This window comes from Lactuca serriola, chromosome 5 (genome assembly GCF_051521515.1).
Source record: "Lactuca serriola cultivar US96UC23 chromosome 5, Lser_US96UC23_V15, whole genome shotgun sequence".
Lineage (NCBI taxonomy): Eukaryota > Viridiplantae > Streptophyta > Magnoliopsida > Asterales > Asteraceae > Lactuca > Lactuca serriola.
The window spans coordinates 165,319,381-165,391,469 of NC_136412.1; the positions used below are offsets into that span (position 1 = coordinate 165,319,381).

Consider the following 72,089-nt stretch of genomic DNA (forward strand, 5'->3'; position numbering starts at 1 on the left):
GCCTAAAAAGTGATCAAATCGATCCAACTCGCCGAGTTGGTTCATGCACTCGACGAGTTGGACCCCCAGACAACATAAATTCGACTTTTTTGGCTGGAATTGGACTAGGAACATTACCCAAAGATGTTTTGGACTTATAAACTTGTTTTTTGATGTGGTAATGTTCATGCTAATCCAATTTTAAAGATAATTGTCAATAGATTCATGTTTTGTATTAGTTTAAAGTGTTACTCTAATTACATGGAAAAGTTTGATTTGAATTATCTTGTTTATATGAGTTGCTTAGATTAATTGAAGTTATGTGAAATTGTTGTTTTCAATCCAAATTAATCTAAGAATTGATTCTAAAATGTGTTTTTGTAACTTGTCCTCACGTTATATGAAAAGTCACATTTAAGAATCATAAAACTCATAAAAGTTGGCAAAGGTTACAAAATGAAGAGTCTTTTTCCTCATTAAATTGTTTTATGACTCCATAACTTGTCCTCAAGTTATGGATGACCAAGAGTCTCTTCATTTAATAATAAATTTTTTAAAAAAAAGTGTAACCTTAATTAATTCCATAAGTTATAAAATAAAGAAAAGTTAATTCTTTTATTAGTTCAAAGTCTTCCATAACTTGTCCTCAAGTTATGGAACTTGAAGAGTTTTTGGATTAAAACTACTTTAAACACATAAGTTATGGAATTAATTAGTTTTGAATAGTTTCAAAAACTTGCCCTCAAGTTTTGGAATTTGTAAAGTTTTCTCTTATGAATACTTTAATTCTAATTTAGCCCTTAGAATTTTAAAGAGTTAAAATTCAACCCTTATACTTTATAATATTATAAGTTAATAATATATATATGTATAAGAGTAAAGTCAGTCTTACCGCTAGTACGCCTCATTCATGAAGCCGGTCTATAAGGTGGGTATAAGGTTGTTTCCTATAAAATGGCAACTTAATGGGTGTCCACTCTCACCCACCGCTTGCTTGACTGGTGGAGGGTCGTTAGCCGAACGGGTTTGACAGGACTATAATTCTCCCTTCATTAAAAGTATTAATGATAAATACTAAGTAACTAAACTCTTAATAATACCCAATCTTAGTTACTTAGGAAAATTTGAATAAAGTGCTAATCCTTGAAATTACACTTTGCACTTTGTTTAAGTCGGTTAGTGGAGCGTGTGTGGTTAACCGGCACACTAACTCGTATTTAACAAGGTAGGAAAAGGGTAACTTAATGTTTATCATATTATCGATGGAGCGTGTGTGGTTAACTGGCACATCGATTGAGGGGTAAACACTTAAGGGTACCAAGTAATTTGCATGGTTACTTCACACCTTGTTTTGTGATCCTCGGCATCCCAGTCACAAAACCTGAAGGGCACACTCGAGATTGAAACATGCCATTGAACAGTTCAATGAATCTCAAAAGATCTAGGAGTTTCAAATCCAATTAAAACCTAATAATATATATTTCGTTTTTCATGGTGGAAATTGGTGAATCGTCATTCACCTACCTTCAAATATTTTATAGCTTGGATTACGGCATCCCTCTTCTAAGTTATAAAATAGTTTGTTGGGTCCTAGCCTTAATATTTTATATTGGGTGTCATATTAAGGACTTTAGATCAACTATCTTTAATATCTCCCAAAAGATGTCTGGTTTAGACAGTTATGATCTTCCCAAATCTCTTGAAACAAGCTTTCCTAAATGAAGATGATGTCCCTTGGAAATCATACTTCTTTCACCTCCTCCAATTATTCTCCCTAACCCACAAGTTCTTGAAAAGTTTAAGGTCACTCAAGCCCTTCTGGCACGGCAAGGTCTAGGTGTGGTCACGTCTTGGAGATGTAGTCACATATTGACAAGCCGAGAGAGTTGGGTGTCAAAGTCTTGAGAAAGTTGGTGGTTCAATCACTTTCTAAGTCACATAGTGAGTTCCTTTGGGACACCTATGAAATAGACTATGACAAGACCCTTAATGATCTTATTGATTTGCTAATATCAACTTCCTAAAACTTGATGGACATTGACAATAGTGACACAGGAAATCCCGGAAAGCATTCTCTTCCCAATGGAAAGGGATCGGCCATAGTCAACTCGGTTGACCAAATGGTAAAGAAAAAATCTAAGTCTGTGATAGTCCCGTATACCATTATCAAAGGGTCCATATGTTTATATTGCCAAAGGAAGGGGCATTGGTCGCGAAGCTGCCAAATTTACCTAAGGATGTTAAAGTCAATAAGTTTGACTCTACTTCAGGTAAAGTCCACTATCTAACTCTGCTATGTTTCTAATCTGAGATTCTTGATACATGATGTGACTGGGTCACATGTTGTTGTTTTAAGAATCAAAGAAAAGTGAAGAAACTTAAAGAAAGAATATGTTGAATCTGATGGCGTAGATGGATTTCTATCGCATAGTTTGAAGATCGGATTCTTGAGCTACTTCTTAGGAGTTATGAGATATTGCTTAGGAATAGATAACAACAAGTTTTCATATGGATTGTAAGGATAAGTTTTTCCGCAAAGTTTTAAAATAAACGAAAATTTTTGATTTTATTTATTTTAAAATATCCTTACAATGGCATTTGAGGAAAAATTGTTGCTTATATGATTCCATTAATAGCAAGAGTGGAAATATGAAATTGATTCTTTCATTTGTGGTAATGTCTAAATTTACCAAATAAGGAAAGATTCTCATCACCCAAGTTTCAATTGGACCGGAACTTGGAATCATGCAAGTTGTATAGCATGATGAATGAGAACTTTCAAGTATTGGAAAATTAAGACTAATTACTTGTTCACATGGATGTGTGAGTCAAGTGAAGGACTAAGGGATCGAGTACACATTCTTGTGCACTGGTCAAGTCCACCACAAAAGATTGATAAAAATTATTCGTCATAGTTTACAAAAGCTCAGTAAATATGATTATACTTACAAGCTTAAGTGTAACTCTGAGACATTGGAAAAAGGTTCCAATGTATGACAGAGCGAATAAGAAGAATCAAATTAGGCAGAAGGATAAAAGTTTCTTAAATCTGAAAAGATGGGAGAGTACTTTAGTATCAGTTTTGTGATCATCTTAATGATTAAGAAACCATAGCACAATTAGTTCTCTAAGGAAATCTTAGTGCATTCTTATGACTAAGAAGAGGGATCTTGAATTGTTGAAATGGTTAAATCAAGAAGATGAGTCATACTTCGTTCCAATACAAGTCTTAGAGTCATACTCCAAGATTGTAACTTGAGTGACATGTCTTAAAGAAGGTTTAAAACACTTGTGAAATGTAAGAGTAAAAGTTTTCTACTCTTGTACATTTGAAATTGGTAAGTTGTGATGTTTTGGATAAAATAAAGACCAACTAAGGCCAATTGTGTGAAGTGTTTGTCTCGATTAGAATCTGCACTATCTCTTGGATGTTTGACAAGGGAGTCTTATATGTCAAGAGGACAGTGGGAGTGTTAAAGGTCTTGAAAGTCTCAAGAATTAATCAAGAATAAAACCTGAAGTTCTTCACTAGCACACGACTTGAGGTTTATAACCTATCGTGTTGACATATTCTGTGCCCATTCCGGTTAAAGTTGGTTTTGCATATGAGTTCTTAGAGTTCTCAATTAGTTGCACAACAACTTGGAAGCAATAGCAGGCCCTTGAGCTTCCAGGTGACAAGAAATTAAGATTGAGTTCAGTCCATATGAGTTTGGATTTGTCATTATCCTTGTCTTGTGACTATGGTTTTGACAATTCACATGGATAAGAACACATACACCATTAAATCTAAGTGTCATAAGGTTTCTCTGCGATTCATGAAAATGATGGTGAGGAAACACTTTCACTAAGTAGATTTTAGCTGGATAACAATTGTGATATTTTCATTCTCAAAGTCATTAGTGGAGCGTGTGTGGTTTACCGACACACTAACCTGGACTTGTGAGAAGTGGCAAAAAGCTCTAACCATTATGATTACGGCATCCCTCTTCATAATTGTTTAGACACACAAGTGTGCTATCTAAGGGAAGGTGTATGATTTTGATAAAGTCTTATCAAAACAATCTAGTATCAGAAATATGAATTTTGGTAAGAAAGTCAGCTGATTTCTGAGTACATGTCAAAGCTAGTGGGAGCATAAATGTTATGCTAATAATCATCATGTTAGTGGGAGCATGATAATTATGATAAGTATTGCAAGTTAGCAATGTTAATTATAGAAAACAAAAGTTTCAATTGGGAAAGAGTTGTTTTGCTATAATTAAGGGAGAGGAAATTATACTTCATCTCAAATCTATAAGCTTAGATCGTGAGGTTTAAATCATTTAGTCAAGGATATATATGAATTTCATGTTGGAATGGCTCAACATAAGGAAATTTTGTATATGAGTCAATTATTTGCGTTCTAAAATTCGATTATGATTACGGCATCCCTTTTCATAATCTGAATTATGAGATCTTGGCAAATTGAAATGGTAATAGTATAGCAAAAGATTGGTTTAGTCTTTATGTGAGACATCATGAATCGTGTCCCATATGCTTCGGATATAGGATCGATTACATGTGCTATATTCATCCTTTCTAAAATTTTCCAAATGCCTGGGGCATTAAGAAGGGAAAAGGTTTAGAACTGGATATGACTAAAAGGATTAAACAATTATCGGGGACAATCTAAGGTTTACCAAAGATTGGTTGCTCAAGGATAGTTGGAAGTATAGTGATAATTCTAGAAGGACCATATTGACGTAATTTGTAAGGAGGCAACTCTTGTTCAGAAGTGATAGTCAAAATGGAATCTGGAAATGTTTCAAAGTTAGAATTTTCAATCTGTTTAAGATTAGGAAACTTAATGCAAGAAGGATGTTCCCAAGGAGCTGATCTCCTTTGGAATACTCTGTAATGATTGTCGTCAAGTCTTTCTGACTTTGTGCATAATCATTACAAGAGGATCAATGCATATAAGTTTAGAATCTAACAGATTTCAGTAAATGACATGAATTTGGAATTCTTGTATTTGCAGTAAGGATTTGGGAGTGTGAAAAGAGAATCATTGAAGGTATGTTCATTGGATCTAGTTCACAAAGTAAAGATCATAGACAAACACAGTATGCATACTTGGTGTGTGGCATGACTAGTGTTTAGAAAACATAGTGTACATGCTTGGAGCATGGGACAACTACTGTTTTAAATTCAAGAATAAAGTTGATAGCTGAAACAGTATACAATGAATAATGTGTAATCATATGGTGATAAATAAAAGGTGTTTTATTTATGTTCATAGGGTTTGATACCATATTGGATTCAATTATTATTGTGTTTCATTTTGCATGTTTTGACTTCCTGAAGAAACTAGGTTATTCTTCCGGAATGACTAAGTTATTCAAACCATCCACAGTCGGTCATATGTTGGAAGTAGATATGAATTAAGACTGTCATGGGTTGGCTTGTAGAGGTCTAAGGTGTTGGACAAAGAGCTACAACACTAATGAGTGCTCATAAGTTCTGAGTATTGGATTCAACCCACACTCATTGGAATCACTTCACGGATTTTATCACGAGTGATCATGAGACGATAATATCTTATGTTCTTCAAACCTAGAGATATGAGTTGTTACTATGAGTTGATAGTACATTGATTGCACGAAAACGCATTTGGTAACTCGGTGCTATAAAACGTGCCTTTGTGTATGATTCAACAAATAGTAGAACAAGCCATATGAGTCGAAGTTTATCCATTCCTTTTACCTTCGGGATAAAAGCGATATCTGTGGGCCCCTTGATGATTTGATGATGACAAATTGAAGTGCTCGGCCGAGCCAGGACTGATTTGATTTGTTCAATTAGTCAGTCGTCATAAAGCGGAAATCGGGAAACAACAAATGGACAGAGAGAATGATTATAATCCATGTCTCAGTCCATATGATATCTAGAATGGAGGAATATATGATCCCTTATCTAATGGACAAGTTCGTTGACAAGATCAGAGTTCGACAGCGGCTTTAAGAGCTACGATTGCCAGTTAGGTTTGAAGTCATACGCAATAATAGTTTTAGACTTATCCAAGTGGGAGACTGTTGGATTAATGTCTAAGTCCATAAATATATTTGGTATGTACTTGACCCGACCCGGCATGGTCCATTTGGGTTGCACTTCACCGACACAATTTATATGGATAATCTTTTGAGAATAGTATGTTTATGATTAATATTAATATATTATAGGTTCTAATATATTAATATGGGATCATATTATTTAATTAGTATTGATCAAGAATTAATTTATAATTAATTAAGTGATCAAAAGGAACTAATTAAATATGGACTCTTATATATATGGAATGGGCCAAGTTCATTTAGGTTGGGCTAAGCTTTCATGGATAGTCCATAGAGTGTTTAACCCATGAATCCTAGGAAATGAAAGGTCATGGGTATTAGGGTTTAACCCTAATCCTCCACACTATATAAAGATGTCCTTGGTTGGTGAAATTGGCACTAGTGTGGTACACTAAGAAGGGCTAGCGAATTTCACTAGAGAGAACCAAGTATCCATATTCTCTAAAGTCTTCCAAGGTGTCTTGGTGATTTGTGATTCCACTTGAGGCTTCCACACTATTGGGGCTAAGCTCTTAAAGCTTGAAGACATCAAGCTACATCAAAAGGTATGTCATCTAACTAGTACTTCGTAGATTAAGAACATCATAATATGCTAGTTAGGATTAAAGCCTTGGAAAGTTCTTATTTGCATGTATAATAGAGAAAACATAGATCCAAGGTTTATAGGGTTGCATGTACACCATAGGAGTGTTAGAATGCTTAAAACCCAACACTAATTACATATGAAGACATATGTATATAAACAATTAGTGATTATAACACTAATTAAACATGTATAAACATCCTAATGCGAGGAAAACACTTTGGTCAAGTGCTAGGAGGCTAATGGGTTGCAACAAAGGAGTGCAAGACCTCATACGGAAGTTTATGGTCTAAAGACCATGTGTGTTGGAGTTTACGGCCCAGGGGAGTAAACTCCTGGCCGTAAACTCTCCATTGGGGCCCTAAATGAAGCTCAAAGCTATTACAACTTAAGTGGTGAAGTGCTTCTAGGGTTAAACAAGTGTTTGGGCTTCTTTTTAACTCCTTTGAGGAGTTCACGGCCCATGAACCAAATCCCATGGAGATTACAACCGTAATCTCCCTTGGATGGGTGTTTGTGGTGTTTTCAAGTCCCTAATTTAACTAGGAACTAAACTATGCTAGTGTACAAGGCTTTAGAAGAGTTTATAGCACCATTTGGCACTATTGTTTGGAGTTCACGGCCCTGGAACTTCTTGGGCCATGAACACTTTACTCTTGGTGTTCTAAGGGTGTTTTCTAGCCCTAAACTCATTAGGGTACATGTCTAAATTAGTCTCTTGGCTTAAGGAAGGCTTTTAGAGTGTTTTGGCATCTAAAAATGGAGTTCATGGCCCAAGAACATCCTTGGCCGTGAACTCACTTTCAACCCTTGATTCTTGATGTTTTGGATGCCTAAACCAGCTATGGGTAGTCTCAAGGTTCATTTCCAAGGTTTGGAGGGACATTGGGCACACTTTGGCTCTTATAAAAAGACTTTACTCTCCAAGTGTTCTTGGGCGGTAAACTCTTAAATCTTGGGGTTTTGATCCGATTTTGATGTTATTAGGCACAATCTAAGCTATATAATACAACTAGATAGAAGTACTCACGATTTGGGATGAAAACCCGAAGATCCGTGAGAGAATTTGGCTTTTCTCTAGTTGGAAATGTAACTAATGAATGAATATGGTTCAGATTTCTATATATAATCGTGGGATTTTTGGCAGAAAATATTTTATTCCCGGAATGAACTCTAATATCATAGAGTTTTGGAATAATAGTGTTGCACAAAACCCTAGTGCATCCACTCTCCTGATATCTCCTTAAGTGCAAATCCTGAAATACTCAAACTTATACCCAAAGTCTAGAATTTCACTGTAACTGTTATAATCTTCTACTGACTTCATATGGTTTGTATAGAATGGAAATTTTGGGTTGTCACAGTGTTTTTGGAAATCTAGAAAAAATACATAAATGAATGGATGAATAGATGCACAAACATTAGATTAAGTGTTTTACTAACTTGAAATGGTTAGAACACTTACAACTTTGAAGATTTGGAATAAAATCTTGGATGATACTTGAAAGGATAATTTGGAGTTTAGTCTTTTGTGAACTTGGGGAGTAAACACAAATGGCTAACTTTTTGGGGAGTAAACTCATACATAGGTATGAGTTCACGGTTTTTGGGTGATTTTTCAACCCAAACATAAAAGTTTGGTCGGGAATTTCTAAGACGCGAAGTGTTTGCGGTTTTTAAAATTCAAAACCCGAGACGACACTTTCTTTCACCTGTTCGTTTAAAAATAATATTAAAATAATCAAACGAACTTTATATTTCTTAAAAAAAGAAATAATGACATTAACTTATGATACGAAGTGGTTGACTTTTAGGGTTTGAATGAATGGAAATTTCGGGTTGTCACATCATCCCCCTATTAAAGGGAATTTCGTCCCGAAATTAAAGTCTAAACAAATAAAGTAGTTACAAATAACTAAGAAAAAAGATGATGGTATTTCAGTTTCATCTGATCCTCACGCTCCCAAGTGAATTCCGGTCCTCGCTTGGCGTTCCAGCGGACCTTCACAATCGGGATACGGCTTTGCTTCGTCTACTTGACTTCTCGGTCCATGATCTCTATTGGTTCTTCCACGAAGTTGAGGCTGTCATTGATCTTGATCTCGTCGAGTGGGATTACGAGAGTCTCGTCGGACAAACACTTTTTCAAGTTAGGTACGTGGAATGTGGAATGTACGTTACGAAGTTCGTCTGGTAGATTGAGTTTGTAAGCTACAGGGCCGATTCTAGCGAGAATCTCGAAGGGCCCTATGTATCTTGGATTAAGCTTCCCACGCTTATCGGAGCGTATCAAGCCCTTCCAGGGTGAGACTTTAAGAAGGACTCGGTCTCCCACCTGGAATTCCAAAGGTTTCCTTTGCTTATCCGTGTAGCTCTTCTGTCGGTCTCTAGAGGCTTTCAATCGTTCACGGATCTGAACGATCTTCTCTGTCGTTTCCCGAATGATTTCCGGACCTGTGAGAGTACTGTCAGAAACTTGTCCCCTAGCTAATTGGGTATCACCCAGTTCAGCCCAGCACAGAGGGGATCTGCACTTTCGGCCATAGAGGGCTTCAAATGGAGTAGCCTTGATGCTCGTGTGATAAGTGTTATTGTAGGAAAACTCGACAAGGGGTAAACGAGTATCCCATGCCTTTCCAGAGTCAATCACACATGCTCTCAACATATCTTCCAGTGTTTGGACGGTCCTCTCATTCTGTCCGTCGGTCTGTGGATGGTAGGCTGTGCTCATGTCCAGCCTTGTTCCCAGGGAATGTTGTAGCGATTGCTAGAATCTTGAGGTGAACCTACTATCTCTATCGGAGATAATGGATATAGGTACACCATGTAGTCGTACGATTTCCCTAATGTATGTTCTCGTAAGCTTCTCCATTTTGTCAGTTTCTTTGATAGGCAGGAAGTGTGCAGACTTGGTCAATCTATCGACGATGACCCATATGGTATCAAGTCCACCCGTTGTCTTGGGCAACTTGGTTATGAAATCCATAGTGATCCGTTCCCAATTCCATTCTGGAATCTCTGGTTGTTGTAGTAAACCGGAAGGCTTCTGGTACTCGACCTTAACCTTTGCGCAAGCAAGGCATTTACTTACGAAGGTAGCAATCTCTGCTTTCATAGTAGGCCACCAATATAACTTTTTAAGATCCAGATACATCTTATCTGAACCTGGGTGGACGGAATACCGAGTGTTGTGCGCCTCGGTCATGACCAACTCTCGGAAACCACCGTGCTTCGGTGTCCAGATCCAGTTCATGAAATATAAGGCTCTGCCACCCTTGGCTTCTAAATTTTTATCCATTCCTCTAAGGGATTCACTCGTCACATTTTCAGGTTTCATGGCTTCAAGCTGGGCCGCCTGAATTTGCTTAGACAAATGTGAATGGATAGTCATTGTCAACGACTTGACTCTTCGACCAGAATATTCCTTCCGACTTAGGGCGTCTGCTACTACGTTGGCTTTATCCGGATGATAACGAATATCACATTCGTAGTCACTGAGTAGCTCGACCCACCGTCGTTGTCTCATGTTGAGCTCCTTCTGATCGAATATGTGTTGTAAACTCTTGTGGTCGGTAAAGATAGTGCTTTTCGTTCCGTACAAGTAATGTATCAAGATCTTTAGAGAAAACACAACTTCTCCTAGTTCAAGATCGTGGGTCGTGTAGTTAACTTCGTGTGTCTTCAACTGTCTCGAGGCGTAGGCGATGACCTTACCTCGCTGCATCAGAACACACCCGAGCCTTTGATTCGATGCATCGCAATAAACTACGAAGTCTTCTATCCCTTCGGGGAGGGATAGTAATTGTGCGGTGCACAAGGTTCGCTTGAGCGTTTAGAACGCTCTCTCCTGTTTCTCTTCCCAGTCAAAGGATATGCCTTTCTGGGTCAGTGTTGTAAGTGGTTTTGCAATTCGGGAGAAGTTCTGTATGAACCTGCGGTAGTAGCCAGCGAGACCTAGAAATTGACGAATTTCTGTAGGCGTCTTCGGTGCTGACCAGTTCTCAATGGCCTTAATTTTGGATGGGTCTACGTGGATTCCTTCTTCGCTTACCACGTGTCCTAAGAATTTAACTCTTCGGATCCAAAATTCACATTTAGAGAACTTCTCATAGAGCTTCTCCGTTCGTAAAGTTCCTAGAACTTGTCGTAGGTGATCACCATGCTCTTTCTTACTTCGGGAGTAGATCAGGATGTCATCAATGAAGACAATGACGAACTGATCCAAGTAAGGTCGGCATACTCGATTCATCAGATCCATGAAAACTGCTGGCGCATTGGTCAATCCGAATGGCATCACCACGAATTCGTAGTGTCCGTAACGAGTTCGGAATGCTGTCTTCGGAACATCCTCCTCTAGTACTCGTAACTGGTGATATTCGGATCTTAGATCAATTTTGGAAAAGTAGTTCGCCCCTTGCAGTTGGTCAAATAGATCGTCTATGTGAGGCAGAGGGTAACGATTCTTAACCGTCAGTTTGTTGAGTTCCCTGTAGTCGATGCACATACGGAATGATCCGTCTTTCTTCTTAACGAACAAGACCGGTGCTCCCCAAGGCGAGAAACTTGGTCTTATAAATACCTTGCTGAGCAGTTGGTTAAGTTGACCAGATAGTTCCGGTATCTCTGCTGGTGCTAATCGGTAGGGCGACTTGGCTACTGGGGTAGCTCCTGGGACTAAGTCGATTCTGAACTCGACCTGTCGTTGCGGAGGTAATCCTGGTAGCTCTTCTGGGAATATGTCAAGAAAGTCGCTCACTACTGGGATGTTCTTTAGCTCTTTCGTTTCGAGGCTCGTATCGACAACGTGAGCAACGAATGCATGGTATTCTTTACGTAGATACTTTTGTGCTTGAATACTTGATATAATACGAAGACTCGCACCGGGTTTTTTGCCGTAGACGATAAGAGATTCGTTAGATGGGAGGTTTAGACAGACTGCTTTCTCGTAGCACTTGATGTCGGTGCGATGAAGACTTAACCAATCCATGTCGATGATAACGTCGAAGCTTTTAATCGAGACCGGCATAAGGTCGATTGGAAATGAATGGTTATCTAGAGTTAGGGTACAAACTAAGTATATGCTATTCGTGCTTTTAGTTTTTCCATTAGCCGTTTCTACTGTGAATTGTTCTTTAAGTGTGTGTGGTTGTTGTTTAAGCATGCGGGCAAATTTATGGTTCACAAAGATTCGCTCCGCTCCACTATCGAACATAATGCATGCATAGGAGTTATTGAGGAGGAACGTACCAGTCACCACCATCGGGTCAGCAACTGTTTCCCCATGGCCTATTGCTAGTACCCTCCCTGCACCGCCAGCATTCTTCGCTTTGGGGCAGTCCCTCTTATAGTGGCCCGCTTCGCCACATCCATAACAGTTCTGGCTCACGCCAGAGCCGGGGAATTGGGTGATCAGCCTCGCCGGAGATTTACAGAAACAGAATGTGTGTCCTTTCCTGTTGTAGTTAGAGCACTGCATTTCACGGCAGGGGCCGTTGTGGTGGTAGTTGCATTTGTTGCACTTAGGCAAACTTCCAGCATACTGCCCCACCGGAGCAGTAGCAGTAGCAGGGGTTATTGCGGCATGCACAGCCACAACTTGCTGCTTTTTGGCAGCTCGCTGTTTCTTCTTCTCTTCCCAGAACTTTCGCTTAGTGTCAGCGGGTTTGGAGGGTTCTGATATGGCTAGGGTTGTTGTTGCTGTTGGGGCTTTGACTCCATGGTCGATGAGTCGCTGTGCCAGTCGCTTGGCACTGTCGAAGGTAGCAGGGTTTGATGATTGGACATTCCCCTGATACGGAGGCACTAGCCCCCATATATACATCTCGATCTTTTTCCCTTCAGTGGGAACCATATTGGGGCAGAGGGCCACCAGTTCGCTGAACCTGGCGGTATATAAGACTACGTCAGAGCCCTTCATGGTTAGGCTCCACAATTCCTGCTCCAATTTCTGGATTTCGCCCCTCGGGCAGTATTCCTCTATCATGAGGTCCTTCATGGTTTCCCAACCCATGTCGTTCGCCACTACGAGAGTTAGTGCTTTAACTTGGCCGTTCCACCACGTCAGGGCTTTTCCTTCAAAGGTGCATGCGACATATTTGACTTTGCTCGCAGCAGGGCACGAACAAATTTCGAAGACTGATTCAGTCTTCTCGAACCATTGCGAGAGGGCAATGACTCCACCGGTTCCATGGAAGGACTTCGACTTACATTGTCGTGTTTCATAGTCGATAGTATGGTACAATTAATCACATAATACCTTGATATAAATCCGGTTTAAGGTAGTTAGTACAATAGTAGTTCATATAATACAACACTACAGTACTACATTAATTTACCCTTTACATATATTTAGTGATCATTTCACTTAAACATTAATGTACAAACTATATTTTGATAATGATAGTTACACTTGGGAAAATTACACACTTTTACAATAAACGAACATACAAAACAGTTATGCCTTGGTAGAAGGCTACTTTTAGTAGAAAATATAGGATTTTCTAGGAGCTTCAAACTTTTACAAACACTTACAAACATTCATATACTTTTATTACAAATGTTTACAAACTCGTACTTCAAACCACGTTCAAAAGTTTTGATACAAACACCGACACTAAAATACTTATGAACTCACCAGCTTTAATGTTGATAAACTCTTTCAAAATGACTTATATTCTCAGGTCATCAGTAGACAGGTACCAAGGTCAGCTTTTGAGAAGATGGAGCGCATTTAAGACTCATCTTATCATTTTGATTTACATTTTTGGTGTCTATAACTGTACATAACACGCTTGTATTAAAATTATATATGGATGATGTTGTTTTCTTGTTTACTGTTATACTGTGTTGTGATACTTTACATGACGTCCTCCGCCCCAGAACGTTTCCGTCGTTCTCTGTTTTGGGGTGTGACATATTGGTACACGGCCAATGACATCGGACTGGACTTAGTCAAATAAATTGTGCGTCGTCAAGTCCCCCTAGTCTGATGCGATTGGGTTGCTGACAATCGAATCGGACTAGATAAAGCACCAAAGCATTTAAATAATAAAGATAAATGACCGAACCTCGCCCACGAAAGCCGTGGGGTTGTGCGACGAGCCAAACACTGCTTGAGCTGACTTGATACTCCTTCATTGAGAGAAGTGTGGGTCGGTCGTTGAGATGCAACGTAAGTGTTGTTGCGATCATGCGGACCCGAGGCTGCTAAAGAGTGTTACGTGACACTGATGTCGGTGAAATGTCAGACCGGTGTAGCTAAGAAGTGTAAGCTTTCCATTCAGTCCCTGAGACTGTTATCCGACGTGATTGTTGTGGTAGCCATATGAGATGGGATGTCACCAGTAACCATATACATATTATGCATTGCGGCGTACCAACCATATTCCCCCCTTTTTTTAGAGGAGGCGAGGAATAGATTCCGAGAGCTGGACGACTAGGTTGCTAGCGAGGGTCACGTAGTAAGACTATTGTCGATAGCCAGACAACATAATTGTTGAGGGATAGGCAGTGAGGCTATAGGGTGGGGTTGCATAACAAGACCATTTCCGAAAGCCAGGAAACAGAGGTGCTGTAGGGTCGTACGTAGCAGGGCCGCTGCCAGGATGATTTTCTTGCTGGAGAGTATCCTCATGTCACAACTAGGAATTCTGTGTCTTGTAATCACTATGTTCAAGTAAATGTTGAATCAAGAACTTAAGAGAATGTGTGATATTTATTATTATGACATCAAAAACTTCAATCAAATACATCATACAAATACTACAAATAGTCATTAAACAATTGGAAACCCTAGAAGTTCTTGTTTAGGTCCATTTTGGACTAGGACTTCCTTATTGGACCCAAATGGACCAATAAGCTTCCAATTTGACTATCATGGGCTTAGAACCCTAATTGGGCTCTAATTGGAACCACAATCATTTATTTCAACATTTTGGGCCATTTTGGGCCTAGAATGAAATGAATTAAAAGCTTTGATCCATGAATAACCTAAACTAGTCTAAAAAAATGTAAAAATCATATTATATATTTTTTTTAGATTAAAACTCACTCAACTTAACTTACACATGGGCTTGTGGGTATTAAAGCCCAAAACCCTCTTTCTCCTTCCATATTTTCGGCCCAAAACAAGCCCAAGAGGAAGGGTTGACCTTGTGAGTGACACCTCACAATTAACCAAAGGACTTCCATGCAAGGAGACTCATACTTCCATGCACCATCCTTTCATGCTTCTCTCTTCTTTTCCCTCTCTCACTCTCGGCCGAAACACACACACACACATACACAAATCTCTCACAAATTCTCTCTAGAATACTCAAGAACACATCCTTCCTCTCCACTCAAAAATCTCGAAAATTAGGAGGCTTTCAAGAGGATATTTCCACAAACTCTTCATCTAAGGTAAGGTTATGCTTAGATCTATGACTTAGATTCTTTGTTTTATCAAATTCTCTTCCTAATCCATGCAAAAATCGTGATCTTGCATCCTAGAACCACCTCAAATTCGAGATCTTCAAGAAAAGGGTGCTAAGGCCAAAAATCACCAAGTTTTCTTCCATCTTTTCTTCAAAAACCGAAACTACACCCTAAGGTGAGCTTCATACTCCCTATTTTTCTGTTTTACAAGTTTTGTGGGGGGGGGGGGGGAATACAAGTGAAAGTGTAGATCTATATGTGTTTTGTATGCCTTGTATGATTTCTATGCTTATATGTGTGTTTTTGTGTGATTATAATGTTGGATCTAGCCATAAACCCCTAAAAATCGAGATATACTTTATGTTAAATGATACTAGCATCAAATATATTTCTACATACAAAGTGTTCCAAGACAAATAGCTAAATGGCTTAATAACATTTTCTTTGGGCTAAAAACTCAATCTTTGGACATAAAATGTTAAAAATATATAGTTAAAGGGCCCAAAATGAAATATTTCGAATTCTGATGGGTGAGATGAGTCAAAACAGTTTCCATAATGTATTTTCTGAAAATATACTCTTTTGGAGGATTAAAAACATAAATTTCAAGCTTAATTGGGCTAAAAATGACATTTTCGGCCCAATAGGGCCCAATATGCGAAATTTTCTGTTTTGAAGGGCCAAAACTGTGTTTTTCTGTAAAACAGTGGACTATTAGTGTTCCAAGACCTTTTCTAAGGTTTAAAATGCTTTTTAAATTTAAAAAGGACCAAAGTTGCAAAAATTTTCCAATTTGGGCCAAAATTGTGAAAACTGCGAAAAAGAGGGGTTATAACCGAGAAAACTGTATTTTCAGGGACTCAAACTGTTTTCAACCTGAAATATGCTGAAAAATATCAATTTCAATAAGTTTTGGTGTTAAAATGTGAAGAAAAATGGATTAAGGACCAAACCGGAAATTTATTTAATTAAAGGGTTGAAAAAGTAAACTTACAAAATAAAGAGGGGCTGAAAACAGAAAATTTTCAAGGCTAATTCAATACACCCATCGTGATCAAATATTGGCACCGCGACTACCAACGAAATACAATACACAACAATACCAAAAATCGTTGTTAAACGAATTGATTCGGTCTCGAATCAATAACAACCCGAAACTACTAACATGGCGATAACTCGATTCGCACAAGTAACATTTGGGAATTTAATACACACGTGAGAGTGCACAGACGTCGACGCACCATCTTTGGGCCCCAAAGTGTAAAATCTTGTTTGTTGGGCCTAGCTAGCCCAATGACCTGATCTTAAGGCCCGAAGACTTCTACCTTACGAGTTGTTGGGTCTTACATGATCTAACACAGCGTAAAAGGACTTTCAATGGCTTTTATACTATTGGTCCCCAAGGGTCCTTTGGTACTGCTAGTAAAGTCGGTTATTTTAATGTGAGGCGGGCCAAGGGCCCCTCGTACTCTTTTTTTTATCCCCAACCGGCTAACGGAGTTACCGAGGTCTTCGTGCCCTCTTTCTCTTCGGATGTGGGATTACTCGAAGTCAGGGCGGTTGGATTACGTGAATAGTACGGACGACGCCTACGGTATCGTTAGTATAGTTGTAAAATGGTCGTTTGCGTAACGCTTGTTTATAGCAATTCACCATGCGCAAGAATCCGACGTCGCCTGGAATTAATGACTTCACACGCCGCGATGGTTTTATTTTCAACTTCATGGAATTCAAAGAATTAGGAAAACATCGGGTTTTCCTAGGGTTTTACAACACATACAGTTTCGAAATGTACACAAGCATAATGAACATTTTTTTACAACTATAGAAACAAACAAGCATACTTATGGATCTTCACAAACTTCTTTTTACTCAAAAACTCTTTTCAGAAAATATCGGATTTTCTGGTGATTTTCAAAATAATACAAAACGTTGCTTTTCAAATACCGCTTATGAACTCACCAACATTTCATATGTTGACGTTTTTTCAAAATACTTGTATTCTCAGGTAACAAGTGAACCAAAGGAAAATGTACTCAATGATGGCTTGCAGTTTATTTATTTATGAATCGAACAATTCATTTTTGGGAATGTAATGTTTAAACAATGTACTCAATGTAAACTTTATCGGTTGTACTATATTAATGCATGGTGACGAATGATGTTACGTTTCATATATATTCAATGTTATGGTATTCAATTAAGTCACGACAGCCCTCGGACGTTTCCGCCGTCTGGTTCGGGGGTGTGACACCTCACTATAGCAGGTTGTAATGCGGATAACACTTCACCGATCGTCCGAACACCAGAGAGTCGTGATGACTGCGAGATAGGAAACACCAAGATCATGGTGTTGGTCGTAGAATAAGCTTGTGATTCGCGACTTAGGAGAATAGCTTGGGCTTAGCAGCCAGCGGACATGGAGATGTCTTGCGGGAAAGCATCGCATATAACATATCGGGTTTGGTTGCTAACGATCATAGATAAATCACACGGAAGAGCATCGCATGGAATGGATCGGGCTTGGCTGCCAGCGATCGTAGATAAATCACACGGAAGAGCATCGTGTGGAATGGTCGGGGCATGTTGCTATAATGGAGTCGGGCTGAGAAGCCAGGCGACTCGAGGCGAGGGTACTGAACCTCACATGCGGAGCTTGCCGCTATAATGGAGTCAGGCTGAGAGCCAGGCGACTTGAGGCGAGGGTACCGAACCTCGCATGCGGAGCTTGCCGCTATAATGGAGTCGGGATGAGAAGCCAGGCGACTCGAGGCGAGGGTACTGAACCTCGAATACGGAGCTTGCCGCTATAATGGAGTCGGGCTGAGAAGCCAGGCGACTCGAGGCGAGGGTACTGAACCTCGCATGTGGAGCTTGCCGCTATAATGGAGTCAGGCTGAGAGCCAGGCGACTTGAGGCGAGGGTACTGAACCTCGCATGCGGAGCTTGCCGCTATAATGGAGTCGGGCTGAGAAGCCAGGTGACTTGAGGCGAGCGTACTGAACCTCGAATACGGAGCTTGCCGCTATAATGGAGTCAGGCTGAGAAGCCAGACGACTCGAGGCGAGGGTACTGAACCTCGCATGCGGAGCTTGCCGCTATAATAGAGTCAGGCTGAGAGCCAGGCGACTTGAGGCGAGGGTACTGAACCTCGCATGCGGAGTTTGCCGCTATAATGGAGTCGGGCTGAGAAGCCAGGCAACTCGAGGCGAGGTTACTGAACCTCGAATGCGGAGCTTGCCGCTATAATGGAGTCGGGCTGAGAAGACAGGCGACTCGAGACGAGGGTGCTGAACCTTGCATGTGGAGCTCGCCACTATAATGGAGTCGGGCTGAGAAGCCAGGCGACTCGAGGCGACGGTGCTGAACCTCGCATGCGGGGCTTGCCGCTATGATGGATTCGGGCTGAGAAGCCAGGCGACTCGAGACGAGGGTGCTGAACCTCGCATGCGGGGCTTGCCGCTATAATGGAGTCGGGCTGAGAAGCCAGGCGACTCGAGGCGAGGGTGCTGAACCTCGCATGCGGAGCTTGCCGCTATAATGGAGTCGGGCTGAGAAGCCAGACGACTCGAGGCGAGGGTACTGAACCTCGCATGCGGAGCTTGCCGCTATAATGGAGTCGAGTTGAGAAGCCAGGCGACTCGAGGCGAGGGTATTGAACCTCAAAATTGGAGCGTGCCGCTGTAATAGAGTCGGGCTGAGAAGCCAGGCGACTCGAAGCGGGGGTACTGAACCTCGCATGCGGAGCTTGCCGCTATAATGGAGTCGGGATGAGAAGCCAGGCGACTCGAGGTGAGGGTACTGAACCTCACCTGATTGGGCATGGCACCCTACAATCTATGTGTCTATCTCGTGTGACCAGTCTGAGTTAAAGCGGAATGGTACCTGATGCTTTGCTGCATCGCTGGTCGTACTAATAAATGATGCCTCGCTGACTTGGCTGTTTGCGGAGAGCTATGTGGCGGTGCTACTTAGATCTTGATAGTGTAGCTACCGTTAAGTGGTGTGTAGCGAGACCGCCGTCAGGAACTGGTCGGCAGGGCCGTTGAGGCCCGGGCATCGAGTTGCTAGCGATAGGTGAGTAGCACGACTATTGAGAGTTGGGCAACACTGAGAGTTGGACCCCACAGCTACTCTTTCAATCTGGAACACCAACGTCACCTCGGGGATACACCATCATTCATGGTGTCATCTCTTTGTGTACTTTAACTCTTTCCCTTGGGAATACAAGCACTTCTGCATAGTGTCGTACCAACCCCATTCTCCCCCCCCCCCCCCCTTTTTCTTTAGAGGAGGGGAAGAAAAGGAAAATAATATGGATGTATAGCCGCTAAAAAGGCGAGATACATAGCTGCTGGAAAGAGCTAGACAACCCAAGTACTAACAAAATTGGGTAGCACGGCAGGCGAGAGCTAAGCAGTGTGCCTGGAGTCAGACAAAGTAGCTGCTGATGGTTGTGCTTTGCAGCTGCTGAGCTAGGTCATATCGTTGCGGAAGGTCGAGCTACGCGACTACTAAGAGTTGGGCAGTAAGACCAGCGGGGGTCGGTCAAAATGAATGTGAGAATTAATTAGCGACTTCCTGGGATCAGTCAACACGACTGTTGATAGCCACGCAGCGCAGCTGCTGATGTCTATTTCGAGATGCTTCACTAGTAGTAGTAGCGTACTACTCTTCCCCCTCCCCCCCTTTTTTTTTTGAAGATGTCGAACCACATCTTATAGAATCAGATTTAGCTTGACTAGATTGGAGCACACGAGCTTTGATTTTTTTTTGAAAGTGTTGAGTGATCCGGGCCGCAATGCGTTTTATAGAATCAGGCTTGTTGGGCAAAATCACAACATTTGAGCATTGACTGATGGGCTAATTTGTTTTTACGATAATTGGGCCATTTTGATTTTTTTAGGGCAGCCCAGATAACAAAATGTTGAGAATCCCAAATTGATTGTAAGCCCAAATCGTAACAACCTAGCCCGTTAGGGTTTAAAAGTTGTAGGCCCGAATTCTACTTTTGTGTTTGAAACGCATCCAATAAGAACATCGTGACATCTCTTCACTTTCACGCTTTGGTTTTTGTTGTTCCTCAGACGATACCGTCGCTTGCAAAGTGGGAATCGGAGCAGCGATACCAATCGCTAACGGGGCTGGTCAGTTGTGTCGTCCGTTGGAGCTGGTCGACGACTGGAAGATATGTAGTGGTAGCGATGGATACCGGTGGCGCTTGGGTTGCTTTGGCGGAGACAATTGAGATAATGAGGATTGTAGGTCGCTGGTCGCTGGCATGGAATCAAGAAGCAAAAGCTGGCGCCTTGGGGCTACTACGGTCGATGGTGGTTCTTGTGGGTCGTCTCCTGAGGACGATGGTGGATCGGGGTTACGACTCCGACATCGACACTTATGGTTCTAGTGATAGCGATATATCGAGAAAACAAGAAGCCGGAGACTGGATATGGTCCGACTATGGTGGATCTACAGTTGGCGATTGGATGGCATCGAACATAAAGTAGGTCGGAGCAATGCTTTCATCACTGCTAGGGATTCCGTGGTCGCTTGTGATGGAGTAACGACAGTCGACCGGTGATGGACTGATTAAAATCACCGACTGGGTGTTCCATGGAAGGGATGGATCAGGTCGGCTCCAACTCTTGACTTTCTACCAGTGTTTTTGACCGTGTAGGGCCCACACGCCTTTTTTATATTTGGAGATTAGCAGCAAATGTCGGGCAAAGCTATAGTTTTGTCTTTGTGTATCGAGAATTGGACCAGGTGATCCCACCCAAAAATGATTTTGTCTTTTGGTTTTTAGTGTACACAGTATATTGTATACACCCGTACTACCCTTTTTTTTAGCTCTGTCGACTAAAAAGAAACACAAACTATTTCTCTCTTTTTTATATACTATTTCTTGTGCTGTAAACTATGACAGTGATATGGTAATTTGTATTTTTTGAGTGTAGTAAAAGATAATGAGATGTATCTTGTAATAAAACACGCACGACTTTCTTCTCTCTCTTTTTTTTTAAACCATTAACCAAAATGGTAAAGCTATAGGGTAGAAGTAATTTTTACCCTTTGAAATGTGCAAAAATTACAGCACAACTTAAATAGACTTGTGCATTTAGACTTATTACTGAAATAGTCCTTTGATGATATGACATCTGAAAGATGGTAAAAACTCATAAGAATTCTCTTGCTTTTCAAAACTATTGAAGATAAATGGAAAGGCATAAATTAAATGAAGTTTCTGAAAAGCTATGAACTGAGGGTGGGTTAAGACCCATCAAAACTTCTCCTCCCTTGTCTTCTTTTTTTTGAAGGTTTTGTACAAGCCATACAGCTATATGTACAAATGGTTGTTGCAGAAAATGCATAAGTGAAGAAGAGTTTTATAATATATGAACAACAGATGGGGTAAAACTTCAGAGAAAACTTCACTTCTTCTCAACTTACTGGGGAAAAACCCCAAAATATAAACAAAAAAAACGGATTTGACAAGGTTTTCTTCTTATACTACTTTCTTTTCCCTTCAGCTTGCTCAACAAGCCATTGAAAGATGAAAGAAGTCTGATAAATTTTCGTTCTCTTTTCAACTTGTTCAACAAGAACATGAACAAGGAACAAATCTGGATATTTCTTGTTTTCGTTCTCTCAATTTTGAAAAGAAAAACCAAGTAAACAACTTCAAAGAATTCTTGCAAAGAAAATCATAGACTGAAGGTGATTTCTTTGCAATATAAACAGAAAACAAAGTAAATTTACCAAAAAGTTCTCCAGCTCTCAAGTTGGTTTCATAAAACACCAAAGTATGAACAAAAAGGAGGAAATCTCGCAAAAAACCTCACTCATCCCCAAAAAATATAAGTAAAAACGGGTCTGAACTGGTGTTTTCCAAACTTGAGAGATGATTAAGTGAACAAAAACATACAAATCTAGAGATATGAACTAAAAACGTTGATAGATCTACAATGTCTTTACAAACTTCATACTGTTCAGGTGAGTTAAAAACTCAACAGATCTTGGGATCTAAGTCTCGAGACAAAAAATAGATCTACATATCTGAGCTTGAGAATGAAAATAGATCTAGAGAGCTGAACTGAAAATGAAGTAAGTCTTGAGATCTAAACGATGGCTTAACAGATCTGAAGAGATCTTGTCAAGAAACACATTGATCTGAATAGATCTTGGCAAAAGCCAAACGGATCTGAACAAGTTTATGCCAAACAAGAACAGATCTGAGCAAATGATACTAGAATTTAACAGATCTGAAGAAACCTGAGATGAAAACACATCAGATCTGAGGAAAAAACGAGCTTGAAAGCGACTGAGGCTTTTGCTACTTGCTCGAATCCGGGATGGCGCCAAATGATGTGACATCTGCCTCCGACGGCTCATTTGGTCTTCTGCTGCGGCGGAGATCTGGACATCACAGTGCAAACCCGTTAGAGTCGTCCCAGGGACTGAGCCCCGGGAGCGGGCTCCGACGGTCAAGTTAGATTAGAAGATCTGAGATGGCTCTCTTTAGCTAGAGAGAACCATCTTGGTGCTAGTGGTGGTATATGGTGGCTAACGGCGGCGGGTGGCGGCTGAGCCACCCGACCGGAGTATAGTGGCGGCTGAGCCATGGGGGAAGATCTAGTGGTGGCTGAACCACTTGGGAGAGAGTCTCAGGAAGGGTCCCCCCTCTATGGAGGAGGTATTGTTCATTATATAGGGGACAATTAGGTCAGGCCTTGGGCCTGCTCAAATCAGGCCCAACTAGCAAGGAGTTGGGCAAGGCCGCCCGGAGGCGCCGGGCGGGGCTGGCGGGCGCGCACCAGGAGAGGATGGCAAGGGAGTGCCAGGCGAGGGAGCGCCTGGCCGAGCCGGCAGGAGAGTCCCCAGCAGGGCTGGCAAGGGAGCGCCAGGCAAGGCTGGTGCGCTAGAGCAGTCTAGGCCACACCAGTGGACCATACCTCATCATTTGACAACCTGAAAACTTGGAGGTTAGAAGCATAAATAAAGAGGAAGAAAAGAGAAAGAAAACACACAAAAAGAAAATGCCACGTCGTTGTCGCATATATGCCACGACATGGTGATATGGAACCTTCCCGATGATCTGCGCAGAGGCTTGGAACATATGGAATAAATCTTTCACCCACACCACAAATGTTTATTCGCCACGAAGTGGAGACTATATTTAAGGAAACTATATATATATATATATATATATATATATATATATATATAAGACGTTAGGTCAAATTTTGGAAGAAGCTGATGATACCTGCAACTAAGGACGATCAAATACTTCATAGAAACCCTAAGAACATCATAATTGAACTAGAGATCAAGCACTGAAGAGATATAGAGGAGAAGAACATCATTATTCATTCGGTTTGCTAGTTTACATTATGTATAATCTACTAAAAGTTATTTTCATTAGTTAATCGATCCTTTTTATAGGGTAAATTCCGTATAAAGTTAATTTTTTGTTTTATGTGATTTTAGTAACCATGGCGTGGACATTACCTTTCCACAACGTGGAAACTGTAAGGTAACAATTTCTCGTTTTTGTATATTTTGTATGTTTGACACATGTTTCTTTGTTTTGTTTCAGTAGTTCATGACCACATGATCCTCCTCAAAGATTGTGCCCCTTTTCAACGATACAAAATCCAAATTTCGCAAGAAAAGAAAGGATACAAATGTAGAAGGGTTCAATTTAGACAAAATCAACACTGAAGGAGAAGCAAGCGATCCAGAAGTCAAAAAGAGCTTTAGCTTTGATGGTATCTCACCTTTTAAGAAACCTAAAAAGAAAGAAGAGGAAAGTGAACCGGATAACGAAATGGAGGACATTAACACCACGAAAATCGAGGAGTACAAGTAGAGAATGCGAGAAGATAATAGGCCCGGTATCGTGCGACATGAAATTCTAGTCGCGACAATCTTTGAGCTTAAGGGACACATCCTTAACATGCTCAAAGATATTCCATTTTTCAAGAAGGCCCACAAGGATGCTTACAAGCACATTTATGAAGTTATTGAGATCACCGATTACTTCAACATCCCTAATGTGAAGAAAGATGAAATGATGTTACGGCTCCTTCCGATCACACTCAAGGACGCATCCAAGACATGGTTAAAATCACTGCCACTAAGAGCGATCACAACATGTGCTAACTTAAAAACATAATTTATTGAATAGTTTAGCCTATCCTCGAAGATTGCCGAATTGAAGAAAAATATCCAAAACTTTCAACAACTTGATGGGGAGTCGTTGTACGAAGCTTGGGAGCGTTAGAAAGGGATGTTATGGAATTGCCATTAGCATGATTTTAATGTGCAACAAGAGATCTCTACCTTTTATAATGGAATCAACGTGTGCACTCGACAACTTCTCGATTCCCAAGAGCCTATGACAAAGAAAGATTTGACAACTAACAAGGCATTAATTGAATGGTTTGCAAAGCATTCGAGGGAATACCACAATCCAAGGGAAGATATTACGAAAGGAGAGTCGAATGGAGGTGGAGCTCAAGATAATATGGCGTCTATCTTGACACTAGGTATTAGAGGATTAGAAATATGGTACAATATATTCATGCAATTCAAGTAGGATGTGACAGTTGTAGCGGACCTCACTTGACAAAGGATTATGATTTGGACGAGAACATGAATAAAAAGGCACAAGTTTGTTTATCAAGTGTCGATAGGTTTGATGACTATTGGAGAAGGCAAAAAAAGGAGTGGAAGCCCTAATACGAGTACAAGAAGGAGAAAGAAGAGATATATCGACAACAAGGTCACAACTTTTACCAAAAAGAGCAAGCACAACACGAAAAGATACCCGATCTCAAAGGGGGTTTTAGCTTGCTTCAGGGAAGCAAGCGAAAAAAGACACAACGCCGCTGATATAGCTATCATAGATCAACAAGCTACTCTCGAAAATCAACAATCATACATTTTACACATCAAAACACAAGTGGGGCAATTATCAATGCACTTACAAGAGAGATTACTGGGAACATTGCCAAGCAATATCGAGACAAACCTAAAAGTGCATGTTCTTGCTGTGACAACTGAAGAAGGAGAAAAATATGACCCACTGGTGATCTAAGAAACCAGTGAGAAGCAATGTGATCAACAACCAAAAGAAGTGGAAGAAAAAGAGAAGGTGGCTCCCCAACAACCACGATGTGGCGAGAACAATACCACATAGTGGGATCTGAAGATGAATTCTGAAACTGATCCTGTTAAACCTTATCGACCACCTCTTCCATTTCCATCACGAGCATGGCCTGAACAATTAGAGCAGGAGCACAAAAATTTTATGAAGAAAGTAAAATCCTTACTCATTTTAGTTACAATAATACTCAATGAGCAATGTTCAGCTGTGAATATGCAAGATATTCTAACTAAAATGAGGGATGTAGATACTTTGACAATCCCTTGTGAATTTAACAACTCGATAAAATCAAATTCACTTGTTGATTCGGGAGCTAGCATAAACTTAATGCCATATTCATTCTACCAAAAGCACATTTTATTGGAGTTGAAGACCACTAGAATGACCATCCATATGGAAAATAGATATGTCACTCAACCTCGTGGAATCATAGAAGATTTGTTGGTGAAAATTGGGAAATTTGTTTTTCTAATTAATTTTGTAGTTTTGGACATGAAGGAGGATGAAAAAGTGCCCATTATCTTGGCAAGACCTTTCATAAAAATAGCTCGAGCACCCATTGATATCCGCGATTTCAAAGTTATATTACGAGTGGGGGATGAAGAAATTACCTTTGGATGTGATCCAAAATCCAAACTTTCAAAAGCAAGTAGTGATGAACTTTTCTTCATGGATGGAGTAGATGAGAGGAAGTATGAAGAGGAGCAAAAAGAAGGATGTGATGATGGGTCGAACGAGCTTTTAGAGTTGGAGAATTTGATAGATGAAGAATTATTTAATTAGGAGAAGCCAACAGAAGAAGCACTAACAGAAGTGAGGCATAGAAAACCTCGGGCTTTGGTCCCATTAAAATTTGAAGTAGTTGCATATATAAGGTCTCAAGAGGAAGTCGAGGAAAAAAATGAAGACAAAGAGTCTAGTGAGAAGAGGAGGTTCACAATAGTAAAAATCCTACACAAGACAAGGTAGACGAGGACATTAAGGAACCTGAGCAATAAGCAAAAAAAGTTAAACCATATGGAGGAACTAATGGAGTTAAACGCAACCATCAGGAAGGCGTCAAGTTGAAGAAGTAGAACTCAAAATATGCGTACAAAAGATGAAGGACTGCTTATAAGAAGAAATGACGTGAATTAGAGATGAACAAGGGGATTACAGTTGCATCAATGTAGAGCAGGAAGGAGTCAAGCTCACGGATCCTACAAAAGAAGCATTTCCGGGAGGCAAACCACGATTTGAGTGACTATTTTTATTTTTTTAATTTTTGATTTGTTACTGGAGGACAATTTCTTTTTGATTACAGAGACACCATTTTCATTCCCACGACATGGTGGCACTATTGCCACGACGTTGAATCATTATATATCGCGATCCAGTAGACCTCATACTCGATACCATGACGTGGTCGACACTTTCCCACGTCGTGGTGACTGTAAATTGTGAAGATATATATTTTTGCACCACAAGTCAGAAGTTCGTTGTCTTGGTTTATTTTTTCGGAAAAATTCAAAGCAACAAAAGATCCAGTTTCCAACAATATTTTCGATCTGCCAATGCAAACTCATTACAATTAGATTTGATCTCGCCACTACTACCCATGAAAGTTAGTTCCTTTTTCTCCCTTTATAGCTTTTATGTGCTTTTAATTGTTTTATGCATACATTGAAAACATTGTATGAAATAAGTGTTGGTTAGGGGTCGAAAAAGGATAACAAGCATACTTTAAAAAAATGTTATATGAAATTTTTTTAGACTTGAGAAATGGTCTAAATTAGAAAATATAGAAAAATTAAAAATTTGATATTATTGTGTTAGAGCTAGTATGCTAGTATTGTATGTGATGATTTGATGAGAACTATAAGATTTAGTTAAGTCAATTTGCTATAATATATATGTGATTTTCCAGTCGTAGTGAAATCATGAAACAAAAAACGCAAAATTGTGTAGTTTGAGAGATAATATGTTTTGCATTGTGAATATCTAGATCCAAAAACAAAGCCTATTGGCCGACGATTTATCTCTTGAGTCATTTCTATTCAAACATATTCGAAAAATTGTTTTTCAAGTGTGGTAGTTAGATTTAAGAACAATTTAAGATTTGAAATGAAAACAAAAGAGTTTCTCTGTAAAAGTTGAAAGATCCCTGCTCTGAAACAACTTGATGAGTTATGAAATCAATTATATGAATCAAGACATGAAGAAATGTAAGAACGCAACATGTAAATATTTATGTTTAGCTCAATATTCAGGAAGGAGGTTAGAGAGTACAAGTAGGTGAATGAGAGTGAAATGCATAAATTTGTGAGAGTGTGTTAATGAATCTCTAACCTACATCACTAGTTATAGGAAATATGCATAACGCTCTCGACTGGTCACAAAACATACATGTAAACTTCGACATTTAAGTACAAACGATGTTGCCATATGAAATATAAAAGATATATCGAAATATTGACAATTTCGATATAGACTACAAAATAAACTTCCGATATTTGAGTCTTCACCATACGCTAAACTTAAAAGATACATTTGACTTTTGAATTTCTTCATAACAAATTATATTCAACATATATATTTAATGCTTTTACATAAACTAGGATGTAAGTTTATCCCGAATTCTAAGGAATCTTTATTTCTATATAAATAATCCATCAAATTCTTATGTGAATCGGAAAGGTGTTAATCACATTTAAATACAAAGGAATAGTCATTAAACATGTTACAAAAAAACATCATAAATTCTTCTTCTCTTATTCATGATTATTTAGTCTCTTACATACTAACTTTATCGTCAAGGTGAATTTTCGGATTCTAACCCAAGAACATGGTTAACCAATTTTTTAAGGTATTATAGATGTGTAGATGAATTCTATTTTCTAATCATTGACTTCCTCAATGATCAATGATTAAAACAATAAAAATATAAACTAAATATACTACAATTTCTTTATGAAAGACAAGTAACTACTCTATAACATATATATTCATCCCGATGGGAGTGACAGAGTACTAAAAAAATACTTAGACTCTCATCATCTCATGGAGTAACGATGAGATATTTGATAACCCCTGTATATATATGTTAACAACGAACAAACATGAGCTCAAACAGTGTGCTCACTAATGTTCATCTCATATAATATGGATTAAAAAAAACAATACCAAAATTTTCACCTGCAAAGAATAGTCTCTCGTTTTATATTGGGAGCCGATAGAATTAAGTACAAAAATCTAATTAAATTACACATTTAAGAAATAAAATAACATAAATATAACGTGAACATTTCCTCGTATATATTTCATTATTAACTTATTCAACAACAACAACGAAATAGAAATCTTATAAGAAAATGGGGTAATATAGAGGCGATAATTAGGTAATCTTTCCGCACAATAGTGTCGTTGGTTTCAACTTAGTGTTAACTTATTATAGATGAGTAATACAGTCATTTGATAATATTATTATGAACCCAACATACAAAATTTTGCATGGAATATTTTATGCATATGCTTTAATATTGACAAGATCGGTAGTGTTTTCTATTAAGAAACTTTTATACCATCTTGCAGAAAGCTTTGGTATTCGTGTTAGTGTTAGACGATCCACATAATATAACCCAAACTTCAAATTGTAACCAGTAAGCCATTCATAGCTATCCATCAATGACCATATGAAATATCCGCGTACATGTGCTCCCTTTCTGTTATTCAAAACACCAAACATTTCATTCGATAAATAGTGATGACACACTTTGAATTTTGAAGATAAATGGGCTACTTTCTAAATATACAAAGCTAACCAAAAGATTGTAGAGCAAACCTTATGGATTTAGCTAAAAATTCAAGGTATTCTAAGTGGAATTGAACTCGTTTCACGTCATTTAAAACCACATTCACTCGTTTCTCTTGTAGATCGGGTGAAGAATATCCTGTAAAAAATACAAATTTGTGGGCATGACCAATATTATATTCATATTTAGTTTAAAATATATGTGAAACAAGACCCTTACCATTTTCTGTAATAAACATGGGTTTATTTTTATACCGAAACTTGATTTGGTTAACAATCTTCTCCATTCCGTTAGGAACAACGTATGTATCTTCCATCCCCGTCTTTTTGTGAAACAGAGATAAACATCATTAATATCAAATAAAATTAAACATAAACCAAATAATTAAAAATCACCGTTTGCTACATACAGGTTCACCGATCAACACACCATCTCGCTCTACCACAATGTCAAGGAAACCTTGGATTGGACGATTTGCAATTGGAGAGCAAGTAGAGTTTGTACAATCTTTAACATAAAAAGACGAGTAATGGTTGATACCAATAAAATCAAGACTATTCTTCACAATTTTCTTTTCTTTAATGGAGAAACTTGGTAAATCACTTCCAATGTACTTAAACATTTCTAAGGGGTACTCTCCGTATATCAGGGGATCAAGTACCCTGTTTAAAAGTAAGAAGTTAAATAAACATTTACGTAAGAAGTTGAATAAACATTTACGTAAGAACTTGAGAACAAATTTTTAAAGGGAAAATTTTCAGTAAAACATCACCATAAGGATATAGACAATTCATATAGGCTAATCAGACATCTAAAAACTAAAAATAGAAATAAAAAATTGAATATATATATATATATATATATATATATATATATATATATATATATATATATATATATATATATATATATATATATATATAGTGTGAGGTTAAATAGAGAACCATAATTAACAAAGAACCAAGGAACCAGTCATGAGCATCCGAAATCATAATGATTAACGGCCAAGGAAATAGACGTACACATGTACATTGAACGCACACACGAGATATCAAAAGGTCCACCTCCTTACCAAAAAGTCCACCTCTTTTTTTGTTTAATTTTTTTAGGTCATATTTTTTTATCGAAAAAAACCTGAATATACCGTTCACGATTTTTCGTCCTCTTTTTATAGAGATCAATGTTGATATATAAAAAACGAACTTTTTTTTCGAAAAAATTTCACTTATTTTTGTTATTTTTTTAATATTTAAGTTTATTTTTATCCAAAAAAAAAACTAATTATACCTAAAATATTATTTTTTGTAATCTATTAAATTATTAATAAACATTAACACCGATTAAAAAAAAACATCGATCAGTTCAGATTCACACTGTAAATCTAAATTGTAAATATTTCAATTTGTAACATTCACAATGTGAATTTGACATACTATTCCAACTATTTGATCATTCGCAAATTAACTTAGTGAAATTTACATACGAATCGAAATATATTCCATGTATGTTTATAATATTTTAACGTTTTCATTACTCATAAATTAGTTTTATAAAATCAACAAATGAATTTATTCACATTGTAACTCTGACTTACTATTATTCACACTATGAATCTGAGCAGGTTCACAGTATGAATTTGAGTAGGGTCACAATGTGAATCTGAACAAGTTCACAATGTGAATTTGAACTGAAATTTTGATTTTTTTTAAACATCAATATGAATTTATGTTTAAAGAGTAACAAAAAATATGTTTTTTATATATGTATTAATTTTTTTCTACAAAAAAATAGACTTTAACTTTTCAATTAACAAAGAAAATGAAGTGAGTTTTTTGAATTTTTTTTCATTTTTTATATATCAATATAGATAGATCTAAATGGAAAGAGGACGTAAAATCACGAACAATGGAATATTCGACTTTTTTTAGATAAAAAATATGGCCTAAAAAACTTAAACGAAAAAAATGAAGTGATTTTTGTTATAATCTGGTGCATGTGCGTCCATTGTAAAAGTGTACAATCTTTTCTTTTGTCATTAATCGCTTTAATTTTTGACGTTTTCGATTGATTCCTTGGTTACTTGATTAATAATGGTTCTCTATTTTATATATATATATATATATATATATATATATATATATATATATATATATATATATATATATATATAGGTTTAAGAACAATATGTACCAGCCAATTTCGAAAGCAAACGCCCTTTTGGCAGCTTCAATATCAAGCAAACTTTCTGTTAGTGGTATGAATGTGTGACAATTTACAACAATCCCGAGTAATCCAGCTTGTTTAAGCTGCACAAGAATTGCAATATATATATATATATATATATATATATATATATATATATATATATATATATATATAGAGAGAGAGAGAGAGAGAGAGAGAGAGAGAGAGAGAGAAACAGAAAGAGAAATACTACGGTGAAAGAAAAAAACATTAGATTCCAAAATTGATACTCTTTTAATTAAGATAAATAGTTAGTATATTATCGTGTTAACTACTACATTCACATTATTATTAAAATTTACGTGACAATCTAAATATTTCAGGACAGTTAAAATAATCATAAGGCATATGTCAAAGAGTTAAGTTAGACTAAAAGTTATATGGAGTTTTATATTTTTTTTTATAAAAAATGGTTTGACTCCCTTTTAATTTATAAAATTAGTGTTATTTTTATATACTTTCAAAAAATCAGGTTGTAATCCCCCACCATTTATAAATATTGTTTGACATGTTTACAATAAATTTGTTGTAAACGTGAAATATATCTTGGTGATCTGACAGGGGTACAACCCTGCTTCTTGAAACTTAAAATGATATACAAATAATGCTACAATAAATTTTAAGTCTTTTTATCTTCAATAATTGTAATTTACATATAATAGAAACTCACGACAGAGTCGTATGATGTGATCTGACTCATATGTAGGAAATATACATAAAAATAAGCACAAAAACGTAAAGACATAGCCTACGGGGGTAAACACAAAAGTTTAAAAAATATAGGAGGTGAAAGTGACATTTTATAATGTTTAAAGTATAACGAGAGAGTCATTTTATAAATTATAATGAGTGACAATGTGACATTTTAAAAAGTATAATGAGAGAGTCATTTTATAAATTATTTTAAAAGGTAGAGGGGTGTTAAATATAATCTCAAAAAATGGAGAGATACAAAGCATAGACTATGTGGATAAACATGAAAGTTTAAAAATTGATGGTGGTGAAAATGACATTTTTAAAAGTTCAAAGTGTATTTGGTTAAAGTGACAATTTAAAAAGTAAAGAAGGAAATAGCTTTTTATAAAATATTTTAAGAAATAGAAGGATAGAAAATATAATATCTTATAGGTGTGTCAACCATCCATGAATATATTCACCCACATTGGTTTATAATATTTAGTTAATGTCTCTCATGTATTCATTTATTTAAAATTCTACTTACTTTGAAAATCATGTTAGTTTTTTTATATATATTTTCAATCTAAAGTTGACTATATATAATATTAATGCACAAAGTTAGGCCTCTTATTAAAAAAAACATTAACATTAAACAATTTGAAATGTAAGATTCAAAATAAAAAAAGATTTCTTTGAAAATAAATAAATAGATAAATAAAATAAAAAAAAACTCCGAAACATGAACAGTACTCCAAAATGAGGAAATTCCGGAAAAAATTATTATTCTTCAAAAATTGAAAGAAGATAGTTATTTTTTATTATTATATTTTTTTTGACAAACCTATTTATAACGGTAAGATTAGTTAATTTTCCATATAAATAATGGAAAGTAAACTTATATGGACCAAAACTTGAATTATGCAAATTAATAATTATATGGAGCAAAACTATATTTATACCAAATTAAAAGCTATCATGACTAAATTTGTAATTAATGTAAACGTTGTCTTTTTTTTCTTGAAGTCAAAAGTTCAATTCCGTCTAGAATACAAGTGAAATTAAGAATAGTATAAGAGTGAAATTAAGAATAATATAGGTGTGCATTAAATTATTGTTTCAAAAAATACAAATTATACACTACAAGGATTAAAATAATAATTATTACAATTAAAAAACATGGAAAAAACTATAATTAAGCAATTTCTTGATAATTTGAAGGATAATAGAATAAATAAAGAAATTTTCTAAAAAAAAGTGATCATAGGCTTATAGCTAAATATTGGGTGAAACTAAACATTTTCCACTATATTCGATTCAATTCATTTGTATTTTAGTAACTAGGTGTGAGACCTGTGTATTATACGGGCGGATTTAAAAAAAAAAGATTAAACATTAAATTAAAGTATAAACATAAAATATTTTTTAATGTATAACTTTTAAAATAAAAAAGGAAGAAATGTATTTATTGCAATTTAATATCATATATATGATATTTAATACTTATATACGACTTTAATTTTAAAAATTGAAACAAATCAAAAATTGACAAGTGGATAATATTTATTTCAAAAATAACATAAAATAACAAGTGCCAAAACTCATGAGAGATTGACATGTGGCAAAAAAATCTTCACTTTTTAAGGAGGATTTGAATATTTCATTAACGTCATCTTGTTTTTCCTAAATTATCGAAATATTTTTGATAAAAAGTATGTATTATTAGGATGCAAAAGGTGTTAAATTATTAGCAAATGGGATACTTGAATTTGTTTTTTCTTAAACTTAATAAAAATTTAAATTTACTTTGATAACATTTTATAATGGTATAAGTTATATCAACTATAATAAATGAAGATCCATTTTGTTACATGTCAATCTTTTATTAGTTTTGATACTTGTCATTTTATTATATTTTTAAAATAAATAATATCCACATGTTAATTTTTAGATTTTTCCAAATTTTAAAATTGAAAAGTCACATAATAGTTATATATTTATATAAGCAAAGTTTTAAATGTAATAAATATGATAGTAATTATAATTAATATGTTTTTTCTTTCTTTATTTCAAAATTTTATTTAAAAAAAATACTTAATGTTTACATTTTAATATTTAATTTTTTTAATCAACCCATGTAATATCCAGGTTTTACATCTAATATATATATATATATATATATATATATATATATATATATATATATATATATATATATATATATATATATATACTTTTAGGTTCTATAGAAAACAAGAAACCTTAAAGAAAACCCTAAAAATCATAAGAATGCATAAAAAAAATTCTTACATATCACAATTTTTTTTTTGACTTTATAAATACAAAAATCACAGCTTTATTAACAAATTCGCTGAATTATTATTATTTTTTTTTTTGAGAAAAAACCAAAAATAAAATATCCATTTTTTAATTTGTTTTCAGCGATTTTATAAAAAAGTTGCGATTTTTGTATATATAAAGTCAAAAAAAAATTTTGTGATCTCTAAGTATTTTTTTTATGCATTTTTATAGTTTTTAGGGTTATTTTAGGGTTTTTTGTTTTCCAAAAATTAAATGGTCCATCATATATATATATATATATATATATATATATATATATATATATATATATATATATATATATATATATATATATATATATATATATATATATAGTAGAAAAATTAAATGGTCCATCATCGTAAATATTCCTAAGTTTTTGCGACTCAGCCCCATTTTAGGGAGGAGAGAGTCATTCCCTTCCAATTCACTGAACCCACTACCACATCAGTTTTTCTCTTTCATTTTTCTTCATCTTTCTCAATCCACAACACATGAAAACCCGATCTTTTTCAACCCACTCAACCAATTCAATTAAAAAAAAATACAAAACATCAAGGAAAAAACTTAATTCGCAATAGAGTTACCGTCGGTACCACTCTCTCTTCAGTGGGTTGTTTAATTGGTTTCACTAACCTACTTCATCCTCTCTCTCTCTCTCTCTCTCTACTTTCTCTTTCATATTTTCTCTTGTAACATGTGTTTTAAGTCTTGTACATTAGTTGTTTTGTATTTTTTTGAGTTGAGTGGGTTGAGTGGGTTAAAAAAGATAGGATTTTCGTGTGCTATAGGTTGGGAAAGATGAAAAATAAAGAGAGACAAAAGCTGATGTGACGGTGGGTTCAGTAGGTTGAGATGAAATGACTCTATCCGCCCTTATAAAGTAAATAAATACAACCCCATGTTTGCAAAGTGAATGAAAAATAACCCCAAAATTTGCAGACAAAAAACTCAAAATAAATGAGTACCTTGTACTTTTGACGATATAGCTCTACCGCTTTGCCATGGGCCAATAACATGTTATGCATAACAATGAGAGGCTCCACTTCAGAGTTTCCAGTATGACAGTTACCATAAAACTTTGAGCAACGAGATGGTGGATAAATCCCCCACTTATAAGCAAAGTTCGTGAACAAGTTTGGCTCGTTAATTGTAGCCCAATACTTTACTCGGTCTCCAAAGTACTTGAAACAAGTATCTGCCAAATGAACAAAGTGTTCCCTACCACCATATTATGTCAGATAGAAAAAAAAAACAAAAAAAACAATTGATGCAAAGTTGAAAATGACAATTTTAGGCTTACTGCATTTCACTGTTTAGCCAAGACCCAAATCTATCTTCAAGTTCTTGAGGAAAATCATAATGGTTAATCGTCACAAACGGCTCAATTCCTATATTATTGTAGTCAAGACTTATTCACAGAACATACACTAAGTTTTGAGTAAAACTAACAATGCATACATGTATCTAGTTATTCTTTAATTAATCTCACATTAGTCTGACACAATCCTATATGTCTTTAAATATATTGGAGACTCACCTTCTTTAAAAAGGCTCATTTGGAGACAAAATCTTGGACTATTAGAGTCTCTCATTTGTTCAAAAGGGCTCTTTTGGAGAGATAATACTAGATTACATATATATCTTATATTATTTCACTTTTAACTAACAGTACCTTTGAGAATAAGATTGTTGATGATCTTGTCATAGAACATGATCCCTGCAATATTAACTTCACCGAACTTTCCTCTTGGAAGAATTCTAGCCCATGAAATCGAAAATCGATATGCTTTTAGGCCAAGGGAATGCATTATCTCAATGTCTTTCTGTTTTTAAAAGAAACATAAATAAGGAATAATATTTGAAATAAAGAATTTTTTTGATACCAAAAGTTGTAGATAAGAAAGAGTAGTTATACCAAAAATAGATGATAATGATAATCTGCAACATCTCCATTCTCTCTGTTTTTTCCACAACCTAATAGAAATGGCAATGAATTCATCATTATAAATTGAAAAATAATTCAAGATATAAACTATAGGAAATCAGGGAATCGGTGATATTCACCTACAGAATGACAAAATACATCCCAATTGCTTAAGGATTTTGCATCCTCAATATAACCTCCTTCAACCTGCATGCGTTTATATGTTGAGTTATAAAAAGCCATGATCTTAAGAAAAAGGAGAGAGTGAGGAAATTATCAACTTGGTAAGAGGAACTGGCAGCACCAAATATAAACCCTTTTGGAAAATCTGATATTTTGACATGGTGTTCTTCTTTTTCTTCCAATCTAAATCCCCCATCACCATTTTTTGAGGCTCCAAGAACCCGATTACACACAAAGATGAGATACCAGAAGAGAAAAATGACGTGTGATTTTTGTTTTAGCTTCATTTTGCAATAAAGGGGGGGATGAATCAAGTATCTTCAATTCTTATTTATAATCACTTTACATGTTATATATATATATATATATATATATATATATATATATATATATATATATATATATATATATATATATATATATATATATATATATATATATAATAAAAACATGAAAACAAATCTTAATCTACTCTAATAAAAATTTTTTTTATCATATTTCACATTCTTATTTATTTTGCCACATCTTATTTTGTGGTTATTTTAATTATTTTTTCCATACATCATTTTATGGTTTTTTTTTTATCATTTTATTAAATTCCATACAATACGTTTAAATGTAATAACTATAATAAATATAATAATAAATTGATATAAATTTATTATTTATTTGAATAGTTAACACACATCTACTTAATCTTATTCGTAAAGTTATAATTTTATTCACAACGGGACTTGAATGCTCAACCCCTTAGGGGAGGAACACATTTTCTACCACCTTTGTATTGCTAGGCCAAATGGCCATTTGGTAAATGACAAAACTTACCTAAATGTAAGGCATTAATGAACACAAATTTAGACTTAGGACATAACTATATATTTCATGTAAATATGAGGGGTTTTATGACAATAACTCTAATATGAGAGCTACAATAGTTATAAAAACACATAAAAATTACAATTAATAAGACTTTTGTTGATTTGTCATAAGTAGTTTTTCTAGGCTACATATATCATAGAGTTTTATTTTGGAATTATATTAAAATGATATCTTTATTTTATGTCTTTCCTAACAAATATATAAATTTTCTTCGAAACAATTTAGTATATACAAAAAATAAAATCTCCAAAAACGTTCCTTAAACTTTAATCTTATTAACGAAAAACCAATAAACGGCTTTTTTTTTTTTTTTGCAATTTAAGCTTAAAACCGACACTAACAAGGTACAAGGTTGTTTTTGCAAGTGTTAACGGTTTCAATGATTAAACTATTAAAAAAAGGATGACTTCTTTGTCAATAATGCCAAAATATAAAGACTTTTTTTTAGCAAATCCCCTTTTTTTTAATACTAAAATTAATGAACACGTTGATTCTATTTTATTCAAATTAAATCATTATTTGTATGAAAAATAATGATTTTCTACATAAAAGTAGTGACTTTAAATATACGTTTGTTTCTTTTCATATTTTTCATCATTTGAATATTAAAAACGCTTACATTATAATTTCATTGAAAAATTAATTCAAACTAGAATGGAGGCCCATGCTTCCCATGGGTTGGAGGTTTTTTTGAAGTGTATTTGATTCTCATTTTCCTGACTTTTCGAATGAAGTCTGGTGGTATCATGGTTCTAAAAAACGTGTCATGACGCGTCTTAAGACATGTCATAGCACGAGGCGTGACCTAACCGTTATGAAAACGTCCAAGACATGTTTGTTAAGTGTGACTCCCAAATAGCATGTCAAGGCATGCCTTATCACGTTAAGGTGCAAAAAAAAAATTCAAGGCGCGAGATTTTTTTGTTTTTTTCTAATCGGCTCATAAATAATTGAGTTTTTGTTAATTTTTTTATATTAAATATTAATATAGCACTTCTAAATACTTGATATATTTGATAAAATTCAATAATTATATGATTTATCTTTTTAAATTTATATAAAACAATCACGTCTTGAAAAACGTCATGGCTCGTCAAAGTTTGTCATGGCTTAACTTTGACCTTGCCGCCAAGCCCACGCCTAACATTATTTAGAACCTTGGCTTGGCTGGTATGATAACATTACTACATTGGAAAAGGACATTAATGACATGTAAAGTCTGGTTATATGATAATATGCATTGCATTCACAGCATTAGTACATAGCCAAAAGAAATTAATGATATGGATAACATTCAAAAAGATGTCGGAAAAAATGGGTATATTTTCAAAGTATAATGCTGTAAAACGAAGAAATGGAAATATGATGTCTTCATGACTCATATTGGTCACAACCTCTTGTCCTAACCATCAACTACCAAAAGACTATTCTCTACTAGCGGCTCCTGTTACAGATTGTCAAAATAGTTAAAGACCAAAATAAGTGAAAAGATGATCTATATCAATGCAGAGTAAAATTCATTAGAGATTGGGTTTTGTTGATATGGCAATAGAATATCTTATTTGCAGTATCCAAGATAAAAATGCCATCATGATTAAGTGAGGATCGAGCAAAAGGAACCTCCCCCAAGAAAATAAAATTGATAGATTGAAAAATCCATATTCCGATTTTTTAATCAGAGCATCCACAAAATAAATATCACCTAAACATCTAATTTCTTATCCAACTGTTGGATTTAACCCAATTCAAGATTCAAGAACTAGAAGATATCGTTTTAAAGAGGTAAATTGAAATTAAATATCACCTAAACACCGGGAATTAGTGAAGTTTCAGCTTTTTTTAAACTTGTTCTTATAAATCAAAAAACATCAAATGCAAATGAAGGTAAAGAATTTCAAGAAATTATTCTACTTTACGTTGGTATTACACTGAAAGCATATAATATAGCCGAAATCTGAGTCCATTCATTCTTGGGCACAACAAATCACAAAACACATATTCACAAATTAGGAACACATAAACACGTATATGAACAAAAAAACGCACCAATGCATCGATTTCACATACCGATACTACGTCGATCGTCCGGCTTTGCCGTGGTGAGTGGCGGTTAGGCCTGACAATGGAGCGGGTTTTGACCCTGATCCAATCCAAACCCTTAAGAATTATATGGGTTTGGAGCATAGTTTTTGATTCGTTTACCCGTTAACGACCGATACCCGTTAACCATTTTATTAAAAGGGTCAGGTATGGATCATCACCGATCCGCTCCGTTTATAACCCGCCCCGTATAATTTTTGAATTATTGGTTTATATTTTATGTTGCTTAAAGTTTAATTTTAATTCCAATCAAAAGTCCAAAGAGAAAATGCTAAAGTCCAAACTGTTTATACATAAGAATCAAAGAGTCAACTTCTAGATTTTCAGTCTTCTACTAAGAATGATGATGTCATTTCATTTATATTTCATCAAGCAATCATCATATTTCGTTCATAAATCAATAAATTCATTCATCAACTAAAAGAAAGTTTGTCATTGCTATTCTCTATCACTACAATTGACAGTAAAAAATAAATAAGAAGTTACTACAATAGTGATGTTTAATTCCAATCGGAAGTCCTCGAGTACGTATGTGTTTTCTAAATCAACATTTTTTTTATTTAAGAAACATTATTTTATGAATTAATTAAAATGTGTTTGATAATTCAAAAAGTCTATGGGTTATGGGGTGGGTTTGGATATCCATTGATTCGGTGGATAAGGGTATGAATTTGATTATTCAAAACCCTACGGGTTACGGAGCGGGTTTGGATCGGATTTTGAAATTTGTTAAAAGGGTTTGGATCAAGGTCGATTCGCTCCAAACCTGCCCCATTGCCAGGTCTAGTGGCGGTGAAGTTAAGTTTTGATATTTAGTCGTTTTAATCGAAATAAAGGAATGAATTCTTGAAAATCGAAGCCAAGCATCAATTCACCTTCCATCTCTTCCTAATAATGGACTGTAAAACACGGTGGTGCGATTCCGTTGTGGTCAGCAAGAATCATCGGTGGGAGACAACGAACTGAGAGAGGGTGTAAGGTGGTAGTGATCAGAAACCCCCAACAACTGTCATACGTTCTGCTTATGGCGGTTTCTTCATTCTCTTCAAAAGTTATTTGTCGTCGTTTTTTCTAATCCAGTCTCCACCCCTACATCGACTTCCAAAAATGACCATACAGATGAAGATGAACTTCTGTCATGTTTGTGAGCGGCGGAGAACGAAGCACCAATGGCGGTGGAGAGGCGATTTAGGGTTCAATGGATTAGATCTTTGACAAAATTGCAAGAATGGTCCTTGTGTATGTCAAAACTAGCAAGTTTGGTCTAAACAAGTTTGGACCGTAAGGGTGGTCCAAAAGTTTCAATTTGTAGTGAGTTTGGTCCAATTTGATTTAACTTTTTTGTAAATACGATTTTGCCCCTTATTATTAAAATTTTCATTTTTATTTTATTACCAACAATTAAAAATAAAACAAAATAAAATACCCTATCTCTCTCTCTCTCTCTCTCTCCAAAGTTGTCGGACCACCACACTAACCGGATGACCACCGCTAGTCAGACTACCACCACCAGTCGGACCACCACCTCATGCTGGAACTCTAGCATTTTTCGTCAACGACTTTGTTGTGCCACCCATTTTGCTACCAGAATTCAGATCTAGGATCGTTACCTCCAATTGTCGCTCGATTTTCCAAAAATAATGAATGGAGACGGCGTTCCAGATCTTTGATGATGACCCCACCGGAGAAAGAATTTGCAGATTTGAATGAGAGGGAAAGAGGCGTCTCCGACAAACCCTACCCCTAACGTCGTTGTGTTTGTATCTCGAAGCTCATAGCCATCGTCGGAGACGGCGAAGACGGTGTAAAATCGAGCCACATAATTCACCATTTCAAAATCATTCTTGTGAAACCCTTCTTATCGGGGATGAAAAGACGTCATCGTCGTTCTTGCTTCACCCTTTAAGCTTCGTTCTCGCTTCACTGGTGTTGTTGGAAACATTACTATACCCATCACCTCCGACCACTGCTACAACCCGTCACCATGCTCGTCGGCTTCATATATGTTCAGATCTGTGGCTAGAGGATCCAACGATGGTGTGGAGATGTAAGCCAGATTGATGACCCTCTCGATCGATGACAAAAACCTCGCCAGAGGCTTAACAGCAGAGAAAAATCGACCCCAGGTGTCTTCCCGTCGATTTCCAGTCGCAAAACCCCCCATTTGAAAACCCTAGTCGCCAAGAAACCCAAACTTCATATCTCGATCTCCTTTCTCTTGTTGTCGATTGTCGAGGTTCAAATGGAAGGCAACAACAATCAAAGTGGATGTTTGGGGTGGTGCTACCTAACCGGATGGAGGCGGAGGGGGGGCCTAGGCCGACGACAGCCACCGGTCTCTTCTTCTTTGGTCGGTGGTAAGTAAGAAACGAGAGAGAGAGAGAGAGAGAGAGAGGAGGGAGGGGGAGAAAGAGAGAGAGGGGGTATTTTATTTTGTTTTATTTTTAATTGTTAGTAATAAAATATAAATGGAAAATTAAATAATAAGGGGAAAAATTGTCTTTACATAAAAGTTTAAACCAAATTGGACCAAACTCGCAACAAAATGAAACTTTTGGACCACCCTTGCGAGTCCAAACTTGTTTGGACCAAACATGCTAGTTTTAACATACCACAGGGACCTTTCTTGCAATTTTGTCTAGATCTTTTTATGTCCTGCAATAGAAAAGAAAGGGGATGGTCGGTGGAGCGGTGAACACAAATTGATATCCGCTTGTGAAATTAGATTGGAAGAAGATGGCAGTGAACACAAATCAATGTCCACTTGAAACCTCTGGTATTGAAGCTGAACCAAACCGCCCAAGCCATCGGCTCAATACCAACACTCTACATAAGCCAACTTGGTAGTTAGTGTATGTATAATTTTCAATGAAATTCTTTGATTTTTCATCATTTGAATATTAAAAAAAGTTGAAAACTATACAATATAATATTATTATTATACATATTAAATTGTGTTCCAGCTTATGAACAATGGTCGATATTGTGCTGACTCCAATATCACCTTGTTTCAAGTCGTGTTTGATTGGTAGTCATCCTATTATCCTCTGATCGGATCTTCCGCATATTTTCCACCGCCTCCCTTACACTTTTCCTTCCTCCATATCCTTAGTTTTCTCTTCAAAACATTGTATCTTGGTATGGCAACATGGAAGGCATCTGTCACACCCCCAAACCGAGATGGCGGAAACATTCGGGGGCGGAGGACGTCATGTACAATATCATAACAATGCACAATAGTAAAACAAGCAACAACATCCATTGCATTAATAAAATAGTTAATACATTTATGTTCTTTGTATAGTTGTATGACACCAAATATATATATTAAAAATAAAAGACGAGTCTTGAACATGCTCCGTCTTCTCAAAACCTGTTCCAGTGTACCTGCCTAATGGTTCCCTGAGAATACAAGTTATTTTGAAAGAGAGTATCAACATTTAAGTTGGTGAGTTCATAAGTTTTTAGTGTCAAAATGTTTGTATTTGCTTCATGTAAATGTTAGTATACTTCCCAAAAAATCCTATATTTTCTTCTTAAAATGAAAAGTAGTCTTTTACCCAAGACCCAACTGTCTGTATGTTTGTTCTCTTGTAATAGTGTAAAATGTATATTTGTACTTGAAATAGTATAAAAATGTATGTTTTCCATATTCGTAAACTATCTTTACTAGAAAAATAGTATGCATTGCTCATGTGAGAATATCATTGTATGTATGTAATGGAAAATGAAGATTTATAGTAGTGTGTTTAAAATACACTACTGATGAATTAACTGCCTTGTAACCGAATTGGTTAACTAAGGTTTTAATGTGATTAAGGTTATAACCATGCTTGATTGACTAGTATAAAATATGACGTTCTTCAGGCGTAAAAAATGATATGACATTTGTCATCCATAGACCTGCAGGTCCCACTGTAGCTAGCAGCAAGGTGTGGGATGGTCAATCCCGTATAGATCTATACACAAACTCACGCTCTCCCTCCATGAGACTCTGGTTACAAAACATGACTTAGCAAGAATATTGCTATGTGGCATAAAATAGAATTTCACATTCTAGTTAACTTGTTTTTGTATAGTATGTAAGTTCCTTCTTGTTCTTGTAAATGAATAGTATACTTTGTAATGAAATGTAGTAGTATGTATGTATTGATTCATGTATTTTTTCTCTGGTCTAGAAAATAGTATGAATTGATTCCCTAAACTATACCTATTATAGTTTACTAGTACGTTTTGTTTGAACAGTAATTGATTTGGAGAAAAGACTCAATTGCCCAACATATGCAATTGAGTTAAGTATGTCCTTAAAAATTAGATTTAATATTCATGTATATATTTAGCATGTATAATTATGATTTAGCCGACAGTCGGACTAGTGATCCTACCCTAAGCCCACAACCAAAGAATGAACATGAATTACAGTATTTAGCAATAGTCCTAAGTCCATTGAAGCATGATTATACATAAATATACAAACAAATATGATTTTGATATAAACAAAAATCTAAAATAGTTTAAAAGAGTTTTGAAATGATTTTAACAATATTTATTAGCATAAGAAATCCTTTGTTTGTTTGTTTTCACGTGTAAGAGTTAACATAATTAAATTGTGTTCTACTTGTATTCCCCCCTAAAAACATTGAAAAGGGTAAATTGTAGGGGATGAACTCACCTTATGAGAGTGATTCGTTTGAAGGTTCGATATGGGATGCTTGTTTCCACAAGTTAGATCCCAAGGTAAAAACAAGTCCTAATGCATTTCACGTAATATATATGTATACAATTAGTGAATATAATCGCAAGTACGCTAAGGAAATAGACTGTGACAACCCGAAACATTATCATTGTACATCTAGTCAATTCAATCAATGTTAAACTTGTTCTGTTAAATTCTAGCATTGTTTAAGGGTTCAATTAAGTGTTCTAAGCTTAGGTACAGTCAAGGTTGAGGTTAGGAATGAGTCAACAAGTCGTGTAGTGTCAAAATCAGGCCATACACCCTTTTTTGGAGGAGTGTGCAGCCGCACACATGGGTGTACGGCCGTACACACCCCTGATGGCCACACACCCACTCATATATAAAGGGTAGACCCCTTTCCTTTCATTCCTTGGTTGTACGCTACACCATTCTCTCAAGCTTCTTCAACTGTGAACACTCCAAAGCTTCAAGAACGTGAGTAATTCATCCCCTAACTTGCACACCATGAAAGACCACTCTATCTAAGCCTTGGGATTTCAATATTGGTCATGTTCTTCATGTCTAGAAGAGAGTGCGGCCATACACCCCCATAAGATGGTTGCACACACCTAAAAGACCCTCCAAAGCGTGAGTTTGACTTCCATACTCGAGATAGACATGACCCTAGCCTTATTGCACCTTTGAATTGACATTTTAGGCATCTCCGTGTGGGGTGTACGACCGTACACACCTGTGTACGGCCGCACACACCCTTGTGCGGCAGCACACTCCCGTGTGCGACCACACACACACCCTAGGACCATAAACCCACTTCTAGGACCCTTAACTTGCACTACATTTGAGTATAGACCTCAAAAACCTCATGGATGCAAGTATGGACCTTGAAAACACCACAAAGGCACCTGTAACGCCCCGATTCTCAGGTATTAATTACATAAGAATTATTGGATGAAGCCCTACTCGATGAATCGGTCGACCTACTCGTCGAGTAGCAGCGGGGAGGGACCGCGTGTTAAGTGACCTACTCGACGAGTCCACTTTGGGACTCGGCGAGTAGGAGCTGGCAAATGAAACCCTAAATCCCGGGGTTTGCACCCCTATTTAAAGGAGCCTTAGCCTCCTTTGGCCTCCATGCAGTCTTTGAGAGCCCTTAAAACCCTAATACGTGTGTCTGTGTGTGTGCCATTGTGTGATTGAAGCTTGAAAAGAGGATTTTGAAGAAGGAAGGCTTGAGGAGAAGGGTTTTGTAGCAAGAGGAGTGTGGATATTAGCTCTTATCTCAATCATCATCTTCTGGAGGTAACCAAATCGCCTTTCTTCTTGTGATTCTCTTCCATTGTTGAGTTTTAGGGTTTTTGGTGCAGTATTAAGTTGAAAGGATGAGCTATGGGCTAGATCTGAGGTTGTAACTTCAGATCTGGACCCTCCTTGGATGTTAGAATCATAAAGTTGTTGTATTGGTTGTGATTGAGGTCCATCTTAGACTTGAAGCTTCATTAAGAGCTTAAAATAGACATTTAGAGCCTTTATAGCCATACATGCACATAAAGTTCGCAACTTTACATGATAAGTATGCCCTAGAAGCTTGGATATGTGATTTAGGGCCGCTGCATGGCTCAAATCAAGTATGTAGGGAAAAAGCGTTGAATGGACTCGACGAGTCGCAAGGTCGACTTGGCGGGCCGCATGAAGATGGCCATTGAACTTGATGAGTTGAAGAACAACTCGGCGAGTCCGATGAAGATTGTCAAGGGACCCGACGAGTTGAAGAACAACTCGGCGAGTCGGATGAGTTTTCCCTAGATTATGTATGCGTGTGTATCTGTCGAGTTGCAAGGAGGGAACTCGACGTGTGACCTTAAGTTTGATCGATGAAACTCGACGAGTCACCCCGATGACTCGGCGAGTAGCCGAGGGTACTCGGCGAGTTGGGGTCAACATGGACTGTTGACCTTGACTGAGGACTTTGACTTTGACTTTGACCAGGGGTTGACTGGTGAGTTATGGAGTACCTTATAAGGTTGAGGACTTATGAATATTTTGTATTATGGTTATAGGTGGTGGAGCCTGTGTCAAGTGATCCGAGGGTTGGAGTTTATCTTCCGAGTTGACATCTGCGAGGTGAGTTATCCTCACTATATCGATAGGGTCTACGGCACCAAGGCCGACCCTTTGTGGTTTACATCCTGGTCTAGGATGGTTGCTATGTCATTGCTATGCTAGATTTCATCATGGGTTAGGATGGTTGCTATGTTAGATTTAATCCTGGTTTAGGATGGTAGTTATGCTAGAGATCGGTTATATCGATTGTTATGGTATGCTACATATGGATTTGATATGTTAGATCGGAATCAGGATATATCGTATGTTATGCCTTTATGATCCGTAAGGATTGGTATGTTAGTGACTTGCTAGGTTGGTACTCTAGTTACGAGAGGATTCTATAGTTGATGATCCATGTGTCAGATATGTTTAATGTTTATATATTAAAATATATGATAGTTATGCGAACATGGTTATTTGCTTGATGGTTGGGTTGAGGCTGTCCTGCTTTGTGATGTAGGCCAACATACCCTATGAGCGGTCCGGGGAGACTGCATGCCCATGAGGCGGACCAGTCATGCCGAAAGCTCGGGATAGATTCAGATAGACTGTAGGCCCGGTAGGGCGATCCAGTCAGGCCGATGGCCCAGTATGCATGATTGTTTGATTGATTGTTACTGATATGGTATTGTCAGTGTGGTATTGGTATTTTAGGGGTAGCTCACTAAGCCTCAGGCTTACAGTTTTCAGTTTATTGTTTCAGGTACTTCAGGGGTCCATGGAAAGGCGAAGGCGTGACCGTATTGCTCCTCATCCTTATGTTATGATTTTTGGCACACTCTGATGGATATTGATTTGAAAACATTTTGTAAACAATACTATTTGACTTTTGTTTCTGACTTAAAAAGTTTGAAATTGGTGTGAAATTTTTGGATGTTACAAGTTGGTATCAGAGCCTTGGTTTGAGTGAATTGGAGGAACACTCGTGTGAATCCAGTCTCAAATCAAGGAGATTTTCTGGAAATAAATTTTAAATGGTTTTCAATACTTGGATGAAGGATGCAGAGGGTACGATCAGCCGAAGCCTGTAAGTGAACCCCAAAATACCATACAGTTATTTGATATTCTGATATGTTAGAACAGCATGCTAGTGCTAGGCTAGGGATCTTCAGGAATTGCATGATAGCCTTGCATGATTATATGATGCCTATTAGCCTATGGTTTCTTGTATATGAAATTGACATCATAACTGTAGATGTTTGGTGTATGCATCACGGCTGTGTATAATAAAGATCTTATAGCCTGAGAATGTCTGATTCGACCTTAGTGTAGGATTGGATATTCGAAAGTCTATGGGGTCCAGCGTTACGTACAGCTAGCGTGCACCGTCGCTGCAGGGGATGATGGAAGTTTCATGGATGTGTGAGTTGTGATAAGTGGTGAGACTAGATGCGAGATATATGGTATTCCCCTAGAAGTGAGGGTTGGACGCATTCTATGTCGATGATATTGTTAGTGCGTTGTGATGATACTTGAGACAAATATGGGTAGGTGTGGAAGTTAGTATGGGCCCGTACTACTGAAAGCACAGGACCCATACACGTAGCAAGGAAATCACAACCCCTGGGGTTTTGGGGTTTTGGTCTCCTGACATTATGTTATTTATCTAATGACTTGTATATATATATATATATATATATATATATATATATATATATATATATATATATATATATATATATATATATATATATGGTGGTGACGAGACGTGTTACTTCAGGATCCAGATCAGGATCAGGATCGGGATCGGGAGACGAAGGGTTGGAGGTGCCGATAGCACCTGAGCCTATGGTTCAGATTGGGATCGAGGAGTTGGATGCCAGGAGCAGGGAGATCATGCACGGCGAGATTGCTACCGCGTTCCGAGCGCAGCTGCCAGAGATGTTTGGGTCGATTAAGACCGCAATGGTTGAGTATTTTGATGAGCGATATGCAGCTCTAGCAGAGACAGCTGCCGCTGCAGCCACTTCGGCTGTAACCGCGACAGGGGTTGGATTAGGAGCCGGCAGGGCTTTTCAGTACCGGGACTTCGATAATACGAAGCCCCCGACGTTTGATGGTACATAGGATGCGATTAGGGCTATGAGGTGGTTATCTGACGTGGAGGGTTGTTTCTTCACGTGCTCATGTCCTGCTGGCCAAAAGGTCAGGTTTTCCCTGAACCTACTGAGGCTTGGGGCAAAGGACTGGTGGAGGCTGACGACTGGGTCGTACACTGATTATCAGCGGGCTGCTGTTACTTGGGAGCAGTTCAGAGATATGTTCCGCACCCGCTACGTTCCACGCGTTGAGCGGGAGCAGCTTGCGCAAGAGTTTTTGACATTGAGACAGGATGGGGAGTATGTGATGGAGATTACCCATATGAGAGGTCTATGTTTTGCCCGGAGTTTGCTTCAGAGCAGTATCAGATGACTCGTTATCTGAGTATGCTCAAGACTGATATTCGACAGTTTGTGTCTACTCAGCGATGTAATACCCTCCTGGACCTTCAGGAAGCTGCGCGACGGTGTGAGTTGGAGATAGAGCTGCAGCTGAAGGAGTAGCTTTAGGCACCAGCATAGTCTCAGCCGGCACCTAAGCGGTCTAAAACCGCTGATACACGGTCCGGGGGTCATCAGAGCCACACTTGTGGAAAGTGTGGCAAGGCTCATTCAGGGGTTTGTCGAGCAGGAGGTGGGAGCCACAAATGTGGCAAGGAGGGGCACTATGCTAGGGACTGCCGTCAGTCCGCCCCTCCAGCTAATATGAGGATTTGTTACCATTGTCATAAGGTTGGTCATGTGAAGACCAACTGCTCGCAGCTCGCCGCCAAGCCGGCGCAGGGTTCCACGCCAGCTGCTACGAGGATTGGAGATGGGAGGCCAGTCAAGGTGGAGCCTCCGACGGCTCAGGGTCACACCTTCCAGCTCACGGCCGAGGAGGCCAAGTCCACACCAGATGTGGTTGCTGGTACGTTTCTATTCTGTCTCAGTTATTGTATTTGTGTTATGCTTATTGATTGTACTTGTGATTAGGTACGTTTTTAGTGAATTCTTTGCTGCTTTGGTACTATTTAACTTTGGTTTACGGACTCTACTCTTCATTTGTTTTATTTTGAGTAATAAAACTACTTTCATATATGTACTGATAGTAATCAGGGATTTTTAAACTTGTATCTCTACCTCTAGGACGGATAACCTATTTTAGGGAAAATATGGGATTTTCCTAGGAAAACACCGACATTTCTAAAACCGATGGTTTATTTTCTACTGATAGATACTCTTTCAACACTACTTTTCATAAGAAAATATGGGATTTTCTTGAGGAACACTTTTCAAAAGAATTCAAAGAACATTTTCCACCAAAAACTAAATGCTTGTGAACTCACCAGCTTTATGCTGATATTCTCTTAAACTGCTTGTATTCTCAGGAAAACGGTAGATAGGTACCTTCCGAGCATTGTGAAGAAGTCAGAGCAAATAAGATCTTGTCTTTATACTTTCCTTATACTTTTGATGTATTCGAATCATATTTAAAACCGATGTAAACTTATTAAATTTTCATGTATGCAATGTTTGGTTGTGTTTACTATGATTGCTATTATACACTGGTTGTGATGCTAAACATGACGTCCTCCACCCCGGAACGATTCTGCCATCCTGGTTTCGGGGTGTGACAGATTGGTATCAGAGCCCTTGTTTATAGCGAACTAAGTATACCGAACCTTACATGGTATACAACTATAAACACTAAGGGGCGTAAGTTCTCTAAACTAAAAGTATATTTTTAAAATATAAAGTATTTTGTAAAAAGTATACTAGTATGCATACGTAACAGAACCAGAGTCATAGGTAGAACAAAACAAAAGTATTTGGATGTTGGGACACTGCGGTTAAATATGGGCAGTTATGTAATCATGTCTAGGATCAATATAGTCTGATATATTCATTCGAGACATGAGCAACATGTGTTTGGGAGTGACTATGGTGTTACGGCAAGCCTAAAACTTACCAAGAACAAAAACATCCAACATAAAATACTATAAGAGTATTTTAGCTAGAGCCAAATTCAGTATATAGATTCATTCCAAGTGTTTCTACCTCTTCTTTCTTAGGTGATAACTTACTTGCGTTAGTAACCCTTCTTTGCTTATCGCTTGGTGGAACACTTTTATCAGGATGAGATATATCTTGATTTAAATTTAGGGGACTTGCCAGCCTCTTCTTCCTGATTATTTCTAAAACAAGATGCCTCCCCGTCGAATACCCATCAGAAGGAGCAACAACACCCCGCCACCGCCACCTCCATAATTCGATCCTGCCATGTTCCAGGAAACAGTTACCGCTGTTGTAACTGCAACAATGACACAAGTGAATTCTAGTGGGGTTGGAGGTGGAACCGACCCCCAACAACAAGACGGAAGTTAGGGACATCAAAAGGAGTGTTCCTACAAGGACTTCATGACTGCAACACCCAAGTCCTTCGACGGAAATGGAGGTGTTATCGCCCTGACTTGATGGTTCGAGAAGATCGAATCCATCTTCAAAATTTGAAGCCCGTTCTGAAGCCAACAAGGTGAAGTTCGCCGCCTACACCCTCACCGACAGAGCTTTGACCTGGTGGAATGGTCAAGTCAAAACTCTAACCCTGCCAGTGGCTAATGTCATGGGTTGGGAAAGACTGAAGGAGCTCATGCTTGTGGAATACTGCCCGAGGGGCGAAGTGCAAAAGTTGGAGCACGAACTCTGGAATTTGAAGATGAAGGGTTCCGACATCGCTACCTACACTGCTAGATTCTGTGATCTGGCTCTCCTCTGTCCGAGAATGGTCACCCCGTAAAGCAAGAAAATCGAGAGGTACATTTAGGGACTGACACAACCAACCAAAATAAATGTCTTGGCTGCTAGACCGACTACATTTGAAAGCGCCAAGGATCTGGCGCTGACTCTGATCGATCATGGAGTCGATCTGGATGAGGCATCAGCGTTTGCCGAGCCACAAAAGGAGAGTAGTCAGAAGAAGAAGAAATTTTGGAAGAAACGCAAGGGACAGTCTCCTCAAGATCCCTCCAAGAAGCAACAAACAGTGGCAGTCCACGCTGCTACTACTCCTACTGTTGCTCCAACCACCTAAACTCCTACCGGTGGTTATTCAGGGAAACTGCCTCTGTGCAACAAGTGTACCTTTCATCATCACGGACCCTGCCGTGATTTGAACTGCAACAACTGTGGAAGGAAGGGACACACGATCCGATACTACAGGGCACCAGTCCAACCAACTAATCCGACTCCTGGAGCGGGTGCCAGCCAAGCCTGCTATGGATGTGGGGAAGTTGGACACTTCAAAAGAAACTGCCCCAAGACGGCAACGGGCAGCAATACAGGAAGGGTTCTGGTGATGGTCCTGGAGGAAGCGGTCGCTGATCCTACCATTGTTACGGGTACGTTCCTCCTTGACAACTCTTATGCATGCATTGTTCTCGATTCGGGTGCAAAGAGGAGTTTTGTTAGTCGTGCATTCAAACACCTAATCAAATGTAAATCTCAACCTTTAACCGAAACATTCACCGTCAAGATGGCTTACGGAAAGAAAGAGAGCACTAACAACATATTTATAGGCTGTACTCTTACTCTAGACAATCATTCCTTTCCCATCGACCTTATGCCAGTCTCCATAAAAAGCTTTGATGTCATAATCGACATGGATTGGTTGAGGCCCAATCATGCAGATATCCTCTGCTACGAGAAATCTATCCGTCTCAATCTTCCAACTGGCGAAGGCCTCATGATTTACGGTGATAAATCAAGTTCCAACCTTCGTATCATTTCATGCGTCAAAGCCCAAAAGTATCTACGGAAGGAATGTCATGCATTCCTAGCTCATATTGTTGATGAAACGCAAAAATTTAAAGACCTCGAAAACATCCCCAAAGTCTGCAACTTTCCTGATGTCTTCCCCGAAGATCTTCCGGGAATTCCTATTGAGCACCAAGTCGAGTTTCGCATCGACTTAATCCCCGGAGCTACCCTGTAGCTAAATCTCTTTATCGCTTAGTGCCGGCAGAAATGCAAGAGTTATCCAGCCAGCTCAACGAGCTGATCGGCAAGGGATTCATAAGGCTGAGTTCCTCACCTTGGGGAGCTCCGATCCTATTCGTAAAGAAGAAAGATGGATCTTTCCAGATGTGCATTGACTACTGAGAGCTGAACAAGCTGACCATCAAAAACCATTATCCCTTACCCAGAATCGATGACCTCTTCGATCAACTTTAGGGAGCCAGTTACTTTTTGAAGATAGATCTAAGGTCAGGGTATCATCAGTTGTGGGTTCACGAGAATGATGTGCCCAAGACAACATTCTGAACTCGCTACGGACACTACGAGTTTGTAGTAATGCCCTTTGGTCTAACCAACACGCTGGCAGTGTTCATGGACCTAATGAATCGGGTGTCCCACCCTTTCCTAGACAAGTTTGTGATCATGTTCATTGACGACATACTTGTCTATTCACAGAGCGAAGATGATAATAAACAACACTTGAGACTACTGCTAGAAACACTAAGGGCGGAGAAACTATATGCAAAATTATCAAAGTGTGAGTTTTGGATCAGGATGGTAACTTTCCTTGGTGATGTGGTTAGCGATGAAGGCATACATGTGGACCCTTCCAAGATCAAAGCGATTGAGAATTGGTCAGCACCAAAAACACCCACAGAAATCCGCCAATTCTTGGGTCTCGTTGGCTACTATCGCAGGTTTATCCAAAACTTTTCCAAAATCGCTAAGCCTTTAACCACCCTGACACCGAAAGGTGTAATCTTTAGTTGGGGAGAAAAACAAGACACTGTGTTTGAAACATTGAACCAGGCCCTATGCAGCGCACCTATCTTGTCCCTGCCCGAAGGGACAAAAGACTTTGTTGTCTACTATGATGCATCCAATCAGGGCCTAGGTTGTGTGCTTATGCAACGAGGAAAGGTTATTGCCTATGCCTCGATACAATTGAAAATACACAAAGTCAATTAGAAAACTCACGATCTAGAGTTGGGAGCAGTGGTCTTTGCATTAAAGATCTAGAGACACAATCTCTATGGAACCAAGTGCATTATCTTCACCGACCATAAGAGCTTGCAACATATCCTTGATCAGAAGGAGTTAAACATGAGACATCGGCGATGGGTAGAGCTACTTAGTGACTATGAGTGCGAAATTCACTACCATCCTGACAAGGCCAATGTGGTAGCGGATGCCCTCAGTTGAAAGGAATATTCAGGGCATAAGGTGAAGGCACTAACAATGACTATCAATTCCCATCTATCCGCACAAATCAGAGAGGCTCAACTGGAAGACTTGAAACCAGAGAACTTGACAGATGAGGCGATGCAAGGAATGGACAAAAACTTGGAGATCAAGGGAGACGGAGTTTACCATTTCATGAACCGGATCTGGACCCCAAAGTACGGCGGGTACAGGGAGGTTGTCATGAACGAAGCTCACAATACAAGATACTCCATTCACCCTGGTTCGGATAAAAAGTATCTGGATCTCAAACAACTTTATTGGTGGCCGAACATGAAAGAAGAAATTGCTACCTTCGTGGGCGAGTGTTTGACTTGCGCGAAGGTAAAAGTAGAATATCAAAAGCCCTCAGGTTTGCTTCAGCAGCCAGAAATACCTTAGTGGAAGTGGGAAAGGATTACCATGGATTTTATCACTAAGTTACCCAGATCTCCGAGTGGGCACGACGCCATCTGGGTAATTGTCGATCGGTTGACAAAATCCACCCACTTCCTGCCAATCAAAGAAAACTTCAAGATGAAGAGAATTACATGGATATATCTTTGTGACATAGTTCGCCTTCATGGTGTACCTGTATCCATTATCTCCGACCGCGATAGCAGGTTCACCTTGAGATTTTGGCAATCGTTGCAGAAGGCTCTTTGAACTAAATTGGATATGAGCGCGGCTTATCATCCACTAACAGATGGACATAGTGAGAGAACAATTCATACATTGGAAGATATGTTGAGGGCCTATGTCATCGACTTCGGCACGTCATGGGACACTCATCTTCCTTTGGTCAAATTTTCCTACAACAACAGCAACCATACCAACATCAAGGTTGCGCCGTTTGAAGCTCTCTATGGTCATAAGTGCAGATCCCCTCTGTGCTAGGCTGAGGTGGGTGACACGCAGCTAGCCAAGGGTCAAGTCCCCGATAGTACTCTCACCAGCTCAAAAATCATTCGAGAAACCACCGGAAAGATCATACAAATCCGAGAACGAATGAAAGCCTCAAGAGATAGACAAAAGAGCTACGCTGATAGAAGACGAAAACCATTGGAGTTCCAAGTTGGTGACTATGTTATGTTGAAGGTCTCACCCTGGAAAGGCATGATACGCTTTGGTAAGCGTGGAAAGATAAATCCAAGTTACATTGGGCCATTCGAGATCTTCGCTAGGATCAACCCCGTAGCATACAAACTTCGGTTACCCCATGAGCTTAGTAACATTCATCCCGTCTTTCATGTGTCAAATCTTCTGAAGTGTTTATCTGATGAGACACTTGTGATTCCTCTCGACGAGGTCGCTCTAGACGAGGGTCTGCACTTTGTGGAAGAACCTATCGAGATCATGGATCAGGAAGTCAAACGTACGAAGCAGAGTCGCATCCCGATAGTGAAGGTCTATTGGAATGCCCAGCGGGGATCCGAATTCACTTCGAAGTGCGAGGATTCAATGAAGTAGAAGTACCCTCATCTATTTCCTAGTTCATGACTTGTACTCTACTCTTGAATTTCGAGACGAAATTCCCTCTAACGGGGGGATGATGTGACAACCCAGAACATTCTCATTGTACATCTAGTAAATTCAATCAATGTTAAACTTGTTCTGTTAACTTCTAGCATTTTTTAAGGGTTCAATTAAGTGTTCTAAGCTGTTGGAATAGTGTCTAAGGCTGCAACTATATTAGGCAAGTATTTGACCCGATTGTGCATGGTCCTTTTGGGTTGCCTTCACCATAGCAACTTGATAGGATGATTTATTATGAGAGAATAAATATTATTAATATATTATGAGAATAATATAAGGAATAATAATATTGTTATTTGATTAATATAAGTCATAAATTAATTAGTATTAATTTGGTGACTTAAAGAGATTAATTAAATAAGAGGGTATAAACTGCCAATTGTTTGATAGTTACACTTTAGGCTTTAAATCCTTAAAGGATAAGGGATGGATGGATTCTAGGGCTTAGGATAGCTCAAAATCGTCCAAGGCTTATCTAAGGTAAGGATTTGGATTGCTTTAAGGAAAGATTATCCAACTAGGGTTTAAAGGTGAAACCCTAAGGAGTCTGCAAGTATAAATAGATCCCTTGAGCAAGGGAAATCGACATCACTTCAAAAGAAGAGAACCCATGGCCAATTTCTTCCTAACCTCTCTCTCAAATCATCCTCCTTGCTAGTTGGTGTTTGTAAGCCATTATAGGAGTGACAATTGTGACTCTAGAGCTCCAAGACAACAAGATCAAACAAGAGATTCAAAGGTAAACTTCTAGATCTGATTTTGTATTGTTCTTATACCTAATTAGTCATTAGAAGTCTTGGATCCAAAGCATGTTTAATTAGAGAAACCTAGATCCAAGCATTAGGGTTTTGCATGCGCACATAGGAAAGTTCTTATGGCTAAAACCCATCAGTGGTATCAGAGCCTAGATTGGTTTCTATTAAATTGTTGCTTGTTTGTTTGAATCTTGTTTGAAAAATTCGAATTTTGTGTCTTTGTGTCATGAACTCGACGAGTCCCATGGTGGACTCGACGAGTTGGCTTGACTCGACGAGTCCAGTTGGGAACTCAACGAGTTCGAGCGTCAGGAAGGGCCAGATTCGGGATTTTTTCATATTTATCTTATGGAAACTTGCCTTTATCATATTAGATCAACCTTAATCCATTTTTCTAATATATATGACTATGATCTTGATATAATTAAAGATATTTATCAACTAATAAAATATTTAATTTCCTTATGTGATAATTAATTAATTATTTTGATTACATTGGTAATTATCTTGCAAGAAATCTTGAATAAATCAAATATGGATAATTATGGAATTAATTGTTAGTTAAAATTATTTGTTATTTGATCCTCCATGTTTTAAATGTTTAAAACTTGTCCTCAAGTTTTGAAATTTATGTTTTGTGATTAAAAGTTTTAATTTAGACAATTTAAATTTCAAACCCTAGATTTTTTAAAAGTTTAAAATACAACCTTATACTAATATAATATTACAAGATTAATATATATATATATATATATATATATATATATATATATATATATGTATAACTAAAATGCTAGTCTTACCGTTAGTAGGCCTCATTCACGAAGCCGATCTATAAGGTGGGTATAAGGTTGCGGCCTATAAAATGGCGCTTAATGGGTGTACACTCACACCCACCGCTTGCTTGATCGGTGGAGGGTCGTTAGCCGAACGGGTAGGATAGGGCAACCTCATCCCCTCATTAAAAGTATAATATGAAATACAAAGTAACTACATGTTTTTAAAATTTCCCAAACTTAGTTACTTAAGGAAAAGTGAATTGATGCAATCCCATGAAATTACACTTTGCACCTTGCTAAGAAGTTAATGGAGCGTGTGTGGTTTACCGGCACACTAATTGGTTCTAATCAAAGGTGGAAAAGGGTGATTCATTGTTTATCATAGTTCGATGGAGCGTGTGTGGTTTACCGGCACATCGAATAGGTGATCGTTACATTGAAGGCACCATGTGAATTTTCATGGTAATTCACACCCGCTTTGTGATCCTCGATATCCTAGTCACAAACAAGAGGGGCACATCGAGATTTAAACATGCCATTGAATAGTTTCAATGAATCTCATCGAACCTAGGAATTCTCAATACATTTAGGACTTAAAGTTATGTTGGAGAATTAGTGAATCGTCATTCACTTACCTTCATATTATTTGCATATTAGATTACGGCATCCCTTTTCTAATATGTAAATATTGTTGTTGGATCCTAGCCCTAATTTTTCTTATTGGGTGATAATTAGGGATTCATATTCTAATCTATCTTTGTCCTTTCTATTTGTAGATGTTGAACGCAAACAACGCTGCTACTAGTTCATTCACATTGATGAGCCTTTGTCAAAAGGTCACCTTCGATGGAACGAAATTTAGCGAATGGATAAGATACATTCGCACCATTGCTCGCTATGAGGATAAGGAGTATGTCCTCGATGAGAAGCTTGAGAAAATCAACCCTGAAATCGCTACTCCGGCTGAAATGACCGCTTTTGAAACTCATGAGCGCAATGCAACGAAGGTACATTGCATCATGATAGCCACCATGAACTCCGAATTCCAAAAGTCCTATGAGGACATGTACCCGTACGAGATGCATCAAGACTTATTGGAGAGATACCACCAAAACGCGAGACAAGAGCATTATGAGATTTTCACTAACATGATTTCCGCTAAGATGGGTCATGGAGAGTCTCTTACTGTGTACCTGCAAAATATGCAAAGGTATGTCGACCGCTTTCGCAAGTTGAATGTTGACTTTGGGGAAGACTTGGTGATCGACATGGTGCTTCACTCTTTGCCTCCAAGCTACAATCAGTTTAGGATGACCTAACACATAAACAAAGAGGAGGTCACCCTAAGCAAACTCCAAGGTCTCTTGAGGGTCGCTGAGAGCAACTTCAAGGACAAGTCTGTTGCACCAACTCCCAATCCACCCGCTGCTCCTGTCTTGGCCATTGGACAAGGAAAGGGAAAGAAGAGGAAGGCTTCGTCTAGGAACTATCGCAAGGTTAAAGCCCGAGATGGTGCCTCTTCTAGTGGGACCAAAGTTGATCCTACTAAACCCTGCCCTAACCCAAAGGAGGCAGAGTGCCACCATTGCCACAAGATAGGACATTGGAAGAGAAGCTGCCCAGAGTACCTGTAAGCCATCAAGGAAGGAAAGATCAAGCCGTCTTTCGCAGGTATATACACAATCAAATCTAACGATTCATCTCATGCTATTTCTTGGGTTCTTGATACCGGTTGTGGTTACCACATTTGTTCTAATGTGCAGGGACTAAGAAGAAATAGAGATGTGGAGGCTGGAAGAATAAATCTAATCATGGGGAACAAAAGATCGTCGCCTGTGACCAAGATTGGAGTGTATTCTTTAGTGCTTAGGAATGGTTTAAGTTTAGATTTGAACAATTGTTGCTATTCGCCAGAAATGGCTAGAAACATCATTTCATTTCATGGTTTGTTTAGACAAGGTTTTAGATTTTCTTTTAATAATGAGAATGGTTCTATTTTAGCTTATCTAAATGGTGTCTTTTATTTTGAAGCTATACCATGTAATGGAATATATGAAACTGTTATGATTGTTGATAACTTAGGAAATGATGTTTTGAACATAGATTCTTCCAATAGTATGGATAGAGCATCCTTGTGGCATTGTCGTCTTGGACATGTCAGTAAGAAACGCATAGCCCAACTCCAAAAGGATGGAGTGTTGGAGTCATTCGACCTTATGGAAGACGACTCATGCAAATCTTGTTTACTTAGAAAGATGACTAAGTCACCCTTCACGAGTACGTGTGAAAGGGGTGAGGGTCTATTGGACCTAATACATACCGATGTATGTGGACCGTTTAGATCAACCACGAAGGATAGGAACCGCTTCTATGTGACTTTTACCGATGACTATAGTAGATATGGGTATATCTATTTAATCAAGCAAAAGTTAGAAACTTTTGAAAAGTTCAAAGAGTTCAAGAATGAAGTAGAGAATCAATTGGGCAGGAAAATCAAGAGGCTTCGATCCGATTGAGGAGGAGAGTACCTAAGTCTTGAATTCCACGATTATCTCAAGGAGTGTGGAATAGTTTCACAATTGACGCCACCTAGGACACCACAATTGAATGGTGTGGCAGAAAGGCGTAATCGAACCTTGTTGGACATGGTTCGCTCTATGATGAGTCGTGCTTCACTACCTATCTCTTTTTGGGGGTATGCCTTAGAGACTGTCGCCCATATCCTTAACCGAGTCCCTACTAAGAAGGTTGCCAAAACACCTCACGAGATGTGGACAGGGAAAGCTCCCTCGTTGGCACATATCAAGGTTTGGGGTTGCGAGGCTTTCGTAAGACGAGATACTCACGACAAGATCGAACCTCGAAGTGAGCGATGTATTTTCATCGGCTACCCGCAGAAATCCTTTGGATATCTCTTCTATAGACCGAAGGACAATGTTGTCTTTGTTGCGAGGAGATGAGTTTTCCAAGTGCGAGAACTCATAGGCCAAGGAGACAGTGGGAGGCAAATCGAGCTTGAAGAGATTCAAGAGTCGATAGATGAAGGAACCTCCACCGTTGGCACTCAACCCGAGGAGGAAACTCCGGTTGAACCGATTGACGAGTCCTTACCTCTTAGACATTTCGATAGAGTTAGAGTTCAACCCCAGTTTTATGGTTTTCATATTACTACCGAAGGGGATACGTATATTAGTGATGGTACACTAATAAATCTTGATGAACCTAATAACTATAAGGAAGCCATGGCAGGCCCGGAGTCTGTGAAATGGAAGGAGGCAATGGATAGCGAGATCCAATCCATGTATGATAACCAAGTTTGGAATTTGGTTGATAATGTGTCCGGACGTAAGACCGTTCAGTGCAAATGGATCTTCAAGAAGAAGACCGACGTGGATGGAAACATACATACATATAAGGCGCGATTGGTCGCAAAGGGCTTTACTCAAACTCCCGGAGTTGACTATGATGAGACCTTCTCACCAGTTGCGAAGATAAAATCTATTAGAGTGATGCTAGCGATTGCCGCATTTCATGATTATGAGATTTGGAAAATGAATGTCAAGACCGCTTTCCTTAATAGGAAGTTGGCTGAGGATGTTTACATGGCTCAGCCAGAGGGGTTTGTGGATCCGAAGCATCCGAATAGAGTATGTAAGCTTGAGAAGTCCATTTATGGACTTAAGCAAGTATCTCGCAGATGGAATCTTTGCTTCGATGAGAAAGTCAAAGAGTTTGGATTTGTACAAAGCGAAGATGAATCGTGTGTATATGTCAAAGCCAGTGGGAGTATAGTAAGCTTCCTCGTTCTATATGTCGATGACATATTGCTCATAGGAAACGACATCCCGACTCTGCAGGAGGTCAAGTCCTGGCTCAGGAAGTGCTTCGCTATGAAGGACCTCGGAGAGGCTTCTTACATTTTGGGAATAAGGATAGTGAGAGAAAGAAGTAAGAGTCTAATAGGACTTAGTCAGAACACTTACTTAGAGAAGGTACTGAAACGTTTTAGTATGGAAAACTCGAAAAAGGGAGAATTACCGATACAAAGTAATGCCAAGTTGAGTAAGACTCAAAGTCCGAGTACCGAAACTGAAATAGCAGAAATGAGCCGAGTACCATACGCTTCCGCAGTTGGCTCAATCATGTACGCTATGACTTGTACTCGCCCTGATGTAGCCTTTGCTTTGAGCATGGTTAGCAGATATCAAGGAAATCCTGGAAGAGCCCATTAGATTGCGGTGAAGAATATCCTTAAGTACCTTCGGAGGACGAAGGAATGGTTTTTAGTCCTCGGAGGGAGTGATGGCTTGAAGGTGCGAGGGTATAGTGACGCCAGCTTTCAGACCGACAGGGACAACTATCGTTTGCAGTCGGGCTGGGTCTTTACCCTAAATGGAGGAGCAGTTACTTGGAAAAGTTCCAAGCAGGAAACCGTAGCTGATTCAACGTGCGAATCAAAGTACATTGGAACAAACCCGCGCTTGCTGGAATCACCTTATGGAATAAGATATAAAAGGGTGATCGCAAGACGATAATATCATATAGTCTTAAAACCTAGATATATGGTTTGTTATTTGTTAATTGGTTGTACATTGATAATGCGAAAACGCATCAGTAACTCGGTGTTATAAAACGCATTGTTGTGTATAGTTGGTTAATGAATAAGTAAATGCATATAAGTCTAAGTTTATCTGTAACTTTTATCTAAGAAGGTAAAAGCGATATCTCGGCCGCTCGATGATTTGATTTGACTTATGTGCCGGGCCCGGTCAGAACTGAATTGATGTGTTCGATTAAGTTCTATGTCAAATAAATCAGAGATCGAGAAACCTAAATGCTTGACTAACCATTCCATAGGATTGTCAGCATGATATCTAACAGAGGACTGTACGATCCCTTATCTAAAGGACAAGATTGATTAGATCAGAGTTTGACAGCGTCTTTGAGAGCTACGATTGCAAACCGAATTGTACTTGTGCATATAGTTACTAGACTTATCGAAGTGGGAGACTGTTGGAATAGTGTCTAAGGCTACAACTATATTAGGCAAGTATTTGACCCGGTTGTGCATGGTCCTTTTGGGTTGCCTTCACCATAGCAACTTGATGGGATGATTTACTAAGAGAGAGTAAATATTATTAATATATTATGGGAATAATATAAAGAATAATATATTGTAATTTGATTAATATAATCATAGAATTAATTGGAATTAATTTGGTGACTTAAAGATATAGTAGGGACGAATTCTAGAAGCTACAGGATAGCTAAATTCGTCCATGGCTTATCTAAGGAAAGGATTTGGATAGGCTTAAGAGAAGATTATCCAATTAGGGTTTAGGTTGTAACCCTTAAGGAGTCTACAAGTATAAATAGATCCCATGAGCAAGGGAAATCGGCACCTCTCCTAAAGTAAGAGAACCCTAGCCGATTTCCTCCCCTCTCCTCTCTCCTAAATCATCTTTCTTGCTATTGGTGTTTGTAAGCCTTTAGAGGAGTGACATTTGTGACTCTAGAAGCTCCAAGACCACAAGATCAACAAGGAACTCAAAGGTATGGTTCTAGATCAGTTTCAATGTTGTTATTTAACCCAATTAGCCATTAGAAGTCTTGGATTCAAAGCATGTTTAATTAGAAAGCCTAGATCCAAGCATTAGGGTTTCGCATGCGCACATAGGAAAGTTCTTATGGCTAAAACCCATCAGAGGTTCCTTCACCACTTGACTCTTGAATTTCTTCGAGGTCAATTTTCCTGCCACTGTTTCCATGGTTTATGAACTCTCTATCTCTCTCTCGAAACACTCCTTTCCGTGCTACAAATACCACACTATCACTGGGTATGTAGAAGAGGTAACCAAAGGATTTCTGTGGGTAGCCGATGAAAATACACTTCTCATTTCGAGGTTCGAGCTTATCATGAGTCTTGCGCCACATGAAAGCCTCGCAACCCCAAATCATGATGTGGTCCAGATTCGGAACTTTTCAGTCCACATCTCGTGAGGTGTTTTGCCAACCTTTTTGGTAGGGACTAGATTAAGGATATGGGTGGCAGTATCTAAGGCATACCCCCAAAATCAGATAGGTAGTGAAGCTCGACTCATCATGGAACGAACCACATCCAACAAGGTTCTATTGCGCCTCTCAACCACACCATCAAGCTATGTTGTTCTGGGAGGTGTCAATTGTGAGACAATCCCACATTCCTTAATATAGTCAAGGAACTCTGTACTAAGATACTCACTACCTCGATCGAATAGAAGCGTCTTAATGTTCCTGCCCAACTGATTCTCCACTTCCTGTTTAAACTCCTTGAACTTTTCAAAAGTTTCTGACTTATGCTTGATTAAGTAGACATATCCATATCTACTATAATCATCAGTAAAAGTCACATGGAAGCGGTTAGCATCCCTTATGGTGGTTCTGAAGGGTGACTTTTTCATTTTCCCAAGTAAACAAGATTCACAACTATCATCCGAATTTAGGTCAAATGACTCCAATACTCCAAGTTTTTTGGAGTTGGCCTATGTGGTTCTTGCTTACATGTCCAAGATAACAATGCCATAATGATGCTTTATCCAAGCTAGTGGAAGAATCAATACACAACACATTATTTCCTAGGTTATCAATGACCGACACAGTTTCATATACACCATCACAAGGTAATGCTTTAAAATAAAGAACATTATTAAAGAAAGCATTAATACCACCACATTCATTATCAAACGAAAAGGTAAACCCTTGTTTGTATAAACCATGAAAGCAAATAATATTTCTCGCCATTTCAGACGAGTAAAAACATTTATTCGAATATAATGTTAACCCACTACTTAGCAACAAATAATAAACTCCAATCTTGGTGACAATCTATGCTTTCCTATTCCCCATGATTAATTTTATCTTCCCATGCTGCACATTCTCACTTCTTCTGAGTCCCTGCAAATCAAAACATATGTGAATACCACAACTGGTATCAAGGACCCAAAAATTAGAATGGGTGAGTTATTAGACAATATAGTGTATATACATGCATGGTTGGGTTTTACTTTCCCATTCTTAACATCTTGCTCCTATCTCTCAAAATCCTTATCCCTAGGATATAGGTAGCTTCTCCAACGTCCTTCATAGAGAAACACTTCCCAAGCAAGGACTTAACTTCCTGTAGAGTTGGGATGTCATTTCCTATGACTAGTATTTCATCCACATACAGTACCAATAAGCTAACTATACTCCCACTATCCTTAACATATACACAAGATTCATCTTCGCTCCTCGAAAACCCGAACTCTTTGACTTTCTCATCGAAACAAAGATTCCATATGTGAGGTGCTTGTTTCAATCCATAGATGGATTTCTCAAGCTTACACACTCTATTAGGGTACTCTGTACTGACAAAACCCTCTGGCTGAATCATGTAAACATCCTCAGCCAACCTTCCATTAAGGAAAGCGGTTTTGACAACCATTTTCCATATTTCATAATCATGAAGTCCAGCAATGGCTAACATAACCCTAATAGAATTAATCTTCGCTACTGGTGAAAAGGTCTCGTCATAATTAACTCCCGAAGTTTGAGAAAAGCCCTTTGTAACCAGTCGCGCCTTCTAAGTGTGTACATTACCATCCATGTCGGTCTTTTTCTTGAGATCCATTTGCACCCAAATGTCCTACGACCTGGTACATTGTCAACCAAGATCCAAACTTGATTATCATACATGGACTGTATCTCACTTTCCATAGCCTCTTTCCATTTAGCAGCCTCTTGGCTTGCCATGGCTTCCGTGTATCTGTTTGGTTCATCCAGACTTACCAGTGTATTATCACTGATAAGTGTATCACCTTCTGCAATAATATAGAAACCATAGTAATGCTCAGGTGCAATCCTAACTCTCGTGGAGTGCCTCAGAGGTACAGACTCGTCAGTGAGATCAATTGGAGTTTCCTCTTCAGGTTGATTTCTTGGGTTTGAGGTTCCTTCACCACTTGACTCTTGAATTTCTTCAAGGTCAATTTTCCTCCCACTGTTTCCATGGCTTATGAACTCTCTATCTCTCTCTCTCTCTCTCTCTCTCTCTCTCTCTCTCTCTCAAGACTCCTTTCCTTCCTACAAATACCACACTATCACTGGGTATGTAGAAGAGGTAACCAAAGGATTTCTGTGGGTAGCCGATGAAAATACACTTCTCATTTCGAGGTTCGAGCTTATCATGAGTCTTGCGCCTCATGAAAGCCTCGCAACCCCAAATCTTGATGTGGTTTAGATTCGGAACTTTTTCAGTCCACATCTCGTGAGGTGTTTCGGCAACCTTTTTGGTAGGGACTAGATTAAGGATATGGGCGACAGTATCTAAGGCATACCCCCAAAATGAGATTGGTAGTGAAGCTCGACGCATCATGGAACGAACCACATCCAACAAGGTTCTATTGCGCCTCTCAACCACACCATCAAACTATGTTGTTCTGGGAGGTGTCAATTGTGAGACAATCCTACATTCCTTAATATAGTCAAGGAACTCTGTACTAAGATACTCACTACCTCGATCGAGTCGAAGCGTCTTAATGTTCTTGCCCAACTGATTCTCCACTTCCTGTTTAAACTCCTTGAACTTTTCAAAAGTTTCTGACTTGTGCTTGATTTAGTAGACATATCCATATCTACTATAATCATCAGTAAAAGTCACATGGAAGCGGTTAGCATCCCTTATGGTGGTTCTGAAGGGTGACTTTTTCATTTTCCCAAGTAAACAAGATTCACAACTATCATCCGAATTTAGGTCAAATGACTCCAATACTCCAAGTTTTTTGGAGTTGGCCTATGCGGTTCTTGCTTACATGTCCAAGATAACAATGCCATAATGATGCTTTATCCAAGCTAGTGGAAGAATCAATACACAACACATTATTTCCTAGGTTATCAATGACCGACACAGTTTCATATACACCATCACAAGGTAATGCTTTAAAATAAAGAACATTATTAAAGAAAGCATTAATACCACCACATTCATTATCAAACGAAAAGGTAAACCCTTGTTTGTATAAACCATGAAAGCAAATAATATTTCTCGCCATTTCAGACGAGTAAAAACATTTATTCGAATATAATGTTAACCCACTACTTAGCAACAAATAATAAACTCCAATCTTGGTGACAATCTATGCTTTCCTATTCCCCATGATTAATTTTATCTTCCCATGCTGCACATTCTCACTTCTTCTGAGTCCCTGCAAATCAAAACATATGTGAATACCACAACTGGTATCAAGGACCCAAAAATTAGAATGGGTGAGTTATTAGACAATATAGTGTATATACATGCATGGTTGGGTTTTACTTTCCCATTCTTAACATCTTGCTCCTATCTCTCAAAATCCTTATCCCTAGGATATAGGCAGCTTCTCCAACATCCTTCATAGAGAAACACTTCCCAAGCAAGGACTTAACTTCCTGTAGAGTTGGGATGTCATTTCCTATGACTAGTATTTCATCCACATACAGTACCAATAAGCTAACTATACTCCCACTATCCTTAACATATACACAAGATTCATCTTCGCTCCTCGAAAACCCGAACTCTTTGACTTTCTCATCGAAACAAAGATTCCATATGTGAGGTGCTTGTTTCAATCCATAGATGGATTTCTCAAGCTTACACACTCTATTAGGGTACTCTGTACTGACAAAACCCTCTGGCTGAATCATGTAAACATCCTCAGCCAACCTTCCATTAAGGAAAGCGGTTTTGACAACCATTTTCCATATTTCATAATCATGAAGTCCAGCAATGGCTAACATAACCCTAATAGAATTAATCTTCGCTACTGGTGAAAAGGTCTCGTCATAATTAACTCCCGAAGTTTGAGAAAAGCCCTTTGTAACCAGTCGCGCCTTCTAAGTGTGTACATTACCATCCATGTCGGTCTTTTTCTTGAGATCCATTTGCACCCAAATGTCCTACGACCTGGTACATTGTCAACCAAGATCCAAACTTGATTATCATACATGGACTGTATCTCACTTTCCATAGCCTCTTTCCATTTAGCAGCCTCTTGGCTTGCCATGGCTTCCGTGTATCTGTTTGGTTCATCCAGACTTACCAGTGTATTATCACTGATAAGTGTATCACCTTCTGCAATAATATAGAAACCATAGTAATGCTCAGGTGCAATCCTAACTCTCGTGGAGTGCCTCAGAGGTACAGACTCGTCAGTGAGATCAATTGGAGTTTCCTCTTCAGGTTGATTTCTTGGGTTTGAGGTTCCTTCACCACTTGACTCTTGAATTTCTTCAAGGTCAATTTTCCTCCCACTGTTTCCATGGCTTATGAACTCTCTATCTCTCTCTCTCTCTCTCTCTCTCTCAAGACTCCTTTCCTTCCTACAAATACCACACTATCACTGGGTATGTAGAAGAGGTAACCAAAGGATTTCTGTGGGTAGCCGATGAAAATACACTTCTCATTTCGAGGTTCGAGCTTATCATGAGTCTTGCGCCTCATGAAAGCCTCGCAACCCCAAATCTTGATGTGGTTTAGATTCGGAACTTTTTCAGTCCACATCTCGTGAGGTGTTTCGGCAACCTTTTTGGTAGGGACTAGATTAAGGATATGGGCGACAGTATCTAAGGCATACCCCCAAAATGAGATTGGTAGTGAAGCTCGACGCATCATGGAACGAACCACATCCAACAAGGTTCTATTGCGCCTCTCAACCACACCATCAAACTATGTTGTTCTGGGAGGTGTCAATTGTGAGACAATCCCACATTCCTTAATATAGTCAAGGAACTCTGTACTAAGATACTCACTACCTCGATCGAGTCGAAGCGTCTTAATGTTCTTGCCCAACTGATTCTCCACTTCCTGTTTAAACTCCTTGAACTTTTCAAAAGTTTCTGACTTGTGCTTGATTTAGTAGACATATCCATATCTACTATAATCATCAGTAAAAGTCACATGGAAGCGGTTAGCATCCCTTATGGTGGTTCTGAAGGGTGACTTTTTCATTTTCCCAAGTAAACAAGATTCACAACTATCATCCGAATTTAGGTCAAATGACTCCAATACTCCAAGTTTTTTGGAGTTGGCCTATGCGGTTCTTGCTTACATGTCCAAGATAACAATGCCATAATGATGCTTTATCCAAGCTAGTGGAAGAATCAATACACAACACATTATTTCCTAGGTTATCAATGACCGACACAGTTTCATATACACCATCACAAGGTAATGCTTTAAAATAAAGAACATTATTAAAGAAAGCATTAATACCACCACATTCATTATCAAACGAAAAGGTAAACCCTTGTTTGTATAAACCATGAAAGGAAATAATATTTCTCGCCATTTCAGACGAGTAAAAACATTTATTCGAATATAATGTTAACCCACTACTTAGCAACAAATAATAAACTCCAATCTTGGTGACAATCTAAGCTTTCCTATTCCCCATGATTAATTTTATCTTCCCATGCTGCACATTCTCACTTCTTCTGAGTCCCTGCAAATCAAAACATATGTGAATACCACAACTGGTATCAAGGACCCAAAAATTAGAATGGGTGAGTTATTAGACAATATAGTGTATATACATGCATGGTCGGGTTTTACTTTCCCATCCTTAACATCTTGCTCCTATCTCTCCTATCTCTCAAAATCCTTATCCCTAGGATATAGGCAGCTTCTCCAACGTCCCTCATAGAGAAACACTTCCCAAGCAAGGACTTAACTTCCTGTAGAGTTGGGATGTCATTTCCTATGACTAGTATTTCATCCACATACAGTACCAATAAGCTAAATATACTCCCACTATCCTTAACATATACATAAGATTCATTTTCGCTCCTCGAAAACCCGAACTCTTTGACTTTCTCATCGAAACAAAGATTCCATCTACGAGGTGCTTGTTTCAATCCATAGATGGATTTCTCAAGCTTACACACTCTATTAGGGTACTCTGTACTGACAAAACCCTCTGGCTGAATCATGTAAACATCCTCAGCCAACCTTCCATTAAGGAAAGCGGTTTTGACAACCATTTTCCATATTTCATAATCATGAAGTCCAGCAATGGCTAACATAACCCTAATAGAATTAATCTTCGCTACTGGTGAAAAGGTCTCGTCATAATTAACTCCCGAAGTTTGAGAAAAGCCCTTTGTAACCAGTCACGCCTTCTAAGTGTGTACATTACCATCCATGTCGGTCTTTTCTTGAGATCCATTTGCACCCGACTGTCTTACGACCTGGTACATTGTCAACCAAGTTCCAAACTTGATTGTCATACATGGACTGTATCTCACTGTCCATAGCCTCTTTCCATTTAGCAGCCTCATGGCTTTCCATGGCTTCCGTATATTTGTTTGGTTCATCCAGACTTACCAGTGTATTATCAGTGATAGTGTATAACCTGCTGCAGTAATATCGAAACCATAGTAATGCTCAGGTGCATTCCTAACTCTCGTGGAGTGCCTCAGAGGTACAGACTCGTTAGTGAGATCAACAGGAGTTTCCTCTTCAGGTTGATTTCTAGGGTTTGAGGTTCCTTCACCACTTGACTCTTGAATTTCTTTAAGGTCAATTTCCCTCCCACTGTTTCCATGGCTTATGAACTCTCTATCTTTCTTTCTCTCTCAAGACTCCTTTCCTTCCCACAAATACCACACTATCATTGGGTATGTAGAAGAGGTAACCAAAGGATTTCTGTGGGTAGCGGATGAAAATACACTTCTCATTTCGAGGTTCGAGCTTATCATGAGTCTTGCGCCTCATGAAAGCCTCGCAACCCCAAATCTTGATGTGGTCCAGATTCGGAACTTTTTCAGTCCACATCTCGTGAGGTGTTTTGGCAACCTTTTTGGTAGGGACTAGATTAAGGATATGGGCGGCAGTATCTAAGGCATACCACCAAAATGAGATTGGAAGTGAAGCATGACGCATCATGGAACGAACCACATCCAACAAGGTTCTATTGCGCCTCTCAACCACACCATCAAGCTATGTTGTTCTGGGAGGTGTCAAATGTGAGACAATCCCACATTCCTTAATATAGTCAAGGAACTCTGTACTAAGATACTCACTACCTCGATCGAATCGAATCGTCTTAATGTTCCTGCCCAACTGATTCTCCACTTCCTGTTTAAACTCCTTGAACTTCTCAAAAGTTTCTAACTTGTGCTTGATTAAGTAGACATATCCATATCTACTATAATCATCAGTAAAAGTCACATGGAAGCGGTTAGCATCCCTTATGGTGGTTCTGAAGGGTGACTTTTTCATTTTCCCAAGTAAACAAGATTCACAACTATCATCCGACTTTAGGTCAAATGACTCCAATACTCCAACTTTTTTGGAGTTGGCCTATGCGGTTCTTGCTTACATGTCCAAGATAACAATGCCATAATGATGCTTTATCCAAGCTAGTGGAAGAGTCAATACACAACACGTTATTTCCTAGGTTATCAATGACCGACACAGTTTCATATACACCATCACAAGGTAATGTTTTAAAACAAAGAACATTATTAAAGAAAGCATGAACACCACCACATTCATTATCAAACGAAAAGGTAAACCCTTGTTTGTACAAACCATGAAAGGAAATAATATTTCTCGCCATTTCAGACGAGTAAAAACATTTATTCGAATATAATGTTAACCAACTACTTAACAACAAATAACAAACTCCAATCTTGGTGACAATTGAAGCTTTCCTATTCCCCGTCATTAATTTTATCTTCCCATGCTGCACATTCTCACTTCTTCTGAGTCCCTGCAAATCAAAACATATGTGAATACCACAACTGGTATCAAGGACCCAAAAATTAGAATGGGTGAGTTATTAGACAATATAGTGTATATACATGCATGGTTGGGTTTTACTTTCCCATCCTTAACATCTTGCTCCTATCTCTCCTATCTCTCAAAATCATTATCCCTAGGATATAGGCAGCTTCTCCAAGGTCCTTCATAGAGAAACACTACCCAAGCAAGGACTTAACTTCCTGTAGAGTTGGGATGTCATTTCCTATGACTAGTATTTCATCCACATACAGTACCAATAAGCTAACTATACTCCCACTATCCTTAACATATACATAAGATTCATCTTCGCTCCTCGAAAACCCGAACTCTTTGACTTTCTCATCGAAACAAACATTCCATCTGCGAGGTGCTTGTTTCAATCCATAGATGGATTTCTCAAGCTTACACACTCTATTAGGGTACTCTGTACTGACAAAACCCTCTGGCTGAATCATGTAAACATCCTCAGCCAACCTTCCATTAAGGAAAGCGGTTTTGACAACCATTTTCCATATTTCATAATCATTAAATCCAGCAATGGCTAACATAACCCTAATAGAATTAATCTTCACTACTGGTGAAAAGGTCTCGTCATAATTAACTCCCGGAGTTTGAGAAAAGCCCTTTGTAACCAGTCGCGCCTTCTAAGTGTGTACATTACCATCCATGTCGGTCTTTTTCTTGAGATCCATTTGCACCCGAATGTCTTACGACCTGGTACATTGTTAACCAAGTTCCAAACTTGATTGTCATACATGGACTGTATCTCACTGTCTATAGCCTCTTTCCATTTAGCAGCCTCTTGGCTTGCCATGACTTTCGTGTATCTGTTTGGTTCATCCAGACTTACCAGTGTATTATCAATGATAAGTGTATCACCTTCTGCAGTAATATGGAAACCATAGTAATGCTCAGGTGCATTCCTAACTCTCGTGGAGTGCATCAAAGGTACAGACTCGTCAGTGAGATCAACAGGAGTTTCCTCTTCAGGTTGATTTCTAGGGTTGGAGGTTCACCACCTGTGTCTTGAATTTCTTCAAGGTCAATTTTCCTCCCACTGTTTCCATGGCTTATGAACTTTCTATCTCTCTCTTTCTCTCTCTCTCTCTCTCTCAAGACTCCTTTCCTTCCCACAAATACCACACTATCATTGGGTATGTAGAAGAGCTTTCCAAAGGATTTTTATGGGTAGCCGATGAAAATACACTTCTCATTTCGAGGTTCGAGCTTATCATGAGTCTTGCGCCTCATGAACGCCTCACAACCCCAAATCTTAATGTGGTCCAGATTCGGAACTTTTTCAGTCCACATCTCGTGAGGTGTTTTGGCAACCTTTTTGGTAGGGACTAGATTAAGGATATGGGCGACAGTATCTAAGGCATACCCCCAAATGAGATTGGTAGTGAAGCTCGACGCATCATGGAACGAACCACATCCAATAAGGTTCTATTGCGCCTCTCAACCACACCATCAAGCTATGTTGTTCTGGGAGGTGTCAATTGTGAGACAATCCCACATTCCTTAATATAGTCAAGGAACTCTGTACTAAGATACTCACTACCTCGATCGAATCGAAGCGTCTTAATGTTCCTGCCCAAATGATTCTCCACTTCCTGTTTAAACTCCTTGAACTTTTCAAAAGTTTCTGACTTATGCTTGATTAAGTAGACATATCCATATCTACTATAATCATCAGTAAAAGTCACATGGAAGTGGTTAGCATCCCTTATGGTGGTTCTGAAGGGTGACTTTTTCATTTTCCCAAG

The 72,089-nt window shown here is 38.3% G+C and overlaps 2 protein-coding genes across 3 annotated transcripts; one reads left to right on the top strand and one right to left on the bottom strand.

Annotated features, from left to right (window-relative positions):
- Window positions 1–25,303: 25,303 nt before the first annotated feature.
- On the top strand, window positions 25,304–26,041 carry LOC145049927 (uncharacterized). Its single transcript, XM_078998262.1, has one exon. It carries the CDS (start codon window positions 25,304–25,306, stop codon window positions 26,039–26,041), a length of 738 nt encoding a protein of 245 aa, XP_078854388.1.
- Window positions 26,042–28,530: 2,489 nt separating this feature from the next.
- On the bottom strand, window positions 28,531–36,742 carry LOC145053222 (beta-glucosidase 18-like). Of its 2 annotated transcripts, none has more exons than XM_079001221.1 (11): window positions 36,540–36,742; window positions 36,376–36,442; window positions 36,227–36,285; window positions 35,984–36,134; window positions 35,612–35,699; window positions 35,277–35,529; window positions 31,240–31,355; window positions 29,459–29,711; window positions 29,269–29,371; window positions 29,079–29,187; window positions 28,531–28,959 (listed from the first exon to the last, which is right to left on the bottom strand). In XM_079001221.1, exons 1-11 carry the CDS (start codon window positions 36,618–36,620, stop codon window positions 28,758–28,760), a joined length of 1,482 nt encoding a protein of 493 aa, XP_078857347.1. In that variant the 5' UTR covers window positions 36,621–36,742; the 3' UTR covers window positions 28,531–28,757. The 2 variants fall into 2 exon arrangements, with proteins under 2 accessions (XP_078857347.1, XP_078857346.1); XM_079001220.1 differs by having other exon boundaries at window positions 36,517–36,742.
- Between the last annotated feature and the right edge of the window lie 35,347 nt (window positions 36,743–72,089).

Coding starts and splice junctions, on each gene's coding strand:
- LOC145053222 (XM_079001220.1), bottom strand. CDS start 36,705: ATGAAGCTAAAACAAAAATCACACGTCATTTTTCTCTTCTGGTATCTC. Junction 36,443..36,516: donor CTGCCAGTTCCTCTTACCAA/GTTGATAATTTC, acceptor AAACGCATGCAG/GTTGAAGGAGGTTATATTGA. Junction 29,188..29,268: donor CATGTTTATTACAGAAAATG/GTAAGGGTCTTG, acceptor TATTTTTTACAG/GATATTCTTCACCCGATCTA.
- LOC145049927 (XM_078998262.1), top strand. CDS start 25,304: ATGAATTCTGAAACTGATCCTGTTAAACCTTATCGACCACCTCTTCCA.